The sequence below is a fragment of the Apium graveolens genome, chromosome 6 (genome assembly GCF_009905375.1).
Source record: "Apium graveolens cultivar Ventura chromosome 6, ASM990537v1, whole genome shotgun sequence".
NCBI lineage: Eukaryota > Viridiplantae > Streptophyta > Magnoliopsida > Apiales > Apiaceae > Apium > Apium graveolens.
The window spans coordinates 137,821,218-137,893,306 of NC_133652.1; the positions used below are offsets into that span (position 1 = coordinate 137,821,218).

The following is a 72,089-nucleotide window of genomic DNA, read 5'->3' on the forward strand; positions in this document are numbered from 1 at the left end:
ACTCAACTTACTAACATTTACATAAGTTTTGTTTATTTATTTTTCATGAACACAAATGAACATTAAAAATAAAAATTGAAGATAATAAATTAGTTTTATTACCCGTACAACATACGGAAATAAGAACATGCTTTGCTTTCCCTGATGAACTATATACCGGCTATAAAAATGAAATACTCTGACTTTCTTGCGCACAATTCTAAGTCCTTTTGACCATATAGATAAAATAATATTTTTTAAAATTTTCTTTTTCTAAATTAAGTTTTAGTTATATATTTTTATTCATAAAAAAAAAATTAAAAATTATTATTCTAACTATACGGTAAAAACACTTAGAAGTGTGTAAAAGTCAAACGTCATATCTATACTCTTTATTAATAAGCGAAACAATGTATAATTTGGTGACAAAAGTACCAAATTGCCAAAGTACCAAATTTTGATACTTACCCGACATAAGTTGAATTCTATTCTTTATAAACTTTGTTTTTAACACAAATCGACTTCCATTTTTTATAAATTTTATTTTCTTTGCAAACTACTAAGTAAATTACTAACACGAATTGACTTATATTCTCTGTAAACTTTATTTATTTATAAATTATATTAAAAATTTATTAAGTTACGTTAAATTAAGTAAAATAACATATATTTACTTTTACTTTGAAAAACTACTAATTGTAAATTATACTATTAACACGAATTGACTTCTATCATCTGTAAACTTTATTTTCTATTAGTTAGTGTCAATTTGTGTCAGTTTACTTTTAAATTGGATAATATTATTTTAAAAATAATTAAGTAATAGCAAATGACTTTAGTAACATTTATTAACTTTTAAACTGAAAATTGTTGATTTAACAATCGTATTTGTTACTGTCCTTCACAATGTTTATTTACTTAAAATTAAAAAACATATTTTAACAATAACAAATTTACGTTCGTATTTAGATTATATTAAGTAATATTAAATTAAGTTTAATAACATCTATTTAATTTTAATTTGTAAATTATATTTTATCGATAATTGGGTAATATTAAATAAACTATATTTTTGATAATTATAAGATAATTATCAAATAATATTAATTAATATTAAATTATTTAAAGAACAAATATTTGGTTCATAGGATAGAAATACAATTCGTTTCACAAAAATAAAACTAATATGTTAGATTTCTATATCAAGTAAAAACAATGCAAAACTAGAATTATAGCGAAAAATTTCATAACTGTTTCGATTCTTTTTAACTACATAACTATTTTTGCAAGTACCAATTTAATATTTTATATTAATATATTAATTTTAATTCGTGTTTCGCACAGATTATGAATAATTTTCTATAAATATTATACGATATTTTTACTCTCGGGCCCGTGTTTCACACGGGTTATCAACTACTCCATATGTCCCTAAATACTTTCCATTTTTGTGTTGAACACGTTTACCAATACACACTTTTAATTATTAATAAGTTTCGTATCAGGATTAAATATAAAAACTTCATTGTATTAAAGTAGTTATAAATACAAATACAGCAAGATCACTCATAACTATATTTGATCTTATAAATTAGACGTAAATTAGTAATCAATCACTTACCATAAATAGTATAAAAAGTCAAAACATGAGATGTTTTTTGGGACAGAGGGAATATCAACTATCTATACTAATAAGCAGAACCATGTTTAGGTCCCCAATCTTGGTGCTCACTGAAAAATTATACAATTATTTTAAAATTTTATGTAATGAAATCTCAACTGACAAAAAATAACTTCTACTCTATGTAAATTTTATTTTCTTTAATTTTTATTTGTTACTGAACATCTAAGCGTCGGTTTACTTTAAAATAATCGTATTATTAAGTTAAAATGTCAAATTTGTATAAATAAAAAATTAGTTGCATGCATAACTAGAACTATATGATGAAATTTTAGAGTTATACTTAACTTTGATTTTGTTAACTACATATTTTAAAAATATTTTATCTATTATATTTAGATCTATATTTTATACGGATTATAGGTTTCAGTTTTATACAAATAATAATATAATATTATTACTTTAAATTTCGAACTCGTACTTCGCACGGATTATCAACTAGTAATAAAAAGAGAGGGAGTATACGGTATAACGTGAGATGTGCTCTTTTCTTTTCTTATTTTACGGGCAACTGAATACTGATGGATGAGGTGATGTTTGTAGGATTTTTTTTGAAATTTTGAATTTTATGGAGGTTACCATTAAATATAGACGTCCATTGTTTGAAAAGATATTGTTGATCGATTAAGAAAATCTAGTTCTTTTGTATCATTAGCCTTAATTTTTTATGCTAAGATTGCCTACCCGCCAGTGATCTCTTTAATTCATTAATTTCATTTACTATATCAGAATAGACTATCTCAAATCTGAATTGTTTTTAAGGTATGTACCATGATAATTCCAAATTGTAGGGCTGTACAGATAAACCGTTCAACCGCATCCAACCGCTCAACCGCTCAACCGCTCGCAACCGAACCGCATTTGCGGATTATCGCGAAATGCGGATTGGTTGTGGATTCAAATTTTAAAAACCGCTCATTTGCGGTTTGGATGCGATTTTAAATTCTTGAAAATCGCAAAATCGCAACCGCAACTCGCAACATATATTTATAATAAATTATATTTCCAAAAATGTAGTTGATATCATATAAATTAGTAAGTATACACATTTATTAACTAATTTTAGGTTAATGTTAAGACATCATTCATAAGATTCACGATCATTATAAGATATATAACCAAACAAATGAAAAATATAATCAATATGTAATTTTTTTTATCTTTTTCTTTTTTCTTTTCTCTCGCCTCCACATTTTTGTATGTTTTTAATATTTTTGCTCTACACGGAGCATTAGTTTATTTATTTTTTTAATGTAATTTATCACGTAACTTAAACTTCAATTTATTAATATTCCGAATTTAATTTTTTGCAAATTATTAATTATTTTAAAATAAGTGGTTGAACCGCAAACCGATCCGCAATAATCGCAAATTCGCAACCGCAATTGACGCGGTTAACCGCAACCGCAAATGTGGTTGTGGATGACAATTTTCTAAAACCGCTCTTCGCGATTTGGTTCGACTTTTACCTCAAAACCGATATGATCCGAACCACGTACACCCCTACCCGGGACCTTCTCCATGTTGGGCCCGGACTCAAGCTTCGTTTGGACAGAAATGACGGTGGCGTACGTTGTAATTGTAGGGTGGGAACCTACAAAATAGAATCGGAGGGGGGTGACGTCCCCGCGGCACCTCCGGCGTGAGAATGAGAAAGGGTTTTAAGGAGAAAAGGGGCAAAACGGGAATTATGCAAGTGTTTTATGGTGTGTGTGTATGTGTGTATGTAAGTAAAATGTGAGAGAGATTGTAACTTGTAAACTTCCTTCTGTCCTGCCTTTTATAGGTCTTCTACTAGGGTTTAGGGGTTTGTACCTTTTAATCTGGACCGTAGGTGTGCCTTTTGGACTGTAGAGCATGTGGACGCCTGGGATGCGTCAGGGTACTATCGAATCCGGACCGTAGGAACGATCTGGATCCGGGATACCTGGACGGTGGTGATGTTGCCACGCCACTTGCCACGCGTCCTGGGCCCTTCAAGGTTATAGCTGAGTACTTCCTGGGCTTTTGTTATTGGGCTATAGGCCTCTGTTATTGGGCATGTATTATTATAGGCTATCATACCATACACACAATAAAAATTAAACAAAAACGTGTTAAAATTAGACCTGACAACACTGGTATACGACAGTGAACATGATACGAAACGACACGAATAATTAGTATTTAGATTCGAAAATTTGGTACACCAACACGAAAAAATACGAATATAATTAGTGTTGGGTTTCGGTTTTCAATCTAGGTGCGGAACAAAAGTACACGAAATAAATAAATAGTTAAATTTTTAAAAATATATAATATACATATATATATAATACATATCAAAAGTGAATTTACCTATTCTAAATGACATATATATAATGACAAATACTAAATTATATTTTATTATTTTTTGACTATGTGAGCATTTTACTATTTCACTTTTAAACTCGGGCATTCATAATTTTTAAAACATTTATTATCGGTAAACTAAATTTGTTAATTTTTTAAGAAATTTTAATGGTAAACTAAATCTATGCTATTTATTAGGGATGACAAAAAAATTCGATCTGACAGATACCCGATCCGAAACCCAAAATTTTGGATTTGCCGAACCCGATTTTTTGGATTTGGATATGGATTTAATTTTTAAACCCGAAAATTTTTAGATTTGGATGTGGATATTAGGTATACTGATCTGAAACCCGATCCGAAATCCAAAACTCTATCCAAACCCGATCCGAACCAGAAATCCGAAAAAAAACTCGAATTATTATTATTATATATATATATATATATTATTTTATATAATATATATTTTACATATTATTATATAATTTTCAGAATATATGTTTTTATATTTATATTAAAAAATAATTAATTATAAAGTTTAATGAAATATAATTATTCAATCATTTAAAGGCTAATAAGGTTTATAAGGTCAACAAAACATCTTTTAGTGATAAATCTAAAATATTGGGTATCAATTGAGTTGATTTTTTAAATATTAGCTATAAATAAAATAACACAATTAATAATGTGATGGAGTGGTTGAAGGTGACACATTAAAAACTCTTTATCTACAAGTTGCTTGTTCAATCCCAAACACTTGTAATATCAATAATTATACAAATTTTCAGATTTCGGGTTTGGGTTCGGGTATGAATATCCAATGTAAAAAAAAATCGGATTTCGGGTATATCCGAATCTGATCCGAAATCCGATGGATCGGGTTCGGGTATTAATTTTCGGGTATTTTTCGTATTCGGATCGGATTTGGGTTTGGATATGGATTCTGCAATACCCGACCCGATTGTCATCCCTACTATTTATTTTTAGTTTCGTGGTCTTTGGATGAAAAAAAACAAGATCAAGTGGTCTCACCTTATGTTTTTAATTTATTTTGAATATTGAACAATTTGTAGTTTGCTGTACACAAAAACATTTTCACTTTCATACTTTTTATTTGGGAACTTTGTTGTTCACTGTTCAAGACCATTTAATTATCTATTGTATTTTTTAATTATTATTTTTTTTGGTATATAATTAGTGTATTTTAGTGTAATAAAGCGGGTAAACACGAATATATTAGTTTCGGGTTAGTGTCATCAAATTGGTACAGGAATCCAAATCCAGGTCGGGTTCGGATTTAAGATTTGGTACACGAAAACACGAAGGTACACGGAACATTTATACACGACACGAAACTTTGTCATGTCTAGTTAAAATAGATCGAATCATACTTTTCTTCATCCAAATTATGGTCATTTATCGTATTCTTAATGGAAAATACTAGAGACCGCAAATATTAATCTTAATTTTTTTTCCAAATTGATGTGTCGCATCCCATGAATAGTTGGCAAACTTCATAATAATAATATGGGATCTCGCGTACATTCATTTACGTCCACGTGTCAGTCATATCATTTAGTAAACTTTTTGAAAAAGATATTTGGCATACCTAACACTGCTCATTTTAAATTGTGTCATTTCACTTGCTCGTATTGCTGAATTTTGCAGAGTAGACAATTTAACAATACTAGCTTACGGCTCGTGCGATACACGGGTCTTCCTTAATATTTTTATTTTTATTATATATAATTTTATTAAAATTATAAATAAATAATTAAATACTAAATACTGATTGTATTCATTGTGTATAATTTTAAATTAAGTTCAAATAGTATAAATAATATATGATTGATGAGATCTTATTCATAAATAATTATGTAAATGTTTGTTGTTTTTAGATTCAAACTTGAAAATTTATATGTATCTTTATAAATAATAATTTAAATATTTGTTGTTAACGGGCTTCGAACATGAGAACTTATATGTATCTTTACAAATAATAATACAAATGTTTGTTATTGACGGGATTCGAACTCGAGAACTTGTGAAAGTGTATTATTTATGTATTTGGATTTAACGGCTCTGATTATATGATGAAGAAGACTTGACGGTCGTGATGAAAATGGATAACCAAAATGAAGGGTTAATCAAACTAAAAATTATACATCATTCTGGTTATTATAGTATAATATAGATGTCGTAGTTGTGAGCAATATATACACCTGACTTGTCAACAAGTACTAAACAATTGACCATAATTGTGATCCCATACAAATTCAAATCAATTAACAAAAAATATTTCACATAACTAAGATTTTAGAGACCGAACCAAATACAAAAGAAATCTCACAAAGGACATAGAGACAAATATATGGATAGGAAAAAATTCACGAACGGGGTACTAAAACTCTTGATAACGAGAAAGATTTATTTAAAAATAAAATAAACTTATAAGAGAAAAATAAAAAATTGGATTATCAAAAGGCAGCCCCTAAACTAAAAAATAAAGTGAAAAATATAAGACGAATTTATTAACATTCTCTAAATTAAAAAATAAAGATTGGGCTAACACAAAAGGAGAGAAGAGGCCGAGAGCGGCTATTAGCGGATTGTTTAGGACACAAGTCTTTGGGTTATAAAATCAATCATGTATGTTGTAGTTGTTGTGACAATTAATTTGATATTAAAAAAAATTAACATTCTATCATACATATTCCAAAACTCCAACCGTATGATATTTTATGTTTAATTTAATTTTTTAATATAAGTATAACTTATAATCTTATAAATAAATATTATAAACTCGTAATTTCTTGAACTATCTATTATGCTCAATTTAATTTCGGTTATGTAGCGTCACTTTTTTCTAAAAGTTCTATACACCATCTCTTTTATTATTATATGAAAGAAAATTTTCGTATATGTTAGTAACGCCTTTTTAAAACTATCCAAGATCTAAAATTATTTGTTAAAATGAGATTTATAATATATGGGATCATAATAAAATTAGAATTTAAGTATATAATAATAAATATAATAAAAAAATGTATATATAATTATAAGTTGAAGAGTAAACACAATTAATACATATTTATTGGATTATAAAACTATTCGTCTATAATAAAACTCATTAATTTGTTGTAATCAATAAACATAGTAAATCAAGTTACAAAAAAATTAGCTTATAATAGACATAACTTAGTAATTTGTATGAATTAAAATGGGTCAGTTCATCTTCCTAGGTAGCCTATTAACCCGTGTTTGGCACATATATGTCTAGCGTTTTTCTTATAATATTTTTTTTATGCATTTGTAAAACCCATTTTTACTTTTTTCGTTTTAACTATTTTTGTGAAAAGAAATATTAAACTTTTTGAATTACAGTAGAGTAAATAAATATTAAACATTAGATGATATTAAAAAGTTGCAAAACTTATGATTATTGAGGACATTCGATAACGATTTGGTTTCAAAGATAATATTTCTTTATTTGCATTAATGTAATCAGTCATATAATATTAGCATAGAATCGATTGGATAATAGATATTTAAAATGCATGGAGTCATGACAATCAAAAATTTTAATGTGTTATCTCATCCATCATATGATATTCATTCACATCGAGTCTTGAAGCAAAAAATATATAATATTATTAGGGTCGAATTAAAATCTTAGCATGGATATTTGAAATTATAAGTTGAATTTATTTTACCAATGTCTCATAGAAAAAATCTCAAACAAATTTTGATTAGTATAAATGTTTGACAATAGAAGTTTTTTTGAAAGGCAAATGATAAAATATGTTGTTATACATAAAAATAATCTCACTAGGATATAATTATCATTTCATAGTTGTTGAAGTCTAAGTAACAGATGAGCCACGGCATTTCGTTGTCCTGTGACATTAGACCAGCTGACAAATTTAAATGAGCTGCTGAGTGAAGTTATATCTTCCAATACTTACCGAGTCAAAATGAGAGGAGCATGTTACCGCTTTTAAAAGTCGAGAGATTAGCACCTTAGAATCAGATTCCAGTATTCTATGACTCGACAACACTTTTAACTTTAAAATCTAAAAAATTATATTAATTTCAAACATATTGTGTTAGTTAATAACAGTGATTAGTTTTGTGATTTCAACTGTAATTGGTGATCTAGAAAAGCTTAAATTTAAAAAAATATTTAATAAATCAAGTGTAAAACACACAGGAAATAAATATATTAACATTAACAAATTAACAAATTTAAATATTATTCTATATCACTATGATCTCCTTTCTATGTTCTTTGTCACATGGTAGCAAGTTTAGAGTGATTAATGGTTATCCAAAATTTGTGTTACTCCCTACGTTCCGTTTATATTCACCACATTTTCTTATTCGTTTGTATCAAAAGTATTGGTCATATTTTCTTATTAAAGTAAATTAAGTGTTAAGTATGTTAAATTTTTCTAAATAATTTAATAATTAAGCTTAAACTTGCCAACTTTTAAGTGATTACTAAATACACCTTTTTTAATTGAGGGTCAATATTAATTGGACGAAGAGAAAGTATTACATTTTTCATATAATTTCAAGTTACTATTATGTAAATAAATAAAATATAAAATAACCTCATTATCACATTCTTTCAATATATAAAATTCTGAAGTTATTATAAAAGAATGATATAAATTTATTCTAGAGATATTGGTTTTTTTTATCGTACCTAACCCGCAACCACTATCCTTCGGGTGCGCACCGGGTAACCAAGATAAACCGCATTTAAGCTACAGGCTCTGATTCTCTGATTCAGGAGGTATAATCATAAATTCTTCTTTCGTGAAATTCGAATATGTGACCAAAAGGATAGTTATCCCCTCTTTAACCAACTGAGCCAATCATTACTGGCTTCTTACTTGCATTTGAATTAAATTAAATATTATAATTATCTGATTTACGATTTTCATTATTAGAAGGTAAGATCTAAAATATAACATTAACTTGATTTCGGAGATATAATTTTAGTTAGTGATAGCATTTCGATTTGTGATTTTAATTGGTATGGAATCAAGTGTAGCACACACGTGAATGATCTACTTATTTTCTTTAGAATATTCATCTTCTATTTTTTAAAATACTTTTATTTTATTCATTTATATAAAATCATATCTCTCTTTTTGTCTAGCTACTTCTTGAGGATAAATTATTAAACTCATTAAATGATAATAAATTAAACAAATTGTAGACAATAAATGAAATTAAAATATTACAAATTTATTGCTTAATTATAATATTGGGTTTTATGTTCCCAAAAAAGGTGTGGGTTTCATATTTTGGATCATAAAAATAAAATGTCACAACTTATGTACATTCTAAAACTTCTTCGTCAATAATATTTTTTGTGCTATTTTTTTCTATAAACATACTTGCAATAACAACTGTCATGGAATGAAAGACCACTTTGAATTATTTTCATTTGATGTTATTTCTATGACGTATATAAACTATAATTAATAAGACGCCACTTGGGTTGCTTTCATTTTAGTAGACAATTTTTGTTGCGAACTCATCATTTAAACACATATTTATGCATGCGTTCGTTCATCAAATTGTACTTAGTTAAATAACTTTGAATTATTTTCATTTGATGTTATTTTTATGACGTATATAAACTATAATTAATAAGACGTCATTTGGGTTGCTTTCATTTTAGTAGATAATTTTTGTTGCGAACTCATCATTTAAGCACATATTTATACATATTTATGCATGCGTTCGTTCATCAAATTGTACTTAGTTAAATAAATGGTGAATGATTGTTATTGTCCTTCTAACTCCTTCAGAAATAGATTTTATGAGCTATCATAACATTAACACGCATAAACAAAAATAACGATTATGAGGCGTGTTGGTGTTTTTAACGATTCAGATACATATTTGTGAATAAGATATCCCATTATATTTTGGTTGCACATTCGGAAAATGGGTATTTGAAAAAAAATATTTTTTATGATACATATTTGACAAATACGTATCCTATGTGTAATGATCAAATGACAAATGCGTATCAAGTATTAAAAATTTTAAAAGTTTCTTAATACTCAAATCAACAATGTGTAATATGAATACCTAATTCGTAAAAATGTGAATTCAAATGGGTAAAAGTCGTCGCCTAAAATTAAAATGGGTGTTTTGACTAACCTCAACCGGAAAGTAAGTATTTATCCCCTTCGCCCTGCGATATTGACTTATTAATTAGTAAATTTTTGATCACATAAAAATATTTATTTTTGGGATATATTTTATGATATAATTACAAATGTACACTCCAAATTATCTTTAACATTATTTGTCAGTAAATTTTATTTGAATAACTTAAAAAATTTAAAATTTTATTTGTAAATATAACTTGAATTTAAATTTGGTTTTTCTTCGTTTAAGTAATTAGATTGGAAAATTAAGCGAAAATTCAAATATGAATTAATATATGAAATATTGTTTGATGTTATTATAAAATGCTTTAAAATAATTCAACGAAATAAATTTAATTTACGAAATATTGCTTATGGAACTGAACGAAAATGTGCACCTTAAAAAATTAATTTATTATTATCAGTTAACTGTTCTATTTAGTAAAATAAGTGATGCATGGATTTATTATAATAAGTGGAAAATAATTTTGTATTCATAACATATAAAGGTATATTTATCATTAAATAATGATATAGTAAAAAATATATTAAATTAGAATTGTTAACCAATCATGATTACTGATTAGAATGACAAATAATAATTTTTTAAATATAATGTGATTGCTCGAAAAATTGGAATTAGTTTTTGATTGATTTAAAATAATTCATAAAACTATGATCACTAAGTGTATATTTAGGTATATTAAGTCATTATAAAGAATGGTAATATATTAAGTTAAAAGCAATTATTTAAACTAAATAACATAAATGGGAGTGTAAGTAAGTAATTTTGGGCAGATCGTTTAAATTTATTTCCCGACCCTTGATGAATAGATTATTGAGGTATTGTTAGAATGCGTTAGTAAGTATGAGGTATAATTTCGCGACCTTGATTATATAATTATAGGTGGCCTACTTTAATAAATTAAAGTAATATTAGTTAAATTGTTAAATTGTATTTAGTGTAATATTATTTTATTAAAATATATGGTTAGTTATTTTTTAAAAAGAGTTTTGGCTGTAATTGAGATATTATTAAATGTTTTGAAGTCTAATATATAAATTATACTTATTTGAAAATGATTACAAGATTATAATTATAAATTTTTTATATTCAAAATTTAATATTATTATTTTTAATTTAATTATTTGATAAATTTTAATATTAATTATTTTTTATCAAAATCCAAATTTTATATATATATTGTTTATTTTAAATCGTATATCTTTCAAAATAAATAATTATAGAGATATGGTTGTATTATGATGGAATAGTATCATTAATTATTAAAGATTGGAAAGATTGTTAGATATATTTGATAATGTCATGGTTAATATGTTTTATGTTTAGCTTTCAGATCTTACTTGAACAGGATAAATCAGTACTTAATTGTTGATCAGTACTTATACTGGAAGTCAGGAATTAAGGATATCAGTACGTATGTTATCAGGAGATAATCATCAGAAGATAGATATCAGAACTTAAGTGCTGAAGGACAATCAGATAAGGACAGTAGCTGATTAAAGGAAAGAAGATCAAGATAAACATAAGAAGAGATATGCATGAAGAAGGAATTCCGTAAAGAATGGAATACTTGGAAGAAAAGATATTAGATTGATATATTTTAGGAAGCAGAATTATATTCCATATCAATTAGCGATTATCTTGTAACTGTGTAGTATATAAACACAGACATAGGGTTTACACTATAAGTGTTATCATTATCGAGAAGATTATTTATGGTAACCCTAGCAGCTCTCGTGATATTTTGTTCATCACTGAGAGTTAACAGTTCCATACTGTAACATAGTTTATTGTTTCAATAAAGTTTGTTTTCTGTTACTTAAGTTCTTAAAGTTCGATTCGAGTGTACTATACACTGTATTCACCCCCTCTACAGTGTGTGTGTGACCTAACAATTGATATCAGAGCCTATCTGTTAACATACATACAGTTAAAGATCCAAACACAATCATGTCGGACACAGAAACTCCAACTAAGCCTACCAAAACTGAGGAATCACCAAAGACACAAATTCAGAGTCGGTATGAGACCATCAGAGTTCCCATACTGAGACCATCTGAATATTCCATATGGAAGGTAAGGATGACCATGTTCCTGGAAGCAACAGATCCAGAATACCTTGATAGAATCAAGGAAGGCCCTCACAAACCAACCAAGCTTGCTGTTGCAGTTGCAGGTGAAGCAGCAAAGACCGTATCAAAAGAGAAGAGTGATTATACTGCTGAAGACATAGCATCAATTGCTAAGGATGCTAAGGTACGACACTTACTGCATAGTGTCATTGATAATGTAATGTCAAACAGGGTAATCAACTGCAAGACTGCTAAGGAGATATGGGATGCTCTGGAAATAAGGTGTCAGGGAACTGACACAATTAAGAAGAACAGGAAGACAATACTCACTCAAGAGTATGAACACTTTGACTCAAAAACTAATGAGTCATTGAATGATTTATATGATAGATTTGTCAAACTTTTGAATGATTTGTCATTGGTTGATAAAGAGTATTATCTTGAAGATTCAAACCTTAAGTTCCTGTTAGCTCTTCCTGAATGCTGGGATTTGAAGGCAACGACAATAAGAGACAACTACAATCTTGATGAAACAACTCTTGATGAAATCTATGGAATGCTCAAGACTCATGAGCTGGAGATGGAACAAAGAAGCAAGAGGAAAGGAGAAAAGTCAAGGACAGTTGCTCTTAAGGCTGAAGAAGAATTCCCCAAAGCAGCTTCCTCAAAGAAAGACAAGGGTAAATCTCTTTTCATAAAGTCTGATACTGAGTCATCAAGTTCTGAGAGTGATGATGACTCAGATTCTGAAAGCTTGCCTGAGACTGATGCTGATGAGGAGATGATGAAGCTGTGTGCTCTTATGGTGAAAGGAATCACAAAGATTGCATACAGGAAGTTCAGGAAGGGAAAGAAGTTTTCCAGGAAAGGCATAAGTTTTGATAAAAAGAATTTCAGAAGATCTGAAGGCAGAGGAGGAAAGTCTGACAGAGGAGATTACACCAATGTTAAATGCTATAACTGTGGTAAGAAAGGCCACATATCTCCTGACTGCAAGAAGGTAAAGGGTGACAAAGGCAAGGCTCTTGTCACAAAGCAGAAGAGCTGGACAGACACCTCAGACTCTGAAAGTGAGGAAAACTATGCATTGATGGCAAATGCTGATAAAGAAAGTGCTGAGAGCAGTTCTGAAACTGCTGAAACAAAGGTACCTCAGACTACTTATACTTTTCATACTGATGATATTAATGAGTTGAGAAGATATCTTAAAACCATGTTTGTTAGTTATAGAGATCAAACTTTAACATGTGAAAGATTAACTTCTGAAAATCTTGCATTTAAGAAAAGAAATGATTTCTTAGAAAAAGTGTTAGTCATGTTCCATCAAACTCAGAAGGATAGAGATGATGCTTTTTATGTTAGGAATGAAGTGCTAAAATTAAATGAATCTCTAAAAACTGAGTTAGAAAAGGAAAGAGAGATTATCAGGACTTGGACTAACTCTGGCAAAACAACTCAAAATTTGCTAAGTAGTGGAAACTGGAAAGAGGGCTTAGGTTATGGAGAAGATAAGAAAGATAAAGGAACTGAAGAAATTAAGTCTGTTGATAAGCAAAAGCCAAAGTTAAAACCTGTTAAGTTTGTAACTGTAAAGTCTGAAAATGAAAAATCAGGAGTTACAAAGGAATCAACTTCTGACAAACTAAAACAGGAAAAGACAGCTGAAGTGAACATAGGCTTAATGACAAAGAAGCAGCTTAAGCATAAGCTGAAAGATGTCAAGAATGCAAACAAGGTAAAATCACCTAGGAAAAATAGGAATGGAAAGGAAGGTGTGAATAAAAGCAATGATTATAAACCTGTTCCTGATGCTCCTAGGAAAACATGTCATAACTGTGGAAGTTCTAACCATCTGGCTTCTTTTTGCAGGAAGAATAAGAATATTAACTCCTTACCTTCAAAATCAGGAGTTAAGAGTCAGTCTGTTAGATACAAACCACAAAATCCTTGTTTTCATTGTGGTAGTTTATGACATTCCATTTATACTTGTAAGGAATATCATAGGTTGTACTATGATTATTATCAAATAAAAACTTCTTTGAAGAAAGTTTCCATTGTTCCTTCTAGTGTAAATTCTGATTCAAAGTCTGATAGTGTAAGTTCTGATAAGAAAAATGTTAACATAAACTCTGATGCTAAATCCGCTGCAAATGTTAACAAACTTAATAAGGCCAAAGGATCCAAGCAAGTCTGGGTCCTTAAAATTAATAATTAGTGGTCTTTGTGATTGCAGGGCAACATGAAAAATATCCTAGTTCTGGACAGTAGATGTTCAGGACATATGACTGGAAATAAGGCCCTGCTATCAGACTTTGTGGAGAAAGCTGGCCCAAGTGTTTCTTATGGAGATGGCAACATTGAAAAAACATTGGGATATGGCAATATCAATCTTGGAAATGTCATAATTAAACAAGTAGCTCTAGTCTCATGACTTAAACACAACCTACTGAGTATAAGTCAAATCTGTGACAGAGGTTATCATGTTGATTTCTTTGAAGAACACTGTGAAATTGTGAGTAAATCTAAAGGCAAAGTTGTTCTGAAAGGATATAGACGTGGTAACATTTATGAAGCTAAGCTTTCAACAAGTACTGATGGTTCTGCAATCTGTCTGATGAGTAGAGCATCAATTGAAGAAAGCTGGAATTGACATAAGAAACTCTCTCATTTAAATTTCAACAATCTAAATGAACTGGTCAAGAAAGATATTGTGAGAGGATTGCCAAACACAGTATTTGCTCCTGATGGTCTTTGTGATTCATGTCAGAAAGCCAAACAAAGAAAATCTTCATTCAAGAGCAAGACTGAATCATCAATTCTTGAGCCTTATCATCTACTACATGTTGATCTATTTGGTCCAGTAAATGTCATGTCTATTACAAAGAAGAAGTATGCGTTGGTCATAGTGGATGAGTTCACCAGATACACATGGGTGTATTTCTTGCATACAAAAAGTGAAACTGCATCAACCTTGATTGATCATATTAAACATCTGGATAAAATGGTCAAAGATTATGTGAAAGTTTTAAGGAGTGATAATGGCACTGAGTTCAAGAATTTGATAATGGAAGAGTTCTGCAAAAGCCATGGAATAAAGCAGGAATTTTCTGCTCCTGGAACTCCACAGCAAAATGGAGTTGTTGAAAGGAAGAATAGAACTCTCATTGAAGCTGCACGTACAATGCTTGAAGAAGCAAAGCTTCCAACCTATTTCTGGGCTGAAGCTGTGCAGACTGCTTGTTTTACTCAAAATGCAACACTCATTAACAAGCATTGAAAAACACCATATGAGATGGTGAAGAAAAAGAAGCAAAATCTGAAATATTTTCATGTATTTGGATGCAAGTATTTTGTTCTCAAGACTCATCCTGAACAGCTATCAAAGTTTGATCTAAAAGCTGATGAAGGAATCTTTGTTGGATATCCACTTTCCACAAAAGCCTTCAGAGTCTATAATTTGAGAACAAAAGTGGTCATGGAATCTATCAATGTCTCTTTTGATGACAAAAAGATTACTGGTCTTGAAGATTTCATTGACCATGATCAGCTGAGATTTGAAAATAAAGACTCAAATTCTGATACAGAAAATCCTGACAGTCTAAGTCCTAATACTGTAAACTATGATGGATTAAACTCTGATGTTATTGAAACTGTGGAGACTACGTCAAAGGAAGATGCACCTATGCAGGGGGAGCATACTCAAGATCCTACCACATCTCAAGAAACATCAGAACATACATCTGGCTCTTCAAGCTCTGATTCGTCAAGTTCTGATAAGCCAAGTTCTGATAGTGCTGAAAATCTAAATACTGAAGAATCCAACTCAGAGAGCATAGTTTCAGGGGGAGCATCAGAAAATGAAAATGAAAATAGCATGGATCATGGGGGAGCATCCAGTTCTAGAGAAAACCTTCCATCTGCAAGGAAGAGGACAAAATCACATACACCTGATTTGATAATTGGAAATCCTGATGCAGGTGTCAGAACTAGAACAGGTACTTCAAATGAATGTCTTTACAATTCTTTTCTCTCTCAGATTGAGCCAAAGAAAGTGGAAGAAGCTCTTCAAGATGCTGATTGGGTGCAAGCAATGCAGGAAGAGTTAAATGAATTTGAAAGAAACAAAGTCTGGACCCTAGTGCCAAGACCAAAGAATAGATCTGTTGTTGGTACAAAGTGGGTATTCATAAACAAAACTGACAGTGATGGCATAATTATAAGGAATAAGGCAAGGCTGGTTGTAAAAGGATATTCTCAACAGGAAGGAATTGATTATGATGAAACATTTGCACCAGTTGCTAGGTTAGAAGCCATAAGGATATTCTTGGCTTATGCTGCTCACAAAAAGTTTACTGTCTTTCAAATGGATGTGAAAAGTGCTTTTCTCAATGGAGAATTGGAGGAGGAGGTATATGTTGAACAACCTCCAGGTTTTGTAGATACCAAACATCCAGATTATGTCTACAGGCTTGATAAAGCACTTTATCGACTTAAGCAAGCTCCTAGAGCATGGTATGAGACTTTAGCTCAGTTTCTTCTGGAAAGTGGATTCAACAGAGGGACAATAGATAAAACACTATTCTATCTCAACCATGGAAAGGACTTACTTCTGGTCCAGATTTATGTTGATGATATCATGTATGCTACCTGTCTTTGTGCAAGATTTCAAGCAGATCCAAGAGAACCTCACTTAACAGCTGTAAAAAGAATCTTTAAGTATCTTAAAGGAACAGCTACTCTGGGATTATGGTATCCTAGAGAATCAGATTTTAAACTAATAGGTTACTCAGATGCAGATTTTGCAGGTTGCAAAATTGACAGGAAAAGCACAAGTGGAAGCTGCCAATTTCTTGGAGGCGGATTGGTTTCTTGGTACAGCAAGAAACAAAAGTCAATTTCCACATCAACTGCAGAAGCAGAGTATATTGCTGCAGGAAACTGTTGTGCACAGATTCTTTGGATGAATAATCAGTTACTGGATTATGGGTTAACATATTTCAAAATCCCTATTTACCGTGATAATCAAAGTGTTATTGCTATGACAGGTAATCCAGTTCAACACTCAATGACAAAGCACATCAACATCAGGTACCACTTCATCAGGGAACATGTGGATGAAGGTACAGTGGAATTGCATTTTGTTCCCACAGATCAACAACTAGCAGATATCTTCACAAAACCACTGTGTGAAGCTACTTTTACACGATTGGTAAATGAACTTGGAATGGTTTCAGGTTCTTTCTCTAAATCTGCTTAGTCTTGTTCTGTGTTATCAGACTTTATGCTCAGTATTTACAGAATTAATCTCATTGTGTATTCTGTGCTTAATTGATAAATGTCTTTAAGTACTGACCGTTGTCTGATATATGTTTCTAAACTCTGATAAGTGATATGTTTGTTCAAGTACCTATTCAATCCTATGAGGATAACTGTGCTAGATAATGACCTAGTAGTCTTCAATAAACAAATGATTCCATGTAAGAAGTAATTATTTCAGTGGAAACCCTATCACACTAGCAAATTCTGATAATTGAGCTTAGTTAAGTTTACTTTGTATATCTAATTACTAAGTCACAAATTAGAATAATGCTACTCATCTGTTAAGTTCTGATACTAGTAAAACTGCTGAATGTACTAAGTGCTGATAACCTCACTTATCAAAAGAAAAAGCAAAAAGTTCAAAATCAGGTACTCCTTTGAGATCTAGAGTAAAAATGTGGAAGGGACGACCCAAGTGCATTGCTGGTATTAAGTAGACATGCATTAGAAAAGCAAAATATTTTCTTGGTGACTTTTCACACTCTATGATTACTGGAGAAATACTCTGATAATAGCATAAATTCTGATAAACAGTCGTGACTCACTTACACTGAGAAGCCACTGTAAAATAGAATTTCAAAAGATGCATAAAATTAGCACAAAACAGTTGAGGTGTACTCAAGCATGAACTCATTCATCAGTAGGTTTCAGGACAATGACAGCTCTTTAGCAAAATTTTAGTTATGCCTTATTTCTAAGATGTAGTGAAGTAAATCAGACTTTACTCTTTGTCTGTTATTTAGCTTAATGCACACACTAATCACTTCATCTGAATGATGAAAATTTCTGTGGTGGTCTATGTTATTTTAGATAAACAGTCATTGTGTCATTATTGCACAAATTCTGAGGACAAGTTCTAGTTACACGTTCTGATGATTAAGTTCTGAAGTCTATAACTCAGAACTTGTATGAGGACTTACTAAGATGGGCATTCCTTTTTCGAGTTAAGAAATTATGTTCTGATGACTGTTAAATTCTGGTATAGGTCTAAGTTCTGATTTCTCAGTCTAATCCTTTACTTGGCTTATCTGTGAATAAATTTTGATAACAGTCTCAGTTCGAACTAGAATATGTTGAAGTGGAAGATTAATAGTCACTATGATTAGGATTAATGGTATTCGTACTTGAACAGTCCACTGTTTCTTGTTTCTTGTGCGTTTTACACCATGATTCCTCTTTCCAATGAATGTTATTCTTTTTCAAAGTCTAGGGAGACGAGGTAGAATTAATTCTACCTGTCAGCATTCAATTTCTTTGCGTCTCCTGGAACTCCCAGTATTATCTTCCAAGTGGGTGATTCATCCTTTGTAGTCACTCCTGGTACAGTACGCAGGGCTTTAAATCTTCCAGAAGATTGTACTTTCTCAATTCCAGAGGACTCAGCCCTTCGGGAGTTAATGGCTGAATTGGGATATGAAAAGAGTCTGACGAAACTTGGACAGTTGAAACGGGCTAATATCAGAAGAGAATGGAGTTTCTTCTTTGATTGCATCACCAAAGCATTTGGGAACAAATGTTCAAATTTTGATGTTATCCCAATTCTGAGTCAGCACATAGGATATGCTATTATTCATCAAACTCATTTTGATTTTGCAACTGGAATAATTGGTTTATTGGGGATAGGATAACAGAGGATCGAGATGTTGTTTATTTTGCAAGATTCTGTCAACTTATTTACACTTACTGTACTGATGAACCTCATTTAGTCAGTACTCAAACCCCACCTTTTAAGGTTGCAAAACGATACTTTAATGACCTGGTAAATGCTGATACTAAGAAAAAAGTGGTTAGACCATTACAGATTCCTAAGTCTGTAAAACAGATCGTGATAAATGTTGATCCTGATACTTATAGATCTGTTTACTCTGATGTCCAACCAACTCCAACCACCCAAAATCCATCAACCTCAGTACCTACCACTCATTCTACTCAACCTACCCTCAGAACATATCTCAAATCCTATCTCTCAACTTCACAGACTGCTCGACCTTCATCTTCAGCACCTACTGTGAAGCCTTCATCTTCCAAGCCAAAGAGGACAAAGAATGTTCCTCAACCATCTCAAAAGAGAAGGAGGATTGTATTGAGAGATGAATCTGATTCTGAGGAACAGGTTTCTTCTAGAGAACCTGTTGTTTCTGAAGCTGAGAAAGAGATTTCTCAGAAGGATTCTGAATTTGGGGGTTCTAGGCTTCTCAACAGGCTTAGACGAATGACAGTTCCTGAAACTCCCAAGGACTCCAAATCAACAAGGAAGTACAAGAAACAGAGGGCACAAAGGCCAGTTTCAGATGATGAAGAGGAAGTAGCTAAGGAAGGGGATCAGGAATCTCTGATCTCACAAGACAAGGAATTTGCTCCAGTCACTTCTTCTCCATTAACTCCATCTCAGGAAGCTGTATCTGATAAGGCTAACTCTCCATCTGTGTCTCTTGTTGATCCAGGCACAAGTGTTGATATTGATGTTCAACACTTGGTTGTGTCTGAAGTATTTCTCTTAGAAGCTCCAACAATAAATAATCCTTCCACAACACCTGTTACTGATGCTGTTCAAACTCCAGAGTTATCACCAACACCTTTTCTGCATCAAGATGTTGATGATCAGACTTTAGGTGAGCATCAGGATATGGCTATTAATCAGAACTTAGTATCAGATCAGCAATTAGAGGATGCTGAAGCCTCCATTGCTACTCACACTGTTGTCTTATCCGAAGATACTGATTCTTTAAGTTCTGATGCTGCAAATGTTGGAGATACTGGTGAAGCTGCTCCAACTGTAGATGCTGATGAAGCAGGTCCTTCAGGACATACTCCTCAACAGACTCTTCCTAAGTCTGAACTGGTAAAGAAGTTTATTACCGGGGCTGCACCAGTACCTTGGAGTGAAACTCCTGCAGGTCAGGAGTGGACTAAGGAATGGAACTCGGTTTCATATGTTCCAACTGCAATACATCTTGCTGAGCACTTGACTAAAGCTGATGAAATGTTAAATTCTGATGATTTAAAAACCCAGCTTAGAGTCACTGCATTGAGTATTAAACATCTACAAGGTCTTCATTCAACTACTCATGCAGAGCTACACAAGATTCAGGAGAACTTTATCAAACAAGAACAAGTTTGGAAAATTGATAAGAAAAAGTTCTTTCAACCTACCATTGACAGGATTGCTTATATTGAGAAAACTCAAGAGAAACAACAAGCTCAGATTGATGACATTCTGACAAATCAAGCTTCACAGCAATCGCAACTTACTGAAATCCAATCCTCAGTGGAATTACTTATCTCTCTTTTACTATCTGCTGATGCCAAAAAGGGGGAGAAGGTAATTAAGTCCAAATGCAACACTAACAAGACACTGCAAGGAAAGGATGATGGAAATGATGATCAAGGATACTCTGGAATGGGTAGCGGTCATAGTCAAGGTAGAAGGTTTACATCAAGACAAGCTAGTCACATGACAAGTTCTGATACTGGGAAAAGAATAAGTTCTGCTGCTGGTAAAAGGATAAGTTCTGATGAACTTCTAGATCTTGATGAGGAAATGTCAAGACAGTTATTTCTTAAATCAGAGAAAGTCACATCTAAATTTGAAGCTTCTGGTAAAAATTCACATCCAAAACTCAAAGGCATTGTGATCAAAGAAATGACACATACTGAAGCAACGTTGGCTAGATCACAACCACAGATAGATCCAAGATTCAAGGGTAAAGAAAAGGTTGGTGAACCTATCAAGATTTATATACCTCCTGAGGAAGAAGAAATTACTGATGAAAAGGATGATCTTGCTCTGACTTCAAGAAAAGTTCTTAAAATAACCTCTGACATGGCTCAAGTTGTTCAGAGTCAAGAAATTGTAAGTTCTGATATTCAGAAGAAGCAAGTAACCTCTGACAGAGCTCAAGTTAACTTGATATCAGAAAATAGATCAAAGACACTCCTACCATGATTCACTTCAAAACAGACTCAATCTTTGAAGACTACTGCAAGTGGTTTTGAAGCAAGAGTAGTTACTGGAAAGGAAGCTAGAGATAAAACTGGATTGGGATGTGCTGATGAAAGAAGAGTACACAACACTACCAATGATCCAACTTCCTTGAGTGAACCAGGTATTGGAGCAACTCCTGAGAGATTGAATCAACTGGAATCTCTACAGATGGTTTATCATACCTACTTGAAAGAATACATCATGTTGTATTTCATGACAGATGGTAGGGTTTATCATATAAGACAAAATGTCATTCCATTGAAGTATTTTGAAGAATTGGAGCATGTACTTTTCTTACTTCAAGTGGATGACAGAATAACAGAGACTGCTGCAAACTACTTAAAAGAACAGATTCAGAGACAGAAAAGGCTTTATTCTGTTAAGTCTGACAGCATATATGTTCCAAAGTACAGAAATCACAATGGTGATATTGTTGATATGAAGTCTAATACTGCACAAATCAGAACATATCTTGGTATTAAGGGACTTGAATTCAATCTGGAGTCTGACAAAGCTTATGTCATAAGACTAGATCAGGAGTTGAGAAAAGCAAAGATCAATGATCTCAGAGCTGCAATATTTCAAACTGGTGAAGATACTGCAGAGCTTAAAGATGTCAAAAGGAGAATGATTGATGAACTAAGATATGCTGAGAAATGTTTGTTGAAGAACTATCTCAGAACAACTCCTAACATCAGAGAGATCAGAAAATGATGAAGCCAAGTCGAAGATCTACAACTTCTTAAAAACTGATATTTATACAGACTGAAGTTGTTATCAGAAGTTGATATTGGTAAAAGCTTTAAGAACTGTAAGTTGTAGTTATCTAGTCTAATTCTCATGCATTTGTACTTAATGTTTTTGACATCATCAAATATCTGTTAAACTTGTATATTATGTTAATTTACAAGATGGGGGAGATTGTTAGATATATTTGATAATGTCATGGTTAATATGTTTTATGTTTAGCTTTCAGATCTTACTTGAACATGATAAATCAGTACTTAACTGTTGATCAGTACTTATACTGGAAGTCAGGACTTAAGGATATCAGTACGTATGTTATCAGGAGATAATCATCAGAAGATAGATATCAGAACTTAAGTGCTGAAGGACAATCAGATAAGGACAGTAGCTGATTAAAGGAAAGAAGATCAAGATAAACATAAGAAGAGATATGCATGAAGAAGGAATTCCGTAAAGAATGGAATACTTGGAAGAAAAGATATCTGATTGATATATTTTAGGAAGCAGAATTATATTCCATATCAATTAGCGATTATCTTGTAACTGTGTAGTATATAAACACAGACATAGGATTTACACTATAAGTGTTATCATTATCGAGAAGATTATTTATTGTAACCCTAGCAGCTCTCGTGATATTTTGTTCATCACTGAGAGGTAACAGTTCCATACTGTAACAGAGTTTATTGTTTCAATAAAGTTTGTTTTCTGTTACTTAAGTTCTTAAAGTTCGATTTGAGTGTACTATACACTGTATTCACCCCTCTACAGTGTGTGTGACATAACAGAAAGTACAAAGTTATTTATAATTTGTGTCATTTAAATATCTTAAATATGTTCGAAGAATTTTTATATTTATTTAATCAAAATATTTTTTTAAGCATTCTTAGGAAGCTTATTCATAACCTCAACTGTCAAGGGTACTTGTCCTTGTAAATAAATATTTTTACTTGGCCAACTTAGAAAATATAAATATCTATTTTTTTTTAGAAAAGCTCACTTTATCTTTACCAAAACTAAACCCCGACCTTCTCTGTCATATTCTCTCATAAGAACGATTAGACTAGTACACCTTAAAAGTTGAAGGTGATCAAAGCTTGAAATTGTAATATTAGGCGAAAAGATTCTAATTACTCCCACCGTCTTTTTGATAGATAACTTGAAATTGTAATATTAGGGGAAAAGATCCTAATTACTCCCTCCGTCCTTTTAATTTCTTATCAAAATAATTGGATACGGAGATTAAAAAATATGTTTAAAGTTGTGAAAAAGAGAAAAAAAAAAGTGGATAAAGTGGTGATACCCATTGATTTTTAATGTATAAAAGTGAGATGGTGGGTAAAAATAGTGTGAAAATGGAGGGAAAGTGGGGAAATGGAGGGATTCATGGACTATTTTTGATAAGTTTTGAAATGTAAAAAAATGAATACGACATCCAGAAAGGAAATAGTAAAGAAATCAAAAGGACGGAAATAATATACACTAATTTCCCACTTATTCTATTAAGGTAATTTACTTCATCATTATTGTCTTATTATTTGTTCTAGCATGACTCGAATATGTATTAGAGATAGTTGAGACGTTAATTCTAGCATTTAATTTGGTTAATTGATTGGAAATTTAAGATTAGCCAAGTTATTTCCAAAGTTGAATGGGGGCATAAATATTGAGTTTATTATATAGTAAACTAGGTGAAAAAATCGATATTCGAGCGCTCTGAAAATATTTTTTTAAAACCGACCAATGAAAATATAATAAAGATTAACTATTGACCCTGGTTAGAAGGAAATGTTTCATGCATTTATATGATGTATCGTAGAATTTTTAACTTATTAAATACTTCATAATATTAGTTTGTATAGTAATGTTACATGTTCTTAACTCTATTTTTGTCTTTAATTTTAAAACTGTATTAACAATAAAAAAAGTAACTTAAAGGCAAGGAATTCAAATGCTATTATATTTCCTAAATTAAATTTACTTGGAAACTCACAATCTTTTGAAGTCAATTAATTGTTTCCTAGATTAAATTTACTTGGAAACTCACAATCTTTTGAAGTCAATTAATTGTTCGCTTAGTGTAATTTCACTATAAATTTTGCACAAAAATGTTAATCAGGGGAGGAGACAACTCAATTTCTCACTTTTTTAAAAAAAAATCGATTGTCTTGAAGTGCCCGATATACATATACATATATATATATAAAAGAATTAATGTCTATATAAGTTAGAAATGTATTCTTTGCGTCACAAATTAAGGTCAAATCAATTTTGTGTATGAAGTACCATTTTTTCCCAATTTTATAAATCTAAACTTATTTCCTTGCTCATTTTTTGGAAGGTATTTGTTTTTCATATTTGAATATATAACTCTTGTGCTTCACCATGTCATTAGATTAGAGGGACTGCCATAAAATAGATCACCTGATGCCACGCTGACATAATGCTTCTCACCAGTAATATTACAGTTAGTAGAATTTGAGGAAACAAATAGCACAAAATTTATAAATATTATCCTACCAATTTCATCATTCTCAAACATAAATATACACATTTTTATTTCTCTATACATGCATTTGAGACTTTTAGTTCCATCATATCCACAGTAATTCCAAATCAGATTTGTTTTCCTGCACCTCTTAGATCTTTCATACAAATACCAAACATGGAGTATATAAATAGGTATCTTGAATAATAACATAATACAACTACCTAAAAAGACATAAAAAGGAATGTAACACCAAATAAAGGAAAACACAAATACACAATACAAAGCTACTCATATACCAATCACGTAATCAGCGCAAACCATAAATGAATTACTGCGCAATGCATCACCTGCATGAATCAACACTTGAACCTTTTGCCGGATTATAATCATATAGAAATACTAATTATTTAAAGACCTAGAAATTGTGGGAGGAGGCCAACCACATTTATGAGTGCAGTTTATAATTATGTTTAGATAGCCGGGGAGACATGTGATTAAGCAGAGCGTAACAAAATCTTGGTCACACTGTTTATTAACCATGTATGTTTCTTGATTTCCGCAACTAATCTGCTTTCAGAGCTCTTGATAATAGATTGTATATGAATAAAAACTAATTAGGTGCACTTTGATTACTGTAATAGAGGATGAAAGTTATAAGAGTACTTACAAGGAAGCTTGGCATATTAAGAAAAAGACTAACTTTGATTTTATTGTTTGGCACTTTGATTTTAATTGCTCTACCCGACAAGTATTATACATAAGAAACATAAAATTTGGAATTAGTGCAAATAAATTCAAATAAAGGACATATGAATAAAATACCACGAGATTTAACGGCTCAATCTCAGCTTTTTTATTGCACATCAGTAAGAGCACCAAGATGATCCCCAAAGCTCACATGCACCATTGTTGCGCCTGAATCTGAATCTTGATTAATATGAACATTTGGCATTCACACGTAACTGCATCTAGCCCAGACCTCTGAGAAGAATAAGTAAATGTTAGCACTTGCAAAATTATACTTATTAACGTAATACAACACCATATGAACTATTGTTAGCATATTAATAATAATTCCACATCTTTAATATATATTGTTAACATATTTGTGGCATTTCGGTGAACATGTGCCAATCTTTTCAGCATGTAGAAACTATTAGCACTTTATACATCTGAGGCTCAACACATTGTTGTGAATATATCCACTCACTACCAGTGAACTTAATTTGATAAATTGTAGTATCATTATCTCTTCCATGTTAAAATTTTAATATTAAGTATTTGAATAATATTGATAGAAATAAAATAAATCCTCCAGAATAAAATTGGAGGAGTTGCAAGTTTCCTATCATAACATATAAATCCAAGCTACAATTCTTCTAAAACTTCTTAATATGCAATAGTAGAATTATTAGGTCCAGGAGGAAAATTGATCAAAGAAAAGGATAATAGAGGTTAACACTTTCATAATTTGTGCACTATATTATATTTATAAAGTAGCTCATATAGGAGAGGCCGTCGGAGGGTAGTTAAGGAATTACTACCTTCTCATCGACCAGAACCAATATCATACTCATCAACCAGAACCAGTATCATACTCAACGACCAGAACCAATATCATATCCATGTTAAGCATGCTCTTATCCTTTTTGTTGACGGAATTCCATAGCCTGCAAATGCGTATCCTAATTAACCAGCCAAGTTGCAATTCTTCTTAAACTTCAATATTGGAAAGATAAGATAACTCTATAGCTGCTACATTAGTTTATAGCAAAGCTAATTTAATTACCACTTATGAACATACCATCACCGCGTGGAAATGGTTATAAGCCTCACAACTAAATCTTGAATACCACCCATTGTTAAATCAACAGGCACAACCAAATAAGCTAACAATCCAACAAAACCAAATAAGCTGATAATCCAACAATCCATTATATTAATGATAACCAACGAAATGATACATTACAATATAACTAACAATCCATACCAAGCTAAAATGCTTATCGATCATATAAATGGATGCTCATTTTTTGTGTCTCATTTTATATCCAGAAGATGACTCGGAAGATGAACATGTTCAAGGTAAAGGGTAAAATAACAACAAATAATCAAGCATAATCACCATAGAGAGGTAAGAGATAGAAATGGGAAAAAACATATCAATGAACAAACAATTCGAATATTACCCATTTTATTAGCTTGCATCGTGCAACGATTCACTGAACTCCGGTCAATAGATAATCTGAGAGTAAAGCTGTATTTGGAGAAACTAAATTGAAATTGTTGATTAAACACATATCAAAGAGAAAGAAAGTACTAAAATTCAAGGAATCAAAAACTCTTGGCAAATATAATTGAGTAGAGATTGATTTTTAATTGTAAATTATAAATGTAAATTTATATGTTAAATATAAGTTGTAATACACACACATGTGATTGGAAGCATCCGGTCGAAGCTGTAATGGTGCTTGCCAAACTGTAAGGTCGAAGCTGTAATGGTGCTTGCCAAACTGTAATATTGCTTGCGAACAATGAAATTGTGTATATGTAAGCACAAAATAGTGTAAAAACTCCAAGAAAATAAATAGAGAAAAGTGTTGGGAAAATGGAAGGGCTTCTATTCAGGAATCGGTACATTTGATACGAGGAATACAGACAGTTAGATCAAAATTATTATGAAAAAAGCTCAAGAAAGCAAAATTAGGAGAACTCGGGAATATAAAATCAGAGATTGTAAGTATTGCCACGTCAGCCACCTGTGATTCTCCTTTATATAGATATAGATATATAGATATAGATTAGGGATATAATTAAAAAGGGTGGAATTTGGATCATGGTCCATGGAGCAACCCAATTAGAGAATTAGGGTTCATGACCCAAAAATTGGGGGTTGTTGATTTGATGAATAATGGTTCGAATTGATGTTAGTGGGTAGCTTGGGTTTGGAAAACCGAATGAATTGGTGGGAGTTTGATGGTCCAAAAAGATTGCGAGGAGTCCCCACCACCATGGCCGTTTCCGGCGGTGGTGGCAGAGCTCGGCCGGGGTAAAAATGATGAGCAGATGGAAAGTGGATGGAGATGGGGAAAGAAATAGGAGGAGGTCCAGGTGAGTGTTTTGGGGGCCAAAACGAGGGAGAATGAGTGCGGTTGAGAGAGATGCCAAAGATGGAGAGAGAGCGGGAGAGGAGAGAAACGGGAGAGAAGAAGAGAAAGCGAGGAAGGAAAAGAAGAGGGGAAGATGATGGTTTCAAAATTACTGTTATTTTATTAAAAAAATTGCAAAATTACTTTTTAATTTGTAAAAATACTATTTTTCAATTTTTTTGCAAAAATATGATTTTTGGCAAATGGAATAACTGCATGCAATTTTTGACGAGTTTTTGCAGTTACATGCAACTCATTCAACTAGTTGAATATCTGTTTGATTTTGATTAATTCCGTATTTTTGCAAAAAAAAAATTGAAACATAGTAAAATCGTAAAAAAAATTAGAAAAAATAATATTTTTGGTAATTTCTCATGTTTAAATTGAACTTTATATAAATGGGTTATTTATGTTGGTTTGACTCTAAAAAAGAAAAAATTAACTTGATGGAAAAGTAATTTAAATTTGTTATTTACTTATCTATGAACCGGTTTACTATTAGCATCTCCAATGGTAAAATGCAAAATGGTTGGTTATAATGATTGACAATCACTATTTTATAAAAATTTTATCTAAGGATTTTCATATAAACTTCAATGGTATTATCTATATTATGATTATGAAAAATTATATATAATGGTTTTCTTGGTTGGTCAAATTTAGTCAACTAAAAATGATTGACTATAATTTTTGCTAAGGATATACATGGTTGGAATGTAATTTTTTTTAACATATTATCTAAATATGCCACATACTTGACACTAGTGATGTTCAAAAAATCCGATCCGGAAAAAAATCCGAAAAATCTGATCCGAAAAATAACCCGGTCCGGCCCGGCCCTCATGCCTAAAACATGCCACCTTTTTTCGTCAAAATCCGGCCTGGCCCGAAGCCCGAAAAGCCCGGTTTTTTAAAAGTCCGGATTAAAGTTCGGATAATTAAAAGCCCGGATTTGGCCCGGATTGAAATCAAATTTAAAGCTCGTTCCACCTAATTTCAGTCCAATAACTATTTAATTTTAAAATTATATTGCAGAACTCCATACTCTCTATCTATATTTTAACAAAAGTATCTAAACTTTACCTCCCTGTTTCACCTAATTTCTCACTATCTCTCACCTAATCTTCTCTTATTCTCCATCAATTCCCTCTTTCCAACTCACTAATTTTGTTTCCTTTTATGCTATACTCCATGTTCAGTTTCTTTTTCCTCCTTTTTGAATCTCTTTTAAAATATGTTTGATAGCATACTTGGGTGTATCTTTTTCATCATTAATTTTATAATCTGTTATCAAGTCAAACTATTCATGTTTATTGTTTAGTTTGTGATTATTTATTAATTTGTCAAGATTATTTTGCAATATGTTGGGGTTTATGTTGGATGAGATGAGAAGAGAGAGTGGTGGAGGAGATATTTTTAGTTTGTTGAATCGTGGGAGGTTGAGGAATTTTAGGTCGAATGGAAGGTGGAAAGGAAGGGGAAATTGGAAGGAAGGATCCGCTAGATGTGGCGCGGTTTAAGCCTGATTCAGACCGGTTTAAGTCCGGTCCAGCCCGCGGGCCTAAAACAGGCTGCATTTTTCCGTGATAGGCCCGACCAGGCCCGGTTATTTAAAAAGCCCGATCCGGATTTTCCTATAAAAAGCCCGGGCTTTTTAGACCCGGATCAAAACCCGACCCATCAGGCCTTTGTGCATCTCTACTTGACACCTAAATACCAACTAGGTTATTTACCTAAGGGTTTTGTAGCATTGGAGATTCTCTAGCTTGTGCTTCGATACGGTTTTTAAAAATAATGTTCCCTTTTTTCTTTTTGTATTCCTTGTCTGAATCTTTGCCATTCCGAAATTATGAATAATAAATAAATATAATAAATCAAGAAGTTTAAAAATCATTCTCTCGCTAAACATGTTTACTTTAATGAGTCGCTTTCTCATTATTCACAAATCTAATGTCGTAAAAATATATTATTTATTAGTCAATAATCAATGTAATATTTTTTTATTTAATAATATAAATTTTTGAGAAAATTATAAAAATAGACTGAAACGATATGAGAGGCGGCACCTCACTTCACCTCCCTCGCTTTTTCATTTACATAGGTATAATATAATGATGTAGTGATTTTAAAAAATATCGAGTAAAAATATTTATAAATGCTCGTCTTTGTAATATTTCATTAGCTAAAAATTATAAAAATCAAGAAATTATAATATAATAAGTTGATTTTAGGAGAAAGATGACTAATAGTATTAAAAAACTAGGAGAATATTCAGATGGTAAATTGATTTAAGGAGAAATGAGAACTTTTATGAGAATAGCATGGTAGTAAGTTGATGTCAAATTATTTCAATGAAAAATGTTGTAGAAATCTTAGCAGAATATTACGAATAATGATAAATATTTATAGATACTTGTCATTGTAATATTTCATAAGTTAAAATTTTTAAACACAAAATTAAGAAAAATATATAATATAATAAGTTGATTTTGGGAGAAAGAAATTTAGAAGGAATATCAAGATGATAGGTTTATTTAAAGAGAAGGTAGAAATTTTAGAAGAATATTATGATGGTGAGTAGATTTCAAAAATATTAATGAAGGATGTTGTAAAAACTTTAAAGATTTATTTAAAGAGAAAGTAGAAGTTTTAGTAGAATATTATGATGTTAGTAGATTTCAAAAATATTAATAGAAGATGTTAGGAGAATATTACAAATGAAGATAATATATTTAGGAGAATATAATGTAATTATAGTTTTTGATATCTATTAACTCAAAAAATTGAGAAATTAGAAAAATCAAATGAGATGATTTGAGAGCCGGTACCTAAACGCGCCCGTCTTCTAATTTATATAAGTATATTGATTGATTGATTGAGTAGTAAATGGATAATTTATTAATTTGAATAAAATAAGAATTTTATTTTTAATGAAGGATACTTAAAGATTATTTAATTATGTGGCTAATAATTATAATTTTGTGAGAAGTTAATGGTTTAGATTGAATTAGCTTTATAACCCGTACAATGTACGTGTGTATACTTCAGATTGTGGTAATTGAAACTGTTTTCGCTGTAATTTTTGACGATATATTTATGTTGTTACCTAGTGGATGGATAATTTATTTGTTTATGCATATGAGGCATTCACAGAAAGTAATAATTTATGTTCGCATTTTTTTTTGTCACTTCATAATTAAATAATATTTGTAATATGTTAATGCTTATAAAGTAAAAAACATACAAGCGATTATGTGTGTCTGATGTTTATCAATCTCTCTAAATATAAAATAATTATTAATTTATTTTTTAATTATTTAATGTGTTTATGTGTTAAAAATGTGATTTATGAGTCTTTTTGTATAGGCGATCGACGTTAGTATTGTAAGTTTATATGATACTCTCCGTCCCATTAACTTTTTATTTTTGGATGTTTCAACAGATTGTTAAAATCTTCTAAAATTACATATTATCTTTATAATGGCTCCAAAATTTAACCCTGATTTTTTAATTTTTCTTCAACATAATTCATTTTTTTTAATGTATGTTTCTAACAACGATGTTAACAACCTATGAGACAGTGGGAATATATGATATATGTCATAGAATGTTTAATAGTAACGTATAAATTATACATATCTGCATAAATAGTTTATTTTATTTTTCATTTTATTGAATTTAATATAATATTTCGTCATTTCATTATGTTGGAGGACGAGATTAGATTGATGACAAATAAGAATATACGAATATGTATATGTAATATGCGTGTGTATGTCCTTGTATTAATTTTTATATATATATACATATATTGTATGTGTATGTATGTACACAACAATTGATATTTTTTAATAAATAAATGACGAAGTGAATTAAATATTATATAGATTTTAATGTAAGGGTATAATTGTCATATGAACTAATTTGCCCAAAAAAAACCCCTAAACGATGGTAACAACCGATGAGTATATGATATATGTCACATAATTATTAATAGTAAAGTATAAATCATACATATATGTATAAATTTTATTTTATTTTTTTATTACATATAATTCAATATAATATTTGGTCATTTCATTGTGTTTGAGAACGATGATAAAATTGAAGACAAATAAGAATATATGAGTATGTATCTATGTATGTGTGTGTGTATGTGTGTGTGTATGTATGTATGTGTGTAGGTATATATATATGTATGTATGTATGTATGTATGTATGTATCTATATACATATATATGTATGTATGCATGTATGTATGTACATATGTATATATGTATGTGTGTAAGTATGTATGTATTCATGTTTTAATATATATATATATTTATTTATTTATTTATCGTATATATGTATTAATGTATATATGCACATATTAATTTTACAATAATTAAATATTTTTAATAGATGAATGATGAGGCGAAATAAATATTATATAGATATTAATGTGGGGGTATAATCGTTATATCTCTTCGATATATAATAGGAGAACAAGTGAATAATTAATGAGATTAAAAAGTCTTATAAAAAATGTGTTTTATGAGAATCGAACTCAAGATATTTCATTAACATATACAACCTTATACCACTACACCATAATGTCACATGCGTTTTTTATCATACACTTAATATGTAAGTGTGCTAAATTAATATTTTATTTAACTTTAAAGATAATTACTGGAATTACGCAAAAAAAAAATATAGTAACTTAAATAGTTGTACAGTTAATTTTAAAGAATTAAATTTCGGATACAAAATTAGACATAATACATAAATGAATTATTATCTTATTTATTAATCTTTTTTAGTTTAAAAATGTATCTCATATATTTTTAACATATTTTATTATTATAAAAAGTAATTAAAATGTACATATATAACTTTTAAAGAAAATATTGAAAATAAAATCGCTTATATATAAATAATCTATAATGGTATTACATATTTAGATGAATTCAAATTATAATGAGTCAAAGTATTTTATTTTATTTCGAATTTGAAATCAGAACTTGGCCCATTCTTCAAAAAATACTCGAAATTTGACTACATGACCCGGCCAAAAACCATCGTCACATTCTACCTTTAGTAAATTTAAATTACAAGTTCGGAGAGAATATCTTACCAATAATGTGAAATTTTTTAATATCTTATGTTAATATAAATTAATGTGTTTGATGTGTTTATAAGATCAAGTCAATTGATAATTTATATTAAAATTACTAACTTCACTGCTAGCGCATTATTATTTTTTGGACTTGTCCCGATTTTAAAAATATTCGAAATTTGATATGAGATCTCATGAGATTTTTTAAAACTACGATGATATATTAAATCGATTTATTTTTCATTTATTACTTTAAAAAACTAGATTTTTAAAAAGAATTCTTCTAGATAAATAATATTCATTGATCAAGATAATATTGTACATATATTTTGAATTATTTTTATATTTTGAATTATTCAAATAAAAGTTATATCTATACTATATTGTAACATTTGATTCAATGCATTTTATACTATTTAAAAAATATATATTGTTCAATAATTCGAATAAATTAACCAGTTCAACTGATATTTATAAAGCTTTATCAAATTGAAAAATATTTATTTTAGGAGAATATTATACAATGTTATCAAATTGTTATATGAAGAAATATTAGAGTAGTAATGAAAGGACCTTAAAAACGGTTTAAATAACAATATAATTATATTTTTCCTTCGAATCCTTGAAAAAAAATCATGAATATCAATAATAAGTCTTTATAATATATAATTTATTTTTATGTTACAACCATGATTGATACTCAATTGCGAAAAACTATAGATTGTTTGTCAATAATAATATGAATACCTTATAAAAAATATTTGCAATTTATGTATTACATAATTTTAATTTTTGAATAATTATAAATGCATGTTATTTAAATAATCATTTGTCTCACTAGATGTTAATAGTGATTATATATGTACATAAATCAGATATTTAGCATATAAATAATTGAAACCATCGTAATTTACAAAGAAATGTAACATACGATAATTTACATGCTGACACACACACATATAACTTAATGTTACTTTGGTAATCATAGTGTAAATAAAAAACTAATATTTTTCCATGCATACATACGTTGAATATATTTTAGTATGTTTACAAATAAAAACTAAAATAATCAACTATTAACATATATGATTATAAGTTTTTATTTGTAAACATACTAACGGTAGTCTACATATTAAGTATAATCGTTTCGTTTTAAACGACAACCCTATTTATATTCATTCATTAAATACAAATTATACAACACAAACAAGAATATATGTATATATATATATATTATTTAATGAGTTATATTTGAAATACTGTGTAATTTGGTATTGTTTTTTATTAAAATAATATACATTGATAAACAATCAACTTGTATTTGATATACGTTAGACATTGTACAAAATTTACAAATAATAAAATAATTAAGAACATTATAATTGCATTGAATAAAAAAAATTAGAAAATGACCCGTGCCTCGCACGGGTTATTATGCTAGTTAATTACATTTCTCATCAAACCCCCGTGTTGTTGAATTATATGTATATATAATAAATTATAAATTTTATCGATTAAATGTATACAAATTCACGAGTAACTCGATGAGATAATAATTATACTCTTGAATATTCAAATATTTTACCCTTTATGGAGAATACTTAATTTAAGATGAAATATTTATAAAAATTGTTATAGTCACACACACACACTACATATATATATATATATATATGAATATGTTTATCAGTAAATATTTGGAGAGTTTGATTCGGTAATAAACTTATTTAAATTTTTTAATTTTGATTGTGTATTATTGATTTTTGTTTATAATTATATGCCAAGAAATTGGTAATCTCGGGATAATGGAATTTTGTTGCGAATACCGTGTACATCGGATGAGAGACAAGTTTATTCCGCTCTCCCTTACCTCTGTCAAGTATTTATGGTTTTTAATTGAGAATGTGATATAAAGTTGGGTATTATGTATTGTCTCGAATGGTTTTGTTATTGTTCTTTTAAACCCACAAAGTTGTGATTCGTTTAATTATTTTTCCTATGTAACAAAATTAATGTGAAATTTATTTATTCGAAGACTAGAGTTTTTATTCGTTTTAATTATCACTTATGGTCGAGTACTCCTTAAGGGGTTGATTATTTTTCAATCAACCCGACCTTCATTTGATTCTCGATTATTCTCATTTATCCAAGAAAAATCATCATTATTGATAACGTGATCGAGACATTGTTCATGCCGATAATTTATTTCGTTTGATAATGGGTTAATTGTTCAAACCAGATTAAAAAATATTTTTTCAATACTTTTTCAAATTTCATGTTAAATGAATTGTGATAATCATCGGAAAATTCTTTCATCTGTACTGGTCAATATGGGAGTACCCATTATTTATTTATTATTTACCCGAGATGCGAATATTGTTTATTTATCGGATTGTTTGTGGTCGTGGTTTCAAGATGGAACTCGTTTTTAATGCTAGCAAGTGTGTTGGGAGTTTTTACGACATGTTGTGATCGGGCGAGCGTAAGATATGTAGGAGGATGGTACGTAGTGGTAGTTGATCGTATCATTAATGTATGGGGTGAAAATATGACCAATAATTCTCGTGACTATTTTGGAATCAAGTGTCAATCTGCTTCTCGTTTACTTGTATATCAACAAATATGATTCAGATGTGAAATTGCTTACAGTTTGAATATTGAAATCATATATGAATATGATTTGAGTAATAAGTTTGAATAAATTTGTTGAGCATTTAGATGTTCACCCTTACTTTTATGAATATTTGGCACAATCAAAGATGAGGAGAAAAATCGTTCAGCGAAACATATGAATAGAATGGGAAAGAGCCATATCAAGATTGAAAGTTATCAGCTTCACATTGCCCGATGAATGATACCAAACTAAATATGAGCTTTATTTGTACTATAATAAGATCAGAATTTGTCATCTTTTGATTTTACCACGACATTATAAAAGTGTAACTAAGTGAGTATGTAAATTCGATTATGAGATCTGTGGAGTGGTAGTCCACTGTAGAAGTATTTTGTGAATATAAGTCTTGCAATAATACAGGTTTATTGAATGGTAATGTGATGACTTAGATTCACAAGATGACTTAGCAAGTTATATAACGAATATGTACTAATTTTTTTGATTTCGAATTGACCAATAGGTCTGTAGGTCGGGTTATAAGAAACCCGGTTGGTTATAAAGACAAGAAAATGCTCTATAGAAAGAGTACTTTTGTAACTCAACCATTTCCAAAACCTATATTTGCTATTATGTTAAAATAAAAAATGATATAGTAAATATATTCTATTAAAATTAGAATTTTTAATTAATTATGGTTAATGAGTTAGGTATAAAATAATACATAAGGAATTTTTTAATATAATATAATTGGTCAACAATTTAGTAGCGCTATCTGATTGGTTTAAAATAATTCATAAATCTCTAATCATTAACCATGATTAGTGAGTTAGGATTAAAATGGTAAATACATATTTTTTTCATATAATGTGTTTGGTCGAACATTTAAGAAGTGCTCTCTAAATGGTTTAAAATAATTCATAAACATTTGATTGGTTAACCGCATACCTGGGTAAACTTATGTATTATAAAGAAAGATTAGTGGTTAATTAGAATGATTGGATAACCCAAGCTGATTTATGACATGGTTAAAAATCCGAAAAAGAACGATATTCATGAGTTCTGATTGGTCGAAATTGAAATACCCGTTTCCGATTGGCCAATAAAGAGAAAAAAAAATCCATGATTGCTATTGGTATTTTGCATTATTGTAAAGAAAGATTTGTAAGTAATGGTAAAATGTCAAAAACAAATATTTTGAATTTGAATTAAGGATAAATATATATATAATAATTACATTAATTAGTGGTTAATTAGAATGATTAATGGCTAACCCAAACTGGTTAATGTCATGTTAAAATTGAAACAAGATAAATTTTCGTGAATTATAATTGGTCGAAATTAAAATGCTCGCTTCTGATTGGCCGAAAAAGAGGAAAAAGAAACCCTAATTGCTAACTACGTGATGTGGTAGACTAAGCTATTACAAAAAAAATTAAGACGCCTTAATTGTCATTTCCAAAAAAGTAAAAGAAATCACGCTGACAGATTATGAATTATGCTGACAAATCGATTCACGGATTATTACAATCTAATTCATAAATATTATAATAAAAGATGTTTCAAACCTTCGAGCCGAACTATTGTATTCATGATTTTAGTTTATTTATAAACAGAATCTTGGAATTGTGTTAATACTCGACTATTTATAAATCAAATGAAATCGAGCCAAAATAAATTTCAAGACGAATACCAAACTGTTCGTGAGCTAATTTGACAACTTTTGCTACATTACATGTCATTCTATAAATATAACGATTTCATGAAAAGATTAGATATTGTAAAATCTTCTTTTATTAGGGTTGATAAGACACTACACGCGAAATTGACGGTAACCCAATGTCTTCGTTCAACTTCTGTGATCTCGTATTAAAGTTTTAGTATAAGGTTGTTATATTAATGGCATAGGTATGTCAAATGAGATTTATGTATTTTAGAATATGTTATAGTGTTGGCCGTGTTGATATATGTTAGGCATGAATTAGTTTATATTATTGCGATTAATACAACGTTATCTAATCGTTGTCGACTTTTATTATCTTTTTCCATATACTAATTCAATAATTATATTTATTATTTTCTACCCCGGACTTTTATCTGATATGATAGGTTAGAGACCACATCGAAATCAATTGGATCCATAGCTTTTGCCGGCAAGCACACATCCTGATACTCTATGTGATCAACAGATTTTGTGCCGAATGGTGTTATGTCAAGTCTAAAAAAAACCCATCTTTGGTCAAGTTAGTAAATTTGATACATATTGGTTGTTGAATTAGACTTACAAAAAAAATTAAATACATTTTATTGATATAAGACATTACAAGCATTCTGTCTTATTGATCAGTTGTTTTCGTCGAACTCGTAATTTAAATTAACTAAACCTATAAAGTGAATCAGTTTACATAGCCAAAATATTTTACAAAAAATGGACCTGATTCCGAATTCAAATTAAGCTGAAAAATTTCAAAGTATTTAATTTTAAAAAAAATCGGGTGAAACTATGGTTTTGGATTCAACTAAAATACATAAAGGATTTATAGTTGTAATCTACACATATATATAATGATATGTTAATGTATTGTATTTGAACTTATATTTAAATTATATATAATGATATATTAATGTATAGTATTTGAACTAATATTTAAATTCAGTCTGTTAAAATTAACTACACAAATAATTCAATAATTACGCTAAAAGTTAAATAACCTTATTATTAAAAGACACTCACATGTTATATGTACGATGAAAAACATAAGTGATAGTTTGTTGTAGTGGTATAAAGGTATATTGTTGAATGAGTAGACTCAAGTTCAATTCCCAATAACAATATTTTTTAAATAAAGTAAACACAAGGGCAAATATGTCATTTCAGATGAATAAAATGTCTCACAAATATAATATTAGTTGTACTATGTTTTAAGTATACTCTTCTAAAAATCAATAAAGTAAACACAAGGGCAAATCTGTCATTTCAGATGAATAAAATGTCTCACAAATATAATATTAGTTGTACTATGTTTTAAGTATACTCTTCTAAAAATCACTGATTTTACCAATTAATCACCCGATTAATCGTTTTAATATAATCCACCAATTCGATTTTATAATCCGATTAATTACTGCAATTTTTTGTTAAATTAATATTTAATTTAATAAATTAATTATTTTAGTATTTTATTAAACACCAATTAATGCTCCGATTTAAGATTTAAAGTAAATTAAAATTTAAATAATATTGAATTAACAAATCTATATATTATAAATTGTTGGATAACCCTTTCCTAAGGTTTGGTATCCATATTTTGTTTCGGATATGATTTTTAACTTAAATTTGACCAACTGGACTATCCATTTTTAGGTTTGGTATTAATATTAGATTTATAAAATACCCATGTACTTATTATGACCTATTTTAAATATAGAAACTTTGCAATACAATTTTAAATATGAATTGTGTTATTTATAGTAAGTTTTTTTTTTAAAATCACTTATGGTAAGTTCTTAGTACAAATTTGAAGTATAGTTTAAATTTTAACAAATCTATTTATATAAATAATCTCATAAAATATATAACATAAAAATAACATATGTAACGAAAGTAATTTTTAAATAAATTTATTATAATATGTAGATGCCATACACTTATTATAAAGATAATTTAATCTTTCATAATCATACTATTCAATTTGAATTATAAATTTATTTATTTATTTTATTAAATAATTTTTGAGATTCCGTGCTATAAACTAGTATCCATAAAAAGGCCTGCGTTCCGCGGGTAAACCCGTCGCTTGGACGGAATTATTCTTACCGCCGCCGCCGCCACCGCCACATAACAAATTGCAGCTCAACCAGGTCTCTCCCCTATTTACAAATTCATAAACTACTTTTGTTATCATCGTTATAATTATATTTACGAGTTATAGCTTTAGTATCTTTTCTCATTCTTTTTGGTAAAACATACACAAATGTAGTCAAGTGAATGTACATGCATTGGTTTTGTAACTTTTGTTAGCCTTTTGACTCTGTTTATTTTTCTAGGTAATCTGTATACTCCTCCACTTCATTTATAATGTTCTTTATAGGTTTTCTTTCTTAATATGCGAAAACTAATTTTAGAGTATCAAGTGATAAATGTGCATGTGTAGTAGTAATGCTTGCTTGAGTAGGATATAGCTGTTTATAGATATGATTCAATCAGGATTCTTGTCATTAATTTGTATAATGACTTCGCAGAATTTTGTTAAGTAGGCTCTTATTGTCGTATGGTAGGTAGGAGAATTGGAAGTAGCTTTTTGAATTAGGTACCAGAATTTTACCAGTTCCAAAAGAGTGATTTTTAATGACATTACCAACCCTCTGTTTTTTCCAGAAAAATTACACTCCCACTTCATTGCGCATTAATTTACTTTTTTACTTAATCTAGTAAAATAGGGATCCATTAATTTACTTGCGCGTCAATTCTTGTAAAGTTAAGATTATAGAATAATGGACATTGTAGTGTTAATACCTCTGCTCTCTGCATGATCCCAGTGCGGAGAGGAATTGCTAAACTTGTCACTGGCCCATGTTTAGGGTATAGGTATGAAAAGAACAATTACCATTAGAATGTTCTGGCTTGTTGCAGTGATCAGGCCGGAATGTGCTCTGTAATCTTAACTTGGCGATGTCTCTTCACGAATAATAATATGGTCTAAAGTCAGCTGATGTTGCTGAAAGGAATCAGAAGCTCGAAAGCATCTTAAATTATACAACTGTAAATGTCACATTACATAGAGAGTAAAACCACAAAAAGAATGAAGCTGTAAAATGATAAGAAGTTCTTCATGTGTGGCAATGGCTGGGGAATGGGGTTGGTACTGCAGTTGAATGGCAGTTTGTTGGAGGTGATATTCTCACCTTTTTTAACCTCTCTTTTGAAACATCTTGTTGACTTACAATCTTTGGCTGCTTTCTACCAAAATTTTGTGTTTCATTCCTGGTCTGGCTGTCATCTGGTAAGTGAAATAAGGAAAAAACTGAATCTGCACTGGTTAGTGTGCATTCTTTGAATGAGCTCTTAGTCAGAGCTCCGTCTGCAGCTAGTGTAAGCTATTTTAATCGTCTTTAAATATATCTCACTATGCAAGCTCCGATACCATGCTATCTAAAAAGAGTGAACGACTGGACTAGGTTTTACATTAGGTCTGATGCACCAAGGCACTAATACATTTTTCACAGTAACATCTGAAAAAGTAAAAGGGTAGTTACCCCACTACTACATGTACGGTGTAAATGACATACCCTTGAGTTTTGAAGTATTCGACGAATAAATTGCATAATGAAGTACTAGTCACCAGATTTATGTATCTTTTTTTTTTAAATCTTAAATGCATGAATTAACTTAGCTCATGTCAATGGCAACATAATTTTATTATTCTGTTAATGTCTAAATAAGTTGAAGGTAACAGCATCATTGTTAAATTTTATACAGTATTGTATACAAATGTATTTAAGAAGCCTTCTTGTAATGCAGTGGACTTTGGGGTTTAAGATCTCAATGGCGATGTCAGATCTTTCATTATTGTGGAGGGAAGGGATAGTACTGGAAAAAAGTGGGAACAGTTCTGGTGAAGAGGCATTCCTGAAAGTCTTTGATATTAATGTAGACCAGGACTCTCTTGATGCGACTCATGAACGGATAGTTCTTCCCCATGGGATGAACCTTATGTGGGTCAAGAATTTGAATCTGAGGCTGCCTACATGCATTCTATAATGCATACGCGACCTGATTTGGCTTTGTCATCTGCGTGACCTGATTTGGCTTTGTCATCTGCGTGAGTAAACTTTCTCGCTCAATGCGTAATGGGACTGCCATTGGTTGTGCTCTTTAACACCCGACAGATCGTCAAGATTTAATATATGATCAATATTCGGTCAGTTTTGTTTGCCATTGTTAGCCTATTAGTTATTATATGCTTTTTGGTTTTTGAAGATGCAGTTACTTTCTTAAATGGCTATGTTTAGACTTTGCTAAGAATTTTAGTTCAAGCTTACCGAGTGTGGTACATAATGTTGATTTTTGAATAATAGATCATACCTTTTCTAGAGTATCTTTTCTAATTTCATTAATTCCTTTAAGAGACCTCGAATGTAAATACATATGCTTTGATGAGATAAAATCATGTAATTTTTTCAGGTAATTTGTTACAAATATTGGAATGATAAGTGAATGCAAATCTCTGGTAAAATTCGGGACACGAATTTAGAATAGTGAGCGAGGACGTGTCACATGTTTAAAATGATCTTTATTACTAATGTAGAAAGTAGCAAAGGTTACAGCTCATTATAAAGAGATTTGAAACCTAAATTCCCAGTATAACAATCTTTTGTTAATGTTCTTAGATACTTAAATCTCTCAAGTCCTCTGGTTTGATATCGAGATTCGCCGTTTTTAAAAGCGGCCTTTGTAGATACAATCAAGATCCTTAGGATCTCTTTTTAAGGTGTCTTGTCTTAGTTTTCTTTCCTGGAAAGAACTCGACTTTGTTGAGTTTTGATATATGTTGAGGAGTACCATAACAATTAAGTAGGCAGATGCCGCGGCATCAAGTGCCTGTTTAGCCAATGTCCAAAGTTACTTCTTTTAATTGGACGTAAAGACTACGTGATTTCCAGAGCTGAGAATTTATGTGGAAAAAACAAGATTTTTAGTACATATGATTCATCTAATGTAATGTATTGTTATTTACATGCATGCTACTCATATCCAACTGCATTAGATTTTCAGAAATGTCTGAAATTGGTTATTTTTTGTTTATAGTTGCGTGGATGACAAATGTAATAGTAGTTTTAAATTTATCTCCTTGTTGCTGGAAAGTCATTGTAAATCATTGTCTTGATATGAGAATGCACCAAAAGAATATCTTTTATTTATAATGCAGAATGAGCATGATCAAATTGAAGAGCTACCCCAGCAGCTGGCTATGGAGAGAAACGAGCATGTAGCAAGGGAAGGCATTTGAAACTGATATTCGAGCACATTGAGGAGCATAATGAATTGCTGGCAAGTAAGATAATTAAAATAAGGATAATAAGTGACAGTGCAAGAGAAGTGGAATGTCAAGAGCAAGAAAATGTAAATAGTTTTTATTAGACTTTTGATGAAGGATAATAAGGATGTGGTTGAGAAAAGACTGATATAAGATAAATTTTCTAGTAGGTTTATCTGCATTTGTAATATCTAACTTGATGCAAAATCTCTATGTCATCACAGTTATGCATTTGAATGGAAGGGACAAGATCGATTTTGGGTGCAGTGGCACGAATTATTATTTTTGTCGGAGGACTCAGTTAAAAAATATTGTATTTTTCCTTGAAATGATAATCATATTCCTTTCCACCTGTCTGATTTATGAAAAGATTTGTAATGAACATGTTTGAATTTTTCTGCATAAATGGCAAAATAAAGTTAAAAGCTGCAAAGCAAAGATACAAGTTGTGCAATCTTGTAGATATTCAGATTGTGGTAGTTTCTGTTTTTCTCTATCTCAAATTTGTCTCAGCTATCTATGCTGCAGGGTCAAGCGTTCAAATATATATAGCTTACAAGACATTCCCATCATGCAAAATGTTTCTTTCTTAGCAATACAGTTCAACATGACCTCTCTACATTCAACTAGATTTCAAGTCTGGAAGATTATTCTCAATAAATTTCTTCTCCGATCGTGATCAATGCAAATTAATTGAAGTTCCTTAAATCAAGTTAATAAAGAAATTTTGGCATTCTGATGAAAGTTTCAAAATATACCTTTTAAAGAAATTTAGAGGTTAATGAACATGTTTTTTGGTTCATTAGTTTCTTAGAACACATTTCGAACTCTTGAGAACAATCTGATTGAATGTTTAGGGTGAAAGAAACTTGTAACACTTAAGAAATGAGCCAACCTTCAAGTTTGATTTTAGAAAACGAATGTTACAAACGACGGCATCCAAATATGAATAACCATGGATTCAAGGTCAAAGAATTATATGTTTGGACATTGGAGAGCTGAACAATCTAAGGATTAGTGTGCAGCTATTATCTTCTCCTTATACATTTCGCCTTTCGATGATTGGTCCGGATCAACATTCTTGACATGCATTAGGGTACTATGTTTTCGCACTTCCAGATTATGTGTTTCAACCTTCAAGACTGCAGAAGGAAATGGTCTCCTTGATTTGCTTTTGTAATTGATCAAGGTTATGTTACACCTAATCTGGTCTTGTTTTAATATCCATGTGTATCTGATTACTTAATTGCAAGTTGATTTTGGATTTCACTTCTTTGAAAAGCAATAAGAAAAAATGCTTTCTAAAGGATAGAATCTGAATATATTCCTAAATGGTCAATACTAGCAATGAACATATATTTTCTAACATCATACATATATCAATGAAAGTATATGGTTCATTTTCTTGTCATTTTTCTCAAAACTAAACATGATACATTAGTAGTGCTGCATTGAATTTTCAAACAAATAAATCTTTCTCAGTTCAGGAATTTACAAACATAATATACCGGCACTTGGATTGCCACCATGTATTTACAAGAATTTCATGGATCATTAGATTATCTCTAACACGAACTAAAGCACAATAGTAAATCGTAGTGTACACTTCATTTTCCAGCAAGATTTTATGCAAGCTGTAACATGATACTTGCATATGCAAGAATATCGATCGATATGTTACAATCAGAATTCTTATTTTGATTAAAACGTGATCGTGCTTTAAAAGGTGAATGATTAAGATCAAATAATTATATAAGATCCGACTTTTAAGAAGTGAGCATAAGGATTGGTAAGCTGCTCTCATCTCCTGCAGTCCTGCAGCTCATTGTCATGAGTCGTGACTGCACGACAAGTGGTCATTCGAGGGTATAGAGATTCTTGACATGCATCTGGGTAGAGTTAACTGAAGCTGCTAAAGATGCCATTTGATTTACATGTTATGCCTAATTGACCACAATTTTTGTTACATGCTAGGTGTTTCAAAATTTCAAAGAATTGATTTGCTTGACTTGCTTTTTCTAGCTGATCAAGACCCTAAACATAATCTGGTCTTGTGTTTGGATTTCAGTTTTATGAAACACGAATAAGCACAATTTTTTCTTAAGTTGATACAATTTGTTTTCTATGCTACATAATTTCAGTGAACTCCTTGATTGTGACTACTACCAAAACATACATTCACTATCATCCCATGACCCATTTCAGTAATAGTTTTTCTTGTAAAAATTCTTCTCACACACAAATTAAACATGATATTGCTAAATAAAGCTTCTTATATAAGTCCAGGAGAGACACTTTGATAGTGTATACAACAAGAATTTTATAAATCATTAGCTTGAACTTAACATGAACTAAAGCACAATAGTACATCTTTGTAAACAATTCATCTTATTCAACTTTCTATGCAAGCAGTGACATGATATTCCCTGACGCAAACATGTCGTTCGACATGTTGTGATTCGAATTTGTGTTCAGATATAGAAAATGTGATCTTACGTATACGCTCATCGAGAATTAGATTTACTAGACAAGTTGCAGTTAATAGAAGTGCTCCCAAATGGTTATTACCTTGATCAAACAAAGTAGCTGAGTTTAAAGTGGATATGATCTAATGCAATGCAAAAATGTATACCAGTATATGGTTGGTATGCATCTTAAACTGAATCTAAATGCTTGAATTTAGTTGTTAAGATGAGTTTCGTCACAGAATTGAAAAGCTATGAACAAGAATTAGGTGTCCAAGTTGAACAGAGAGCATACTTGGTGAAACCACAACATGGTGGATGTTTATTTGTGTATTATGTCAAATTTACCTTTTATATAATCACATTCTAACAATAAAATGAAGTTATAATCCATGACAAATCAAATTTGAAAGGTTAAGTTTAGGTTTGAAGTTGAGTGACAACATGGGAAAAGAAAGCAATAAGAACAAGTAGGTGCCAAGTACAACATAGAGCATTCTCTTTATAAACAAAAATGTGGTGTGCTTATGTTTGTGTAATTTGCTCAATATGATTACAGTAAAACAATGAAATTGTGTTGTATAAACTGGAAACTATATTTTGTTAATGATGAAATTATTTGAAATTTAATGTGTGTAAAGAGGAATTGCATTGGCGGTACTCAAAATGTTAAGTCATTTGGTAGTCATGTAACATGTTCAACTTCATCGACGTTCCGATCGACATTTGAAAACCCAAATCTCGACGAAATCTCGAAATTCTTAATCGAGCAGTTCCGTAAAGAATCGAAGAATCTAATGTGACAAGTTTCAGTAAAAAATTCCAAGTATAACCCCATAAAACTTACCAAAGAGTAAAAACAACTCATTGAAAACCCTAGCTCAAACATAAGCCAGCTAAAATCAATAATTCTCCTTACACACTTAACGTAAAATCACAAAAAAATACTCTTTAGAAACCTCAAATCATTTTCTTTCTAACAAGACAAATTTCATTAAATTTCATCAAGTAATTTTGAAGATAGAGCAGTTTGAATTGAGATGAAAAACACACATTTGAGGAACAAAAGAAATGTATCAAGGTGCAAGGATAGGATGGATTGAGGTAGTGAAATGAAATGAGAGCCGTGGATAAGAGTAAGATCGGACGGATGAGATTTAAAATATTCGAAAAGAAGTTGAATCCGTGGCTCACTTGTTTCAACCAATCAGCGTTGAGCTCCAGCTCCCCAGCCTCCTCTCCTCTCAAATTATATAAACCGCCTCCCAACTGTCATCGGATCACCCACACCTCTCTCTCAATCTCTTTCTCTCTCTCGCTGTAACTATATTTGAATTTGTGGTTGAGATGGCTGCTGTTGAGGACCCAATTGTTCCGATGGAAGGCGTTGAGGAGGAAGTTCCGGTGACGGTGACGGAGGCTCCGGAGGAAGCTGCGCCGCCGGCGGAAGATCCGGCGCCGAAGAAAGGCAAGGAGCTTAAGCCAAAGAAAGCTGCTGCTCCTAGGAAGCCTAGATCTGCTCCTGCTCATCCTCCTTATCTCGAGGTATCTATCATTTCATTATTGTATCTATATATGTGTGTATTTGTGTATGATTATGTAATTGTTTATGTAATTGTGTGTGAATTTATGTTTGAATTGGTGGAATTTAGATCTGATTTGTGTGTTTTGTGATTTGAAACCCTAGATGATAACCGATGCGATTACGAGCCTCAAGGAGAGGACCGGTTCGAGTCAGCAAGCGATTCAGAAGTTTCTGGAAGCCAAGCACAAGGACCTTCCAGCTGTGTTTAGGAAAATGCTTTCCAACAATCTGAAGAAGCTCGTTGCTGCTGGCAAGCTTGTTAAGGTCAAGGCATCTTATAAGTTGCCTTCTGCCAAATCTTCCGCTCCTGCGAAGAAGAAGCCTGCTGCTGCTCCAGCTAAGAAGAAGGCTGCTGCAGCCCCTGCTAAGAAGAAAACCGCTGCTGCGCCGAAGAAGAAAGCTGCTGCTGCGCCTAAGAAGAAGGCGCCTGTTGCCAAGGCTAAGCCTGCTGCAAAGCCGAAGGCCAAGGCTGTTGTTAAGCCTAAGGCCAAGGCAGCTGTGAAACCCAAGGCGAAGCCTGCTGCCAAGCCAGCTGCTAAGGCTAAGCCTGCTGCTAAGGCCAAGCCTGCTGCTAAGCCCAAGGCAAAGGCTAAGCCAGCTAAGGTTGCCAGGACCTCGACAAGGACTACTCCTGGGAAGAAGGCTCCTGCTAAGCCTGCTGCAGCTCCGGTTAAGAAGGCAACCCCTGTGAAGAAGGCAACAGCGACTCCGGTGAAGAAGGCAGCTCCTGTGAAGAAAGCGGCTCCAGCTAAGGGGAAGAGTGTGAAGACCCCTGTGAAGAGGACATCGGCTAGGAAGGCAGGGAAGAAGTGAAGAATATAGTTTTTTAAGATTTAATTTTTATAGTGATCTTTGTAGTTGGTTGGTTGGTTGGGTTGTCTGTGTAGTAGAAAGGGCTAGTGGTTCTTTGGAGTGGTAGTTTAATGTATAATACTTTGGAGAATTGAGAATGATATGGAATTTGACAGTGTTTAGGATTGTCTGCTATAACAGTTCCAAAGTTAAATTTAGACCATGAGGCTCCACTCCAAGTTATATGTTGATAACTATCCTTTTGGGTTAAGAGTTCTTTGAGATATTAATCTTTATATTGAAGTCTGGTTTGAGCATTGTGTTATTTGATAATGATCCTTCTGGGTTTTAAGTTATTTGAGATATTGATCTTAAATTGATGTCTAATTTGAGCATTGTTTTAATTGGAATCTACCTGCTAATCTGCTATTGATGTTATGTTATTAGTCTTAGGCACTTCTATTAACTCTTTTTTCTTTAGCAGTTTTCTTTTACTGGAAGAGGTCCAGGATTTGGTCTTCAGGACTTTGTTATGGCAAATGTGACTCTGAGGTACATTTGCAATATAGTTCTATGTGCTGATTTTATTGCAGTGTATGTATAATGCCTTGGTAAGTTTTATGCCTTCGACTTAATCAGATTGTAGGATAGATATTTCATTACTCTAACCTGACAACATAATATCTCAGTTTCTATGTTGTATATTGTAATGCACTTGTTATAGCTAAGATGTTTTTTAGTGTTCCCTTAGATGAAGAATTACATACTGTAATGGGATGGTAGTATTACTATGTTGACCGAAACTCATATCTGAATCCTGTGCTCTGTAAAATTAGGTGCCAGATACCAGCACTTCTGCTAATATTTGACGTTTCTAGATATGAAGCCTCTATGTCCTTTTGCTAGTGTATTGAAGCTGTTCCCTCGTTAGTTATGGGTAACTTAGTATGGCTTAGTAGTTGATACCGTCATGGTCCTGTGTTCATAGTGTGTTGTGCTTTTTACAGCTACAAGCCAGGTTAGCTTTTAGGCATATGTTACAAGAAGCTTGAAGCTGGGTCAACATACTAGTTGATGCAGAATGCAGCTTCTGTTGACCATTGTTATTCAGGAGAATGTGCATCTAAGCGGGGAGGCCTCTTAGTATTTGCCTACCAGTAATGTGATTAACTATATAATCTAATCAACTCTATGCTCTGTGTAATCCAGCAGTGTTTATATTCCACAAGCGGTGCAGGAATTATACAATTGAGACGCAATGTAGTGGTGAAGATGTTGTGAGGTATATAAAGAAAATAATTTCGTACTATGTTGAATTTGTTGCACTTGCACCTTTTGACTTTCTCTATGGTAAATTTTATGCTATAGATTTGTTAGATTCTGTGAATAATCGCTTGACTTCTTTTATATCATTGCATAACATATCTTTCAGTTTCCTTTATTGTCATTTATTCGTTCAAGCCAAGATGTACACTCTATTTAGTTTCTATTTATTCTAGGCAAAACATATTTATTTTTGAAAAAATTGCCAAGTCTGACACTCGGACACTTCTAGCCAAGTCTTGGTAAAAATGCCATGAAGTATGGGTAACTTATATGTGAATTGATGTAGTCGTGGTTGCTCTGTCAAGACTTATTGGGTTGTGCTTTGTAGAGCTAGAAGCTATGTTAGCTTTTGGGCATGTGGATAAGAGTAGAAGCTCAGCTAATATACTTCTTGGTATATTTTGAGCCAGAGTATACAGACTGCAGCTGCAGTAGGCCTTATTTATGCAAGGAAAATGTTAGTGCTTCCTGCGAGGTGCGCCATTTAACTATTAAAGTTATATGCAATGTTGAAAATACATGAAATTTTTTATGCATCATTTCATGGAAGGATATGAAAATGTAAATGAAGCTTAGTGGTATAAATAGAAGAAAGAACAGAAACAAGAGAGAAAATAAAAGAGAAGTGATAAACATATCCGATAGAGGAAAGGGAAACTCCAGACAAGTATTTTAGGAGTTGTACTATGTAGTTTCCTTCAGTCAGGCTCTCTATTGGGCTTTGAATTGAAAAGGTAGGGGAATGTGGTCACATCTGCCGACCTTGAGGTGAGGATTCAGTCATGTGTTACATCCACTAGTTTTAATTTCTCACAAAAACTTTAATTGCATACAGATCTTTATTAGTCATTGGATTGGATGTTGCCATCAGTAGGTCTATCTTAAAACTTTGAGCACCGCTTTTGGCTGTTTATAGTTCCTGCCACTGATTTTGGTCACGTCATCCTTCAAAAGTGCGCTATGAAGTGAAACTGGGTTGCCAGGATGCCTATCGCACTAATTGAATGCTAGCGCCTAGTGTTATGTGCACTATAGCTTCAAAGAATTGTCTGCTTTGATGATTAGGGTCACTTTTTGTAGCAAACTTAGAACTCTTAGGAGGGTGAAAACTGTGTATTTTCTTCTTTTATAGGGAACAAAGGTTTAGATTAAGTCGAATGAATGGCAATTGGATGGAATAATGTCCAAATATTGTATCAAGTGCAATGGCCTTGCACGGAGAGAACTAAAGTGGCCTCGAAAGGTACCCTTTAATTTAAACAAATTGAGTAGAAAGAGTGGCAGGACATGTCAGGAGAAGCAAATGAAATATCCACCATGTGGTCTGAAAGCAAGGCTCAGTCTAAGCAGTTGTCAATTGTATGGAATACAATTGATCAAAACCAAACAGATGCTGGAGTCTTGGTGCAATGACAATTTATTGGATAATTCTCTTTTTTCCTGGGATGCTTTTAATTTCTTGGTCAGTTAAACTTTTCATTATTCAATGCTCCCCTCCACCTAAACTTTATGTTCTGGTTCTCCTCCTAACCTTTTAAAGAGTTTCTCAATCAACAGAATTTTCCTCTTCTTTTTTCGAACTGTTTGAAGGGTATTAAAATGTAAATGAAGCTTAGAGGTATAAGTAGAAAAAGAACAGAAACAGGAGAGAAAATAGAAGGGAAGGGGGATAAACATATCCGATTATAGAGGGCAGTGAAACTCCAGACAAGTATTTGGGAGTTGTACTATGTATTCTGTCAGGCTCTCTGCTGGGCTTTTTAATGTAAAGGCAGGGGCATGGGGTCACATCTCGGTACCTTGAGGTGAGGATTCAGTCATGTGTTTCATCCACTAGTCTTAATTTCTCACAAAAGCTCGACACAGTGGCATACAGGTCTTTATTAGTCATTGTATTTGATGTAGCCATCACCAGGTTTGTGTTAGAACTCTAAGCATCTCTTTTGGCTGTTTATAGTTCTGTACCACTGGTTTTGGTCAGGTCATCCTCTAAAAGTGCGCTATGTAGTGAGATTGGGTTGCCAGGATGCCCATCGCACTGATTAAAAGCTACCACCTAGTGTTATGTGCGGTATAGCTTCAAGGAATTGTCTGCTTTGATAGTTAGGGTCACTTTTGGAAGCAATTGGAACTCTTCCAAGGGTGAAAACCGTGTTCTTTCTTCTTGTATAGGGAACAAAAAATCAAATTAAGTCTAATGTATGGCAATTGGATGGGATGATGTCCACATATTGTATCAAGTGCCCTGGCAGGGAGAGAGCTGAAGTGGCCTCAGAAGGTACCCTTCCTTTTAAACAAATTGATTAGAACAAGTAGCAGGACATGTCAGGAGAAGCAAATGAAATATCCACTATGGCCATGTTTGTTTCGGGGATTATAATCTCCGGATAAGAATCTGGCATAATTAATCCCATCAATTATAATCCTATAGATTAAATAATCCTTTCATTTGTTTGTTTTGAATGATGAAATATAGGATTGGACTATAATCTTTTAATTATTTATCAATGTTTGTTTTGTGGGATAGTCGGTAGGATTTAACTATAATCTTTTAAATTTTTCAATACTTTTTTGTTTCACGTGGGATTATAATAAGGGGATTATAATCCTTTAAAAATTGACTCCTTATAATCCTTTAAAAATTGACTTATTAGAGAGGATATAACAAAACCTCCTTTTGCCAAGTATTATAGGAGATTATAATTATATCATCTACTCCAACAAAACAAACATGGGATAAGATAAGAATACGATAATTTAAAACAAACTTGGATAATCCTTCACCGAGTTTTTATAAAACAAACCTGGAAAATTTAAAGAAGTATAATCATATTATATACTTAATACTTTGAAACAAACATGGCCCATGTGAGCAAAGCTTGGTCTAGGAAATCGCCAATTACATGGAAATCAGTCGATCAAAACCAAGAGATGCTGGACTCTTGGTGCAATGATAATTTTCTCCTCCCCTGAGATGCTTTTAATTTCTTGGTCATTTGAACTTTTCATTATTCAATGCTCCCCTACATCTAAACTTTGTGTTTTGGTTCTCCTTCTAATTTTTAATGATTTTTTCAATCAACAGAATTTTCCTCATCTTTTTGTAGACTGTTTGCATTTTCTTGGACAATTTTGTATCTGCAGGACCAATTTCATATGTTCAGGTCTTCTCCTACCGCATATAACTGTGGTGTTATGCTTGTGCGTTCATAATGGGAGTGTTCTGGATCTTTTTTTATTGAATTTTTTTCTGGCAAGCTTTCTTTGTGATTTGTCATCTTACTTTCTAGAGAAGTTGTCATGCTCCCTCGATTGGTTGGTATAAATTGTAGTTGCAACTCATTCTCCCACAGTGTTTATATTTACCCGAGAGTTTGCAACTTATATTATTTACTCTGAGAGTTTCTTTGATGTGTTCCACAGTTCTGTGAATATATAGGTATAATATCGGGGGAGTATATACTATATAGCTATAATATTATTTATTCGAGATTTTTTTAATATATAAAATTAGCTATAATATACTGACACCTAAATATTATACCTGACCAGCCTTCTATTGGAGGGTTTCGTTGACAGGAAATTTTGAGAAATATGGTTAACTTTTAAGTTTGTGCTATTTTATGCTATTCGTGATCATATTAAAATTTTGAAATATGTATTAAATTATTAATTTGATATGTGTTTTAACTTAAATATGTGTATTAAAATATATTTAATTTGAAATTTTGAGAAATATTAATCTGGTATGTGTGTTAAAACACATATTTAAGTTAAATGTATTAAATTATAGTTAATTTGAAGTAACACTTAACTTAAATATGTGTTTTAATATACATACCAAATTAATACACATGTAATACACATACCAAATTAACTATAACTTTTATGGAAAAGAAAATCAAAAATATCTTTGAACATAGGAAAATAAAATTTAGATTTGAGAGCTTTAAATTGTTACCGAAAGTAATTAATAACAATTAAAAGATAAAAATCTTACTTAAATAAACACCTCTAATTTTGCATATTATAATGCCAACTCGACCTACTAAATAAATGCCAAACAACTCAGTCAAATCCACTTGATCTAATTTTAAGTCCAAATCACATTCAAATTTAAAACTTGAAACAAATTACTTAAGAAGCCTAATTAAAACTAAAACTAACAAAAAAATCACATTAAATCTATAAACATGGAAATATACATTTAGACTATTCCTAAAACGATGAATTCAAAACTAACAAAATAAAGACACATTAAATGAAAATTAATACATGAAGATAAATCTTCATCAACAATTATGGAAAACAAATCAATATTCTTTTTCCTAACTCGGAACATAACTTAGTGAGTCAACTGCGTGTAGTTTGAAAAAAATTAGAAAGGCACATCTTAAAGGCATAAACAATAATCAAAATATTCAAAATAAAGTCTTAAAAAGCTAATAAAAGATGATCGGAATGCATTATCAATTATTATAAATGTAACTGATACATCAATGATTTGTCCTAAAAATACAACATAATCATTTAATACATTTAATGATTAATTTTGCAAAAGTGAGCATGGATTCAAATATGGTCAAAGGTATAAATTATTAATGCTAATCAGAATCAATTATAATAAAAAGCATGCATAAATCAAGTAAAGCATAACTCAAGGCAACAAACATTTCAATTTAAAACGTAAATCATGCCTAAAAAATATCACTCACCTTTTTGTTCACAAATTGAAAATTAGTAGAAATTTTCAAATCCCGAATTACCTTAAAAAGTATGATGCCCAAAATCTAAACATGTTATGAATTAGAATACTAAATTACAGATTAATGTAAACTCTTTGATTCTAAATATATGCGGTCTTTGGTTCTTACACTCTTTGGTTCTACATCACCAAAGACTGCATAGACACATTCTTACTATAGTAAACAAGTTGTAAATTAAAAATTATTTAAAATATAAAATCACTGGTGTACTGTTCAAACCAAATAACCTAGCAAGTAGCAACACAACTTAATCCAGTAAAATAACAAAAAAAGACTCAGTTCATGTACTCAAATATGATTATATTGTAGAAAAGATTATTCAAATAGTAAGCAGTATTGAAGAATAGGCCATAATTTAATACCAAATACAATGAAACAAGAACACTTGGATACGCATCGATTTTAGGGTTAAAAGAAATACCAAAATTGTGGAGTCAATACACACAACGAATCAAAAAACACATTAGATATTTGTTAAGATTTTAAACTCGAGGGATCAACCAAGCTTGCAAATATCAATTGCAGCTGATCGAAATTTAGAGAGGCGATTTGAATCGCAATTGACGTCGAGTTGATCGGAATTGAAGATTCATGACAGCCTCCTGTTATAATGCCCCATATCCTCAGGAATCTGGGTCTTCACGCAGTCCTTCAATCATGTGTAACATGTATTAACTCAATAATCCAATAACTCTACATCACAGACCCCCAATCTCTCTCTCTCTCTCTCTCTCTCTCTCTCTCACACACACACACACAAGTTATAGCCTTATAAACGATGTACACAATGTAATCTTCTTTTATTACAACTCAATGTACTTTACATGATCTTAGACAATTATTCGTAACCTCTACATGAAGTTACAATAATTACTACTAACATCTTAAACCTATCCAAATACTTTGGTACACCTGAGACAAAACTGCAAGAAATTCTCCCCACGATTTCAAGTGACTAAGTCCCACGCCGGCATACTGGTAATCTGTTGTGTTGTGACATTTAAAAGAAAGAAAGAATGAACAATAGTGCTCAACCATAATAATCAACAGTATGAAAAGACTCTTAAAGAAATTATATTAATCCTTATAAGGATATGTATTTATACAAAGTAGTTTTATTGGTGATACACACCTCTTTTCAAAATAATTCTTTGATTGACTTATAGTCTGCAAATACCTTAATAGTAAACCCAACACCTAGGCTTGAGTTATGGTATTGCATCTCAATTCTAATTGGAAGAATATAGGACATTCACTGGAGCCACCATATACGATGATTAGTCGTAATACAGAAATTTGTAACCTTTTCTACTAGTAAAAGGACGACTCCCATACATCCAGTTGTTACCCTTGCGCATTCGGGCATATTATGTGTGGCCCATACATCCAGGCTTTCCACATACTTCACATGTTTACATGTGGCATACCAGTAGTCGTTCCAGTACACAAAGTACTAGAGTCTACCCCTCCTTGTCCATTTAAAGAATCTTATTATAAAACTGGAACTTAAATTATGTCGAAGTTCCTTAAGCGTTTTGCTTGTTGATAGAACAACTTATCTCATATGTATATATATATGTACTTCCGAGAATTTTAGGAGGAAGTACTAAGATAATGCGAGTTGACCGTTATCAACAGATAAATAAATAAGGGAGAGTTCCTTTTGAAACTATAATAAAAATATTTAAAAATACGTCGAGATAATATTTTCAACGATCCGAAATAATTAGGATGATTTATAGAATCTTCAGAAAATATTAAAAATCAAGTCTTACTATTTTTAAATCATATTACATCATTTAATAAATATTTAATAATTTTAAAAAATTATTAAATATTAAACCTCGAATAATTATATTTTTAAAAAAATATTTAAAATAATATTTCTCAACTAATTTATGTTTAAGAAATTGACTTAATCTTTAATAGTACTAAATAATTAAATTTAAAATAAAAAAAATCGTCGGAGAATTCTTTTCATTTTCAAATGAATATCCGAAATAATATTTATTGTTCAAGTAGTTAAATGTAGTTGAGGGGATACGATCTTTGAAAATTGTTTTAAATAAATTTGAGATATTTAATACTTCGCAAGAGGACATTGAGTCCCTTGGAATAAATACGTACGAACTTTTAATCATCCAAAACAACTCCGGGATGATTCCCGAGTTTTTACATTGTAAAAGCTGACCGACTCTCGGTCTTATAATTTATACATCATGCTCTACCATAATGTTAAAATTCTTAAATAAAACACCTCCAGAATACTTCCGGATTTTCATCAAATTATACTCAACGATCCTCGGTCTAAAATATACACCTCATATATAAAATGCTATTCTCTAGCGTTATCGATTGAAATTCGGTAATATTCATATACCAAAATCATGAACATATCGTATGATATTATCTATCATAATTCGTAAACTATTGTAATACAACATCATGTATATATATCATTAATTTGAAACAAACACAACAGTTTTAAAAGGTAGGATTTGAAAACTTGCCTAAGTGCTTTGAGGTGGAGGGTGCTCTAGGTCCGCCCGAAAATATATAATCATAAACAATTATCTTTCCGATAGATTCCGTTCGTATTTATCATTACTTGTACATACGAAACTATTCATTCACGCAATTCACTTTACTCTCATCATTCCAATAAACACAAGTACTTGTTGTAATATCCGGGAAAATTGTGTGAATATTATATGTTAAATGAGTAAATATTATGTGTTTTATAAATTTAAAGTGATTATTGCCATGGTATTATATGTTATAGCTGTTATGTGTGTTTCCGTGCGGACCAATTTTTTTTCGATTAATTATTATGTGTTAAAACTGCAATTATAGGAATCAATCTGTAATTTGGACTCGTATTTAATTACGTTTTCATCAAGGTATCTGTTTTATCTTGATGTATGTGCATTTGATTATATTTTACGTGTTTTTGGAATTTTTTATTAATTTAAGTATCGTTTTGTTTTCCAAAAATCAACGGACCGGGACCTCACCGGGACGTCAAACCACACAAAATATGTGTTTTTATTTTTATAAAAATATTCGTATCTCAAATACCCAATATTTTTGTATTTTTGATTTATTCGCAATTTTTGGGGAATTTTGAAATTAATTTTATATTTTATCATTTTTAAAATTATTCCCCATAATTATTATTTTGGGGCTTAATTATTTTAATTTAGGGATAAAAATACCCTTAATTTATTTTGGGTATAATTTCTGTAAAAATATAAATACCAGCAGATATATTTGTTTTTTTTTCATTTTTATTATTTTTCATAAAATTCAAGAACAGTTTTGGGGGTGAGATCCTTTCTCAAAACTACAATTGATGATTTTGAACTAACCAGGAAACCAAATCAAACGCTCTGCATATCAATTTGATCCTCGTTTCAAACCCTTTCTAATCATACCAATTTCAATATCAGAGGTATAGTAATTCGAAAAATCGATTTATAAGCTTTTGTTCTTGAAATTGTTTTTGATTTGTGATGATTTTTGATTGATTTTAATGTTAGCTTTAGAATGATATTTAGGATCGATTTATGTATTTGGTTGCATCGTTTTAGTCCATAATTGTTGAAACCGTGTTCTTGAGTTTTGAAATTTTATTGATTCGAATTTCTGATTAATATGGGTGTTCTTGATGATTGTTAATGATGGGGATAGTTTGTAATTACTATGGGCTTCATTTTGATAGTTAAAACGTGATTTATGGTTGAGAATTGCTCAACTTCTGTTTTTCGACGAATTCGCCGGAGTTGGGTTGAGTTATAGCCGGATTTCGAGTTTCTGTTATCGTTGAATGATATGGGTGTTGATTCTGTTATTTTCGATTGATGTTGGATCGATTGGCGTTAAAAAAATAGAGCAAGGCGAGGTGATTTGGGGCTCATCGGGGCTGCCGGAAGAAACTGCCGGATACCGGGCAAGTAACTGGATTCTGGAGAATTTTCCAGTTTCCGGCGAATTGTTCTTGAAATTCCGGTCGTCTCCTTCCCCTCTGCCGCCGTTTGATCCAAACACTTCCTCTCCTCTTCTCACAAACGTGTTTCTGTCATTTTATTTATTGTTTTTAATTATTTTTATTTTTCAAAATTCTTTTCTTGTTTTTTTAAAAATCATTTAGTTTATTTTTTTTAAAAATCATTTACTTATTATTTTTAAATACTAAAAGTTATTTTCTTAATTATTTTAAATTCCTAAAATTATTTTCTTTTATTATTTTCAAAAATCTAATTTGATTTAATTATTTATAATTCATTTTAGTTAATTATTTATGAACTTAATTGATTGATTAAAATCATTTAATCAATTAATTTTATTTATAAATAGTTAAATAAATGTAAATTATTTATAATTAATTCAAATAATTCCTAAAAATTATTTTTAACCTTTTTAAAAATTATATTTTGGTATTTAAAAGTCAATAAATATTATTATTAATTGATTTATTTCTTATTTTATTCATAATAATTAAACCGTTCGTCCGTTTAATACGAAACGGACGCGTATAGATTCAAAAAAATGTTACGCTCTTAATAAAAATATTTTTAAGACCTAATTTATTTTGTATTGCTATGACATTTGATTTTTTAGTCCCTTTTGAGTCGGTATCTGATCGGTAGACTTTATTATTGACTTGATTTTAATTCTGAACGCACTGAGACATATCTTTTAACGATCTGACTTATGTGTTACATGAAATATGTGATTACGTGTTATACGAATACCATGGTTACGTGCTATATGATATGCATGCTATCTGTTTACAGTTTTAAAATGCCATGCTTAGTTATAAACGATCAGGTAGATGTCAAGACGTAAAGTTACGTCGATTGAGTTTGGTTCTGTCAGTTAAAATAGTCCTTTTGTTTATAGAATCAAGTAGCAAGGAGTGCAGTCAAGTACTAGACGGAGTTGGTAGCCAGCAATTATAAGCCAGGGTTTTAGTGAAAAATTATCGAGCATACCAGGCAAGTACCCCTAACTTCACTTATCGTTCAAGTGACGTTTATTTCAAATCATATTATGCAAGTATTTATATCTTCACTTATTATTCAAGTGATATTGACTCTGAACCTTATTCTTTCAATTTTCATACTATTCTAAGTTCAGAATAGTTAAATGTTTTATATTACGCTACAAATTACTCCATACAGTAAAACTTTGAATTGAGATTAGCGAATAACTAATTGTTCTAGTTATTTCGCCATCGATTGTTGAGATAGCTCTGGACCATGAGAAATGGGGAGTTATTTTTTTAAGGATGTCATTTGATTCGACTCCTTTGATCAAAATGTTTTATGGATTGGATGAATGCGTAAGTGACCCGGACGGACGGTCCAGCGGAGGGCTATTTCTACGTGTTATATGAAATATTATGACGCAATTTGTGCCACAGGTAGATATATTGCCTTTTTATTTGAGTACTCGTGTTTTGGGGATATGTTTCTATGAATCATGACCTTGTGCTATCACACGGGCTGATCAGCATGTGATAGTACGTCCGTCGGGGTTAGATTCCAATCTAAAAATTTTCGTTTATTGCTGATAGCTGGTGAAGCTTTTATTATTGATCAAATATCACTGATTTTATCCTGTTGTTAAGTTATTATCAAAATGTGGTTTATCATTTCAAGCACATTTTATACTGCTTGCTGAGCATTTCTTTCGCTCATACTTGTTTATCAATCTAATCTTTCAGCTAAGCCAGATCAGGCTTGAGTTCCAAGTTGATCAGAATTCGAGTGCTTGTAAATAGTTTGGTGTGTTCTCCAGGTAGGCAGTTTGGGACGCTTGAATAGTATAGAGGTTTGTAATAAAATTTGAATAAATTGTAAAACTAATTAGACTTATGGTTTGCAATAATAGTTGGTTTGTATTAGTGTCTGTTTCATGCTATAACCTGTGATCGATCCAGTTACGTGCAAGGGGTCATATTTATTATATTATTCCGCTATGATTATTTTATTATGGTTTATTAGCTAGTGACCCCAAATCTAGACCCCGGGTTTGGAGGGCGTCACAGGTTGGTATCAGAGCTACAGGTTATGGTCACTGAAACAGGCTTAGAATTGTTATAGGTGAGTCATAGGAAGATCACATAAGATAGGCGTGTGTAGTTTAGCTCTTATAGGATTAAATTTAGGTTATTGGGCTGGGTTATAGTTAAGTTGTTTTGGTTCCCTGTTTTTCATTTAGCCTTAGGTCTTTGTGTTATTACTTTGCTATTTTGTTGGTTTTGAAGGTGGTAAGAAGTGATGAAAGAGGTTAGAAGGTTGTATTGCAACCCTATCCACTGTTTGTTGGTGTATTTGAGATTTTGAGGAAGGGTTTAAAAGGTTTGGATAATTCTTCATAAATTTTCTTTGCGTTGTTATTCTCAAGATAATAAGCAGGATTATGTGATATTCATGTCGCTTGTGTTAATATGGTAGCAAGATTATGATATTTTGAGAAGAGATAATGTTTGAGAATTTTGATATGCTAAGGAATTGCAACATATTTGACACAATGCTTGACAGATTATTATATATGTTGCTTGTTTTCTTACCAGAATAATGGCACCAAAGAGAAGGAGTAATTCAGGAGAGGATCATACCGAGAGTCGTACGGATCCGGCGATTGTCCAGATGTTGGGACTGATGCAGCAACATGTATTGCATCTTGCGCAGCAGCAACAACAGCAGCACCAGCAACAGCAGCAAGCAACAGCACCACCTGTAGTGACTTTTAAGCAGTTTCAAGCTGTGAAACCACCCGAGTTCAAGGGAAGTGCTGATCCTGTGGAAGCCAATGCATGGCTCAAGGAGATGGAAAAGGCTTTTGAATTATTCGGAGCAGGAACTGAACAGAAAACCAAGTTTGCAAGTTACTTTCTGAAGGGCGAGGCGAACTATTAGTGGGAATCCATGCGAGCATTGGAAGGGGGTGAGTTTATAACTTGGGAAAGGTTTACAGAGCTGTTCCTAGAGAAGTATTTCCCGAGGTACATAAATAATCAAATGGAGATCAAGTTCTTGAACTTAATCCAGGGAGATCTTACCGTGGCTGAGTACGAGGCTAAGTTTACTGAGTTAGCAAGGTTCGTGCCAGACCAGGTTGATACAGATGAAAAGAAAGCAAGAAGGTTTGAACAAGGATTGAAATTTTGGATTCAGAATAGAGTGGCCATGTTTGAATTGACTTCATATGTGGCAGTGGTTCAGAAAGCAATGGTGATTGAAAGTAAGAATGACATGTTTCAGAAAGGAAAGGATGGAAAGAAGAGGAAAATTGAAACCTCAGGGGAGGTCAACAACAAGGTAACTTCCAGGGCCATTTTGATAAAGGCCAGAGTTTCAGAGTAATAGGAATATTGGATTCAGAAGACCACAATCAGGAAATGGATGACAAGGCAACCGTTTTCAGAATTCAAATCAGCAGGGGCCCAATCGTCCACCAGTACCAGATTGCCAGTTTTATGGTAGAAAGCACTTTGGGAATTGTAATGCCAATGTGACATATTTCAAGTGCGGCAGGAAGGGACACTTTGCTAATATGTGTCGGAATCCGACTCAAGGTCAGAATTTGGGAACTAGTTGTTATAAGTGTGGGAAGCCAGGACATATCGCCAGGAATTTCCTAACACAAGGTACAACGAGCAACACACCAAGGCTTACATGTACTCCATCTCAGAATGTGCCAAGGATTGAAGGACCACCAGCAAAGGACCAGCCAAAGGCCAGGACATTTAACATGTCTATGAAGGATGCTATTTAGAGTCCACATGTGGTTGCAGGTACACTTCCAGTCAACTCCGTAGATACTAAAGTTTTATTTGATTCTGGAGCTACAAGGTCATTTATTTATCAAGATTTTGTCGATAAATTGCATTACGAAGTTGAATTGTTAGAACAAGTGTTAATGATAGAATTAGCTAATAAGAATCAAGTTCCCGTCGACCGAGTGTGCCCGAGGTGTGACATTGAGATAGGAGGACATCATTTCTATGCCAACCTAATACCTATTAAGTTGGGAGAATTTGATGTTATTTTAGGAATGGATTGGTTGTCAGAAAATAACTGTCAGATTGATTATAAGAATAGGAAAGTAAGACTTCAAACATTGGATAGCAAGCAGAAAATAATATTTCGAGGAAGTAAGCAAGAAAATAAGTTCTTAACGATAGCTCAAGCAAAGAAGTTACTGCGTCAGAATTGTGAGGCATATTTAGCCCATGTGATAGACACCAGCAAAGAAGTTCCAACACTAGAAGCAATTCCAGTTGTCAATGAGTTTCTAGATGTCTTTCCAGATGATCTACCAGGATTACCTCCCGACAGAGAAATTGAGTTTGCAATTGACTTAGCACCTGGAAAAGAACCAGTTTCTAAAGCTCCGTACCGGATGACACCAGTGGAGATGAAAGAATTGGCGACTCAGTTACAAGATCTTTTGGAGAAAAGAGTTATAAGACCCAGTGTATCCCCGTGGGGCGCACCAGTACTGTTTGTCAAGAAGAAAGACGGGAGTATGCGACTGTGTATTGACTATCAAGAACTGAATAAGCTGACCATTAAGAACAAGTATCCATTGCCAATGATCGATGATTTATTTGATCAACTGAGAGGTGATGTATGGTTTTCTAAGATTGATTTAAGATCCGGATATCATCAACTGAAGATCAAACCAGAAGACATTCCGAAGTCCGCATTCAGAACCAAATATGGGCATTATGAGTTGCTAGTGATGGCATTTGGATTAACCAACGCACCAGCAGCTTTCATGGATCTGATGAATCGAGTATTCAAGAAGTATTTGAATAAATTCGTGATTTTGTTTATAGACGACATTCTGATCTATTCCAAGACCGAAGAAGAGCATGCAGAGCATTTGAGGATAGCTCTGGAAATACTGCGACAGGAGAAATTGTACGCAAAGTTTTCCAAGTGTGAATTTTGGTTCAAAGAAGTACGATTTCTTGGGCACGTAATTAGCAATAAAGGAGTGGAAGTGGATCCCGTAAAGATTGAAGCCATAATCAACTAGGGGAGACCAAAGACACCAACAGAAGTACGAAGTTTCATGGGATTGGCAGGTTACTATAGAAGATTCGTGCAAGATTTTGCGAAGATAGCTACGCCATTGACAAATCTCACCAGGAAGAACCAGAAATTTGAATGGAACGAGAAGTGCGGGGAGAGTTTCTAAGAATTAAAGAATAGATTAGTATCTTCAACAGTGCTAGTCTTACCAGAGGATCAAGGAAACTTTATGATCTACAGTGACGCGTCGTACAAAGGACTGGGATGTGTTTTGATGCAGCACGACAAGGTGATAGCTTACGCTTTAAGACAACTGAAACCACATGAAGAGAAGTATCCAACTCATGATATTGAATTGGCAGCTATAGTGTTTGTATTGAAGATATAGAGGCATTATCTTTACGGGGAAAAGTGCGAGATCTACACGGACCACAAGAGTTTGAAGTATATCTTTACCTAGAAGGAATTGAACATGAGGCAGGGAATATGGCTAGAATTGATCAAGGACTACGACTGCACTATCAACTATCACCCAGGTAAAACAAATATGGTGGCAGACGCTCTGAGCAGAAATGAAAGGTTAAACATGATAACTTCATCCGAGGAATTGATCAAGGAATTTGAGAAACTTGAAATAGAGATCAGTACCCCAAGTATGTCTACAGATGTGTTGTGTATAATGTATTTTCAACCCGAACTATTAGAGAAGATAAAAAGATGTCAGGAAGAAGTCATGAGCCATGAACGAGATAGTTTGACAAGAGAAGAGATATGGAGTCAAAAGGATGATAAAGGGATATTAAGATATTCTTCCAGAATATGGATACCCAACGTAGCCGAGCTGAAAGATGAAATTCTTCGCGACGCTCACAACTCCAGATACTCAATTCATCCCAGAAGTACAAAAATGTACAGAGATTTAAGAGAAAACTTTTGGTGGCCAAACATGAAGAAAGAAATTGCAGAATGGGTGAGTAAGTGTTACACTTGCCAGCGAGTCAAAGTGGAACATCAAAGGCCCAGTGGACTGTTACAACCATTGGACATTTCAGAATGGAAGTGGGAACATATTGCGATGGATTTTGTAGTTGGATTACCAAGGACCAGGACAAATCATGATGCTATTTGGGTTATTATTGACAGATTGACGAAGTCAGCACATTTTCTTCCAATTAACGAGAAATTCTCATTGGATAAATTGGTTCAGCTATATTTGAAGGAAATTGCGGTTCGACATGGAGTTCCAGTATCCATAATTTCATACAGAGATCCTCGATTTAATTCAAGATTTTGGAGAAGTTTTCAAGATTGTCTCAGAACGAAGCTGAACATGAGTACCGCATATCATCCGCAGACAGACGGTCAAAGTGAAAGGACGATTCCGACTATCGAAGATATGCTAAGGGTATGTGCGCTAGATTTTGAAGGGAGTTGGGACGAACATTTGCCATTAGTTGAATTCTCCTACAACAATAGTTATCATGCCAGTATTGGGATGCCGCCTTACGAAGCTTTGTACGGGAGGAGATGCAGATCTCCAATATGTTGGGAAGAAGTTGGTGAGAGAAAGATTTTGGGTCCATAATTGATTCAGCAGATGAAAGAGAAAATAAAACTCATTCGGAAAAGATTAGTGGAAGCTCAAGATTGTCAACGCAAATATGCTGATCCTACCAGAAAAGATATGGAATTTGAAGTTGGTGAAGCAGTGTTATTGAAGGTTTCACCTTGGAAAGGTTTATCAAGATTCGGGAAGAAAGGAAAGCTGAGTCCGTGTTATGTTGGCCCTTTTGAGATTTTGAAGCGTGTGGGAAAGGTTGCTTACGAGTTAGCGTTACCACCTCACATGCAGCATATTCACAATGTATTCCATGTGTCAATGTTAAAGCGTTATTTGCCTGATTCGAATCATGTGATAGAATACGAGCCAATCGAGATTCAGCCAGATTTATCTTTTGTAGAGCAACAAGTGCAGATTTTAGATAAGAAATAAAGAGTGCTTAGGAATAAGTCTGCGTCTTTAGTGCGAGTCTTGTGGAGGAATCCCAAGGTTGAAGAGTCGACTTGGGAGTTGGAAAGCGAAATGCGATCCAAGTATCCTCACTTATTTTCTTAGGCTGATTCTGATGACATAATCCTGTTAAGGGGAAAAATGTAATATCCGGGAAAATTGTGTGAATATTATATGTTAAATGAGTAAATATTATGTGTTTTATAAATTTAAAGTGATTATTGCCATGGTATTAGATGTTATAGCTGTTATGTGTATTTCCGTGCGGACCAGAAAATTTTTCGATTAATTATTATGTGTTAAAACTATAATTATATGAATCAATCTGTAATTTGGACTCGTATTTAATTACGTTTTCATCAAGGTATCTGTTTTATCTTGATGTATGTGCATTTGATTGTATTTTACGTGTTTTTGGAATTTTCTGTTAATTTAAGTATTGTTTTGTTTTCCAAAAATCAACGGACCGAGACCCCACCGGGACGTCAAACCCCACAAAATATGTGTTTTTATTTTTATAAAAATATTCATATCTCAAATACCCAATATCTTTGCATTTTTGATTTATTCACAATTTTTGGGGAATTTTGACATTAATTTTATATTTTATCGCTTTTAAAATTATTCCCCGTAATTATTATTTTGGGGCTTAATTATTGTAATTTAGGGATAAAACACCCTTAATTTATTTTGGGGTATAATTTCTGTAAAAATATAAATACCAGCAGCTATATTTGTTTTTTTTCATTTTTATTATTTTTCAGAAAATTCAAGAACAGTTTTGGGGGTGAGATCCTTTCTCAAAACTTCAATTGATGATTTTGAACTAACCAAGAAACCAAATGAAACGCTCTGCATATCAATTTGATCCTCGATTCAAGCCCTTTCTAACCATACCAACTTCAATATCCGAGGTATAGTAATTCAAAAAATCGATTTATAAGCTTTTGTTCTTTAAATCGTTTTTGATTTGTGATAATTTTTGATTGATTTTGATGTTACCAGTAGCTTTAGAATGATTTTTAGGATCGATTTATGTATTTGGTTGCATCGTTCTAGTCCATAATTGTTGAAACCGTGTTCTTGAGTTTTGAAGTTTGTTTGATTCGAATTTCTGATTAATCTGGGTGTTCTTGATGATTGTTAATGATGGGGATAGTTTGTAATTACTCTGGGCTTCATTTTGATAGTTAAAACGTGATTTATGGTTGAGAATTGCTCAACTTCAGTTTTCCGACAAATTCGCCGGAGTTGGGTTGAGTTATGGCCGGATTCTGAGTTTCTGTTATCGTTGAATGATATGGGTGTTGATTCTGTTATTTTGGATTGATGTTGGATCGATTGGCGTTAAAAAAACAGAGCAAGGCGAGGTGATTTGGGGCTCATCAGGGCTGCCAGAAGAAACTGCCGGATTCCGGGCAAGTCACCGGATTCTGGAGGATTTTCCAGTTTCCGGCGAATTGTTCTTGAAATTCCGGTCGTCTCCTTCCCCTCTACCGCCGTTTGATCCAAACACTCCCTCTCCTGTTCTCACAAACGTGTTTCTGTAATTTTCTTTATTGTTTTTAATTATTTTTATTTTCTAAAATTCTTTTCTTGTTTTTTTTAAAATCATTTAGTTTATTTTTTTAAAAAAATAATTTACTTATTATTTTTAAATACTAAAAGTTATTTTCTTAATTATTTTAAATTCATAAAATTAATTTCTTCTATTATTTTCAAAAATCTAATTTTATTTAATTATTTATACTTCATTTTAGTTAATTATTTATGAACTTAATTAATTGATTAAAATCATTTAATCAATTAATTTCATTTATAAATAGTTAAATAAATGTAAATTATTTATAATTAATTCAAATAATTCCTAAAAATTATTTTTAACCTTTTTAAAAATTATATTTTAGTATTTAAAAGTCAATTAATATTATTATTAATTGATTTATTTCCATTTATTTCTAATTTTAATCATAATAATTAAGCCGTTTGTCCGTTTAATACGAAACGAACGCGTATAGACTCAGAAAAATGTTACGCTTCCAATAAAAATACTTTTGAGACCTAATTTCTTTTGTATTGCAATGACATTTTATTTGTTAGTCCCTTTTGAGTCGGTATATGATCGGTAAACCTTATTATTGACTTGATTTTAATTCTGAATGCACTGAGACATATCTTTTAACGATCTGACTTATGTGTTACATGAAATATGTGATTACGTGTTATACGAATACCATGATTACGTGCTATGTGATATGCATGCTATCTGTTTACAGTTTTAAAATGCCATGCTTAGTTATAAACGATCGGGTAGATGTCAAGACGTAAAGTTACGTCGTTCGAGTTTGGTTCTGTTAGATAAGATAATCCTTTTGTTTATAGAATCAAGTAGCAAGGAGTGCAGTCAAGTACTAGACGGAGTTGGTAGCCAGCAGTTATAATCCAGGGTTTTGGTGAAAAGTTATCGAGCATACCAGGCAAGTACCCCTAACTTCACTTATCGTTCAAGTGACGTTTATTTCGAATTATATTATACAAGTATTTATATCTTCACTTATCATTCAAGTGATATTGACTCTGAACCTTATTCTTTCAATTTCCATACTATTCTAAGTTCAGAATAGTTAAATGTTTTATATTGCGCTACAAAAATACTTTATACAGTAAAACTTTGAATTGAGATTAGCGAATAACTAATTGTTCTAGTTATTTCGCCATCAATTGTTGAGATAGCTCTGGACCATGAGAAATGGGGAGTTATATTATTAAGGATGTCGTTTAATTCGGCTTCTTTGATCAAAATTTTTTATGGATTGGATGAATGCGTAAGTGACCGGGACGGACGGTCCAGCGGAGGGCTATTTCTATGTGTTATATGAAATATTATGACACGATTTGTGCCACAAGCAGATATATTGCCTTTTTATTTGAGTACTCATATTTTGGGGACATGTTTCTATGAATCATGACCTTGTGCAATCACACGGGCTGATCAACATGTGATAGTACGTCCGTCGGAGTTAGATTCCAATCTAAAAATTTTCGTTTATTGCTGATAGCTGGTGAAGCTTTTATTATTGATCAAATATCACTGATTTTATCCTGTTGTTCAGTTAGTATCAAAATGTGGTTTATCATTTCAAGCACATTTTATACTGCTTGCTGAGCATTTCTTTCGCTCATACTTGTTTATCAATCTAATCTTTCAGCTAAGCTAGAGCAGGTTTGAGTTCCAAGTTGATCAGAATTCGAGTGCTTGTAAACAGTTTGGTGTGTTCTCCAGGTAGGGAGTTTGGGACGCTTGAATAGTCTAGAGGTTTGTAATAAAATTTGAATAAATTATAAAACTAATTAGACTTATGGTTTGTAATAATAGTTGGTTTGTATTAGTGCCTGTTTCATACTATAACCTGTGATCGATCCAGTTGCGTGCAAGGGGCCATATTTATTATATTATTCCGCTGTGATTATTTTATTATGCTTTATTGGCTAGTGACCCCCAAATCTAGACCCTGGGATTGGAGGGCGTCACACTTGTCATATTCGCTTTCTTTTCATAATCCCTTATGTCCGTTAATGTCCTTTACATTTCGTCCCTCGGCTCCACCCTCGATTCTTAAGGGTTTCTATTCGTGTGATCTCGGCTCCGATAATTTTATAAAATTGACAAATCCATATTTTCACTTAAATTTTTTATGGAAGTTAATAACTATATTTCTTACTCTCTATAAAAATTTCATGATTTTTGAATATTTTTAAGTCGATCATTTATATTTCCAAAGTTCGTAATTCGTAGCAGTTTTTATCGCGTAAATCGTTTTCACTAAAATAACCTTAATTTTTGAACCGTAAATCGAAATCAAGAGATTCAATCACCTAAATGATTCTTACAACAAGATCTATCATTTTTAATATTACTTTTCAAGAAATCACAGTTTATTCATTCTGTGTTTCTGCAGAAAACTTATGATTACGTTTCTCTCATTTTAACGTCATTTCGCTTGCGACTCGGGTTTTGTTTTCGCTCTAAATCATTAATCAACCATCATACATCAACATACCATTATTTTAACACTTACTCCTCTCAAGAACATCATGTTATTGAGGCCACAACATCAACCTTAATAACTAACTAACTAATCATCAAGAAAATATTAAATCAATCATCAAAACTAGATTTACAACTAAAATCCTTATTCTTCTTGAAACTTAAACCTTAAACAAAGTTTGGGTAAGGATTTATACCTTTCTTGAAAGCTTGGAATGTGTCCTTCTTGATGGTTGAAGCTTGGGGAGGCTTGGTGGTGCTTAAGGATCCTAAATCTTGCCATGAAAATCAAGAAATTAAGATTTGACACTATTCATCATCACTTTCATGGAATTATTTGACTATCTAAACCTCAATGAAATTCTCTCAAAAATTTATCTTACCTTATTTTGATATGTATAAAGCTTAGGAATTAATTGGAGAATTTATCCATGGCTAGAAGTTGGATTTTGAAAATTGAATTCCCTTGTTTCTTGAAATGGCCCAATGAAGCTTCAAGAGAGAGAAGGAAGATAAAATTTTTGTTGCTTCTTGAAAATGTGATAAATCTTTTATTATATAATCTTAGGATTTTCAAATCTCATCCAATCTAGCTATCTTGCTTATTTTGCAAGCTATAATACCAGTTTACGTACTTGCTTTACTATTCATGACCCTATTTGCTAGCTAGGTCATCATGTCTTCTAGGTAGGCTACTATTTGGTTGTTAACCATGATTACTTTATTACCTTGGTTAGTTTTCATGGTTATCATGGCTTGATATGTTTTATTTATTCGCTTACACGGTCGCTCGGTTGCTTAATCATTTTCGTAGTAAACCTTCGTAAGCGGTTCGCGGGGTAATTCCTTTTGTATACGTCCTTTATGCTTTGAAGCCTTGTACTTGGGTTTAAATTTGTAGGATTTTAGATTCATAATTATATTGTGATTCTCGTATTCCTTGACGGTTTGTAGATACGGTCGCTTTTCAAAGTTCATTTTTTTCGAAAGCTAATAGCGTTTTACATACACTTATTTGGTATGTATAATCACGTTATCGACTCAGAAACTAAATTTCCCATGCATAAAATAGTGTGGGATAAAATTTTTTCCCCGATCGTCAGGGTTACTATTGATTGATAATCTTGAATATTTAACTTGTCTGCATTCTATACTTGAGCTTCATATCGAGATCTCCGGTTTGAACTATAAAGAACTGACATCTCCATAAGTATAATGGCTTATCAAGATATCTTAGTTCTCTATAAGTGTTTTGACTTGTCGAGGTCTCTGAGTTCTCTATAAGTGAACTTGGCTTGTCAAGGTCTCCAAATTTCTGCATGTGGAAATGACATGTCGATATCTCTGAGATCTCTAATGAGAATTTGACTTATCGATATCTCCATTCTTCAAGTCTTCATTTGGATTATCGATATCTCTGAGTTCTCTAATATGACTTGTTGATATCTCCAATCTTCATGTCTTCATTTAGCTTGTCGATATCTCTGAGACTTCTCTATAAGCTATTTTGGACTTCTCGATAAGTCATTCTGGAGTTCTCGAATAACTTCTCTATATGACTTGATCTGTGACTTTTAGATATCTTGATGTTAGGGAGAAAACACGCACTAATATTCACGCAAGTATACGCGTTCACAAGTAATATAGAATACTTTCTAGTTCGTTCCCTCAGAGACTCAGACTAAATTATTGTCTAATTTAACTCACTCACCAATGTATGATTACTTCTCAATGTTAAGATAATAACACCTAAAATTGTTGATTAAATATTAACTATAATTAACTACTTAATTAGCCACTTAACTAACACTTCAATTTATCAATAATAAAACACTCATGAGATCACAACTTCATTATTACTTCCTTCTATAGCCATTGTTATTACCTTTAGCATGTGACAGTGATGATATTAATCGAATAACACAAAACTGATAAAAGCCAACTTTCATTGTACTAATACCATTCTACCAAGCATCCACAATTAAGATAAAAGTTGAATAGTCATCAATTATGTTGAGTTCCTATATGTCTACAGAAATTGACAACACAACGATTTAAGCACAAGTTATTCCTTTTGATTACATAGGGCAAATAAAACTGTTAGAGTTACCCACTAATCATGCTCAACGTACATGAACCTATGCTAGCATGGCAAGTTCTAAATCTCAAGATCCACCGTCGCTTCACAAGAGATTAACACCCTATCTTATATGTTCGCGACGCACATAAGACGAATACGCACAACCAATACTAGATATCAAGCAATCATCACACACTAAAGTATTAAACAATTAACTAAAGAATTCCATAATAAATCCGTTGCAACCCCATGATCACGATTAGCCCATAATAGAACTTATCTCCATCATGGGTTCATATGAAATCATGATAAACAAACACAAGAAAATAATAACTAAACTAATTATATTAAAACAGAGTACGTCACAAGAGTAAATAAGTCAAAGCAAGAAAACTAGCATCCAACGTTACAACGAAACAAGAATCACAAGAATATATGCTTCCTCTTCGTTGCGGTGTGCTAAATCGGTCTTCTTCCTTATCTCCTTCGCTTCTTGCGTAAAACACAATCTAAAACATAATCTCCTTAATACTCTCCGTGAAAACGTCTCAAATCTACCTATATAATAGTCCCATAAAACTCAGATTACATAGAAGTTGGAAGCCAAATAGAAGTAGAAGTCTAAAATAATTTATCTTTTTCCCCGACCCTGCGCGGCCGCTCAGCATAGCTGCGCGGGCGCGCAGGTTGCTGCGCGGCCGCTCAGCATTGCTGCGCGGGCGCGCAGGCCTCTACTGGAAAAAATCCAGGTTTGCTCCGTTTCTTCACCGTAATCTGCCCATTCCTTTCCTCTCGCAATGGTGAACACATGCCAAGGCTTATTCTTGATGATTCCTCCCCCGAAATGCAACTAATACCCTGAAACGCATAAACACTAGAAAAACGCATCAAATACACAAAATACTTGATTTCAAGACACCAATCTAAGCCATTTTAAGACGTTCTAAGTGGTATAAAATGCCACTTATCACACCCCCAAACTTAAATCGATGCTTGTCCTCAAGCGTCACAGACTCAAAAATAAATAAAAATATGCATGAATGCAATCTATATGAAAATGCAACGATCCCCCTTACTACAATTAACCAACCAAATTGTCACATCTCAACGAATGCAGTTAGACAACTAAAGATCAATAAACTCATGGAAACAGACATACAGCCAGAAACGTGGGTGTGCAAATGCTCAACAGATATGCTTCGGAACTAGACCAATTACTATGACTAGACTATCCTCAAGGCAATCCTACGATTATACAAAGAATA

At 31.9% G+C, this 72,089-nt stretch overlaps 1 protein-coding gene and 2 long non-coding RNA genes across 9 annotated transcripts; 2 read left to right on the forward strand and 1 right to left on the reverse strand.

The window, feature by feature from the left end:
- Window positions 1-25,486: 25,486 nt before the first annotated feature.
- On the reverse strand, window positions 25,487-28,051 carry LOC141666914 (uncharacterized). Of its 5 annotated transcripts, none has more exons than XR_012552414.1 (4): window positions 27,237-28,051; window positions 26,993-27,060; window positions 26,348-26,692; window positions 25,487-25,784 (listed from the first exon to the last, which is right to left on the reverse strand). It is a non-coding gene; the product is annotated as an uncharacterized LOC141666914 (long non-coding RNA). The 5 variants fall into 5 exon arrangements; XR_012552413.1 differs by having other exon boundaries at window positions 26,348-26,473; window positions 26,993-27,075; XR_012552411.1 differs by having other exon boundaries at window positions 26,993-27,075.
- An 11,376-nt stretch (window positions 28,052-39,427) lies between these two features.
- Window positions 39,428-43,106, forward strand: LOC141668115 (uncharacterized). 3 transcript variants are annotated; one of them, XR_012552930.1, is made up of 4 exons: window positions 39,428-39,525; window positions 41,186-41,585; window positions 42,594-42,787; window positions 42,926-43,106. It is a non-coding gene; the product is annotated as an uncharacterized LOC141668115 (long non-coding RNA). The 3 variants fall into 3 exon arrangements; XR_012552929.1 differs by adding an exon at window positions 40,298-40,556 and having other exon boundaries at window positions 39,448-39,525; window positions 42,594-43,106; XR_012552928.1 differs by having other exon boundaries at window positions 42,594-43,106.
- Window positions 43,107-46,429: 3,323 nt separating this feature from the next.
- LOC141663893 (uncharacterized) lies at window positions 46,430-47,868 on the forward strand. Its single transcript, XM_074469742.1, has 2 exons — window positions 46,430-46,711; window positions 46,854-47,868. The coding sequence occupies exons 1-2, from the start codon at window positions 46,514-46,516 to the stop codon at window positions 47,562-47,564; spliced, it is 909 nt and encodes a 302-aa protein (XP_074325843.1). The 5' UTR covers window positions 46,430-46,513; the 3' UTR covers window positions 47,565-47,868.
- Window positions 47,869-72,089: the final 24,221 nt, after the last annotated feature.

Excerpts from the sequence above, each read along its gene's own strand:
- LOC141663893 (XM_074469742.1), top strand. The coding sequence starts at position 46,514 with ATGGCTGCTGTTGAGGACCCAATTGTTCCGATGGAAGGCGTTGAGGAG. Across the intron at positions 46,712-46,853 it reads CTCATCCTCCTTATCTCGAG|ATGATAACCGATGCGATTAC; the intron begins GTATCTATCATT and ends TTGAAACCCTAG.